Source organism: Lacerta agilis, chromosome 3, assembly GCF_009819535.1.
Source record: "Lacerta agilis isolate rLacAgi1 chromosome 3, rLacAgi1.pri, whole genome shotgun sequence".
NCBI classification, from domain to species: domain Eukaryota; kingdom Metazoa; phylum Chordata; class Lepidosauria; order Squamata; family Lacertidae; genus Lacerta; species Lacerta agilis.
This window is the reverse complement of record NC_046314.1, coordinates 16,171,802-16,243,890: the sequence shown is the minus strand read 5'-3', so window position 1 is coordinate 16,243,890 and position 72,089 is coordinate 16,171,802. Positions and strand designations below refer to the sequence as shown.

The 72,089-nt window shown below is 44.7% G+C and overlaps 2 protein-coding genes across 2 annotated transcripts; both read left to right on the top strand.

The window, feature by feature from the left end:
• Window positions 1-15,586: 15,586 nt before the first annotated feature.
• On the top strand, window positions 15,587-23,656 carry LOC117043348 (cytosolic 5'-nucleotidase 1B-like). The gene is made up of 6 exons (XM_033142911.1): window positions 15,587-16,073; window positions 16,673-16,840; window positions 18,784-18,913; window positions 20,536-20,658; window positions 21,702-21,886; window positions 23,028-23,656. Exons 1-6 carry the CDS (start codon window positions 15,915-15,917, stop codon window positions 23,388-23,390), a joined length of 1,128 nt encoding a protein of 375 aa, XP_032998802.1. The 5' UTR covers window positions 15,587-15,914; the 3' UTR covers window positions 23,391-23,656.
• Window positions 23,657-26,684: 3,028 nt separating this feature from the next.
• LOC117043349 (retinol dehydrogenase 14-like) lies at window positions 26,685-31,882 on the top strand. Its single transcript, XM_033142912.1, has 2 exons — window positions 26,685-27,133; window positions 29,657-31,882. The coding sequence occupies exons 1-2, from the start codon at window positions 26,723-26,725 to the stop codon at window positions 30,272-30,274; spliced, it is 1,029 nt and encodes a 342-aa protein (XP_032998803.1). The 5' UTR covers window positions 26,685-26,722; the 3' UTR covers window positions 30,275-31,882.
• Window positions 31,883-72,089: the final 40,207 nt, after the last annotated feature.

Here is a 72,089-nt window from a genome sequence, read left to right as displayed (position 1 = left end):
TTATGATGAAGAGTCACTCAAAAGAGGGAGAAAGCTGCAATTATGCTCTTTCCCCCCACCCCAAAAGAAGGGAGAACAGAGAGATTGTTTTACATACATCAGTGAAGGACGTACTAATAAAGATTGGTCTGGAACATTTCTTTTTATGACGATTGACTTATCAGCAATAGCCATTGTAGCAAATCTGGAAATTACATAATTGCCAGAAACTGTAGATATTTTACTTGGCAAAGCCTCTAGGTGTCTCTGATTTATTATTGTAAGAATTTGGCTTTCCGGAGATGAAGACATGTTTAATGAAAGAACAGTAGAATGCATATGATAGAAGCAGAGAGTCCGGCTTTCAAAGGTGCTCTTCCATGACACTGTCACTATCCTGATAATGCAAATAAACTAACATGAAGTTGTTCAAGATGGCAAAGTATACATAGCTCACTTCCAAAGGAAAATAGTGACATCAGCCACTGTCCCAGCACCAATCACTTTTTGATCATTGGGGAATCTGGCCAGGAGATATTTACTAAAGTATGTTGTGTACTAGTTTGGCACATTACATTCCGTTTCCTGACTTTTTAAACCTCTTCCTTTTAACATTGCATACTAAAAAGTTGCCAAAACCTCAACATGGATGCGTTTTTGACATATTGAAATGGAGTTGGGTGATTTATGCTTTTCTAAACAAATAATAGCAGCCATTATTGAAAGGAAAAGTTGTTTTTAATATTTTCTTACAGTAACACACCAGAAGCAAAGCATGCTTAAAGAAATAAACGTGCAACCATAAATTGCAGCCCCAGCAATTAAAAACTTGCATTCACAAATTAAAATGGCCTTCCTCCCATTAAACGATGAATTAATTCGTTAAACCCATTAGGGCTTTCTTGGCAGTAACTGTGCCACTCAGAAATAAGTCCCATTGTGTCGAGTGGGACTTACTTTCTGGTAGAGAGGGTTGATGGGAAATTGCTTCAACCCAAAGGATGAATTGCTTCATGGATCACCTTCTGGTAGGACCACATGCCAGGGGTGGGTGGGGCCATAGCCCAAAGTGGGTGTGGCCAAAGCCAATGGATGTGTCTCTCACCTTTCTAAAGTAGGATACATTCCAATTGCACAAAAGCCAGCAGTTAGAAAAAAACAAAATACAGTGGTACCTCGACTTACGAGCGACTCGACTTCTGATGTTTTCAACTTCTGAATCAGTTCTGGAAGTGAAAAAATGGCAGCCGCTTCCGGAATTTTTGAGTTACGAAGGGGAAGCGGCAGCACGATACCTCGACTTATGAGGTTTTCAATGCGGTTTTTTCGACTTGCGAAGTTTTTTTTCCGTTCCAAGATGGCACCTTTGACTTACGAAGATTTTGATTTATGAGGGCGCCTTCAGAACAGATTATCTTCGTAATTCGAGGTACCACTGTAAAACATTTATTCAAAAGTTACAATACAGCATTGTCAATGAACAGATCCCCTCCACAGAAACCTCTGCGATGATGATGGCATAAAAATATCCTGTACTTCTTCAATAAAAGAGAAAAGGGGAGACCAGGTTGTATCAAAGGTATCTTGATTAGTCGCCGATGATATGTGAGGGGTTCCGATGTTATTATCCCAAGCCTCTATTGGTATTTTAGAGGTTTCCTTCCATCGCTGGGCAATAACTAGTCTAGCTGCTGTGAACAGGAAGGAAATTAATTCTTTAGATTTAAGGGCGGAGTTTGCGGTCAAATCTAGTGATAATAAGGCAAGTGCCAAATTAGGAGGGATAGATTGTTTGGTGATTTTGGAGGTCAGGTGAGAAACATTTCCCCAAAAGGCATGGACCAGTGGTTTCCACACACAAATGCATCATCCACCCAAGCAAATGAAAGGTATCGACACATTTCAAGGACACCTTCTAGCCAGGCTAAAGTTCTTGAGGTGGGTGCAAAGTGGAGTCTGTGAGAAGAAGAGTTTGGATTTGATATCCCGCTTTTCCCTACCCGAAGGAGTCTCAAAGTGGCTAACATTCTCCTTTCCCTTCCTCCCCCCACAACAAACACTCTGTGAGGTGAGTGGGACTGAGAGACTTCAAGGAAGTGTGACTAGCCCAAGGTCACCCAGCAGCTGCATGTGGAGGAACGGAGACACGAACCCGGTTCCCCAGATTACGAGCCTACCGCTCTTAACCACTACACCACACTGGCTCTCATGAGGGACACAGCCTGGGGCAATTCCCAGACAGAGAGGTCTGGAGGCCTGCATTTGGTTTGTAGGCTGCAGGTCTTCCATCTAGTCTCGATGGGTCAGGGTTGCTTACCTGGCTGTGCTAACATAAGTTGCTGTCGGTATCTGGTGGGCTAGGCAACGCTCAAGGGGAGATCGGTGAGAGTGCAGTGACCAAGGCAATTTAATTACTCTGCCTGCCCACCCACACACCAACCTCAGCCCCCTCTCAGTTATGAGCAGCAACCTCAACCTTGGGAAGTCAAGTAAGCAACACTGCCCCACGGCACTGACTGCCTACTGTCCCCCCCCTCCTGTCCATAGGCACTGACTCCTAGAGGCTAAGGCAGTTTTGGCTGCCCCAAATATGTTTTTGGAGGAGCCCCCTCAGTTTTTAGAGGGTGCTTGGCTCCGCCCCTTGGCTTTTCATGACATCATGCACACGGCGTCAGGACATTGCGCAATGTCGCATTGTTCCCCCCTTCCTCTGGAAAAGCCGGTGCCTCTGCTCCTGCCCATCCTAGACTGGTCTACTCAGAGGAAGGTCCTATTGGTTGAGGTAATGCTTATTTTCAGATAAATGAGTATAGGATTGCAACCTTGCCCTCATTAAACTCAGTGGGAATCTTCCTAAGTAAAAATGCACATCATTGGACTGTAACTCTCACAGTCCTAGTTACCATACATACAATAAAATAGTAAAAGGAGAGATCAGGGCAGGATGTTATTAATGGCAGAGCAACTGGGAGTAGAATTCCTTTCTTAGAAGACAAGGGATTTGCTGGTAGATTCCATGTGTCCCGTCTGAGGCAAACCATCCTTCTGAAAGTTGCAAAACGAAAGCAAAGGGTGTGAAAAGGTTAAAAATCAGAACTATTTACATGACTTAAAACCTGAGTGTGACAGCATCTGCAGACTGGGAATATTATATAGACTCATGTTTGACATGGACCATATGAAACCCATAGAATCGAATAAAGATGCCTGGAATATTACATGAGCTGAACTGTGGGTTTTGACATATTTGAAGTACCAGGTTGTCGAGGAATTAAATGGAAAGGAATGCGTTTTGCAATTCGTTTTCATCAAAGGAGATTTGCTTTGGCAAATTGTTCACGAGAAGGTTCCCCTTTCTGATAAAGAGTTTTCTCCTTGGCTCAAGGCTGGAGAGAGTTTCCTGAAAATATAAGTACTATCTTCTCTTTAATACCTCCTTACATTTCCCATGCTTATCAGTTTCGAAGGTCAACTGGACTCAGCTGTTAGAATCCATGCAGCTGCTGCCTCCCACTTCAGCCGCCTTGGAGCAGTTAGAAAAGAATGGAAGATGTACACATTGGCCCACCAAGTGGGACCAGAGATTGGAGATTTGTTGGCACACACCATCAGAATCAGGCCAAACACTGGCAGTTTGGCAGTTCTTGAACATCTCTACAGAGACATCATTATCCTGCTGGAACACACATACCTCCAGATTAAAATGTGATGCAAGATGCAGTTTTCACAGTACAACAGGGCTTTCTCTCTAGTTATTGCAGTCTAACAAGGTTCCAATAGGTACCACAGTCATGCACCCCCCCCCCAAAAAAAATGGTGGTGTTTTAAAGAATGATTAAACAAATGAATGGAGGAAGATGGATATCGTCATGGCTAACAACAGTTGATACACTCTCCTTGCTGCCAGGAATAGTGGGAGAGGGCTGTTGCCTTCAAGGCTTGCTTGTGAACTTTCCACAGGCATTTTCTTGGCAACTGTAAAAAAAACAAAAAAAAACAGGATGAAATATTGGGTATTAAAGAATGGCAGGGGAAATTATTTAATTATATAGATCTGGCTAAATTAACTGATATAATCAGAGGACGTAGCGACCAAAAATTCCAACAAAATTGGGGGAAATTTGGAGACTACTTGAAAAAGCAATGCCCCACTGTGAAATGCTGGATCCATTTCCAAACATCCTGTATTGTGAACCAAAGTTAAGAAGGAAGGATAGAAGAAAATAAGAAAGAAGGATTATAAGGAATATCACAGTAGTAAAAAAGAAGGGATAGACCGATATCCTGGGATGATGACAAGTGGAAGCCAAATGGGAGGGGGAAGTAACGTATAGTAGAAATAGACAAGAATATACAGAAGAATGGAAGAAAGAATTATCACTAAAGGTTAGTAGAAATTGATTTATGTGATTATTGAAATTGGATATTAATATTTTTGTTTTGCTTTTTATTTATAATACAGAACCGAATTATTTAGAATATATGAATGTATTATTTGAATGTATTTTATGGTTTCTTTCTATGAAGAAATTCAATATGTAATTTTAAATTTTTTCCTTTATTTATTGTTCTTTTCTCATTGTTCTTTTTTCCTTTTTTGTACCTGATGCAATAAAGCTAATATTTTTTTTTTAAAAAAAAAAAAACCCAAAACAAAACAAAAAACAGGATGGTACCTAGATGAGGGGTGGCCCCTTCAGATATTGTTGAGCTCCATCTCTCATCAGCCCCCAGGCAGTATGGCCAGTGGTCAGGGATGATGGGAGTTGTAGTCCAATACCATCTGGAGGACCGCAGATCCCTCATCCCTGTTCTAGATGGATTGATTGACGGTTCCGTCCAGTAGGACCCGTCTTCTGCTCTTGAGTACATCCCAGGGAACGTAACGAGGCTTGCTTCCAAGTCACTATGCCTAGGGTTGTGCTGCACAGCAGCCTTTTGCAAATTAGGACTCAACATTTACCAGAGTGCTAGGCTACACACCTGCATAGACCTAAGAAACTTAAGTTGGAGAGAGAAGACAACGCTGCCAAACTCCACACTTGGAAGGAATTGTGTACTCCCAAAGAGAGTCGGCAAATGGTTATCTAAAAGAATTGTTCAAAGTGTGACATGAGGAAACTAATCTATATTAAGTGGTCTGTGAGTAGTAACTGACCTTCAGAATATTAATGTCCCACACATTAGGAAAGAATTTCAGCATGGATTAAATGCATTTAGAACTGTAATAAATTCACATTTTTTGTACTGAGCAAAAAGTGTCCCCTGGTTTTATACACCGTGTAAAGCACTGAAATATGCACACATGTTTTTATATTTATTAACATAACTTCCTCCCCCTCTATTTCATAAAGTGCAGATATAATCCTGGCCTCCCCCAGTAATGGTTTTATTCTGTCATCTATTTACTCTTCAAAACAAATAATCACCTGCACTCAATCATAACCATTTTATTTGGCTGATGTCACTTACTTAAAATTATATATGTTTGTGTTGGATAGTGAATGTCACATCTGTGTGCGCTAATTTCTTCAAGGATGTTTAGGTATGTGGATAATTCAGCGTCAATGAAAAGTTGGACCATGCAGTTCACACTGTAAGTGCTTGAAACCACTGAAGTGAGAATTATTAAATGTTGAGAGTATATACTAGGAATAAAACCAGTAATGGTTAAACTGAAATGTCAACTATCTATTTCTCTCTTCCTAGTCTCATTTGGCAGGAACATTTATCAAAGGTAAATTGGAAGAGAGGAAGAAGAACTCAAATGCCACCACAACCTATAGAATCTACCATGGAGACATCACGGCAGCTACGGGCAAATGTGATAACAGAGAAATTGAGCTACCTGGTCACACCTCAGGCTCGGGCACATTGCTCAAATGGGAGAATGGGTGACAAAGCAGTAGTGAAGTACATGTTTCAAACCACTGGGTAAAGATAATTTGCACACACCCCTTCCCTGATCAGATGCTAAGTAGGGTTGTTACAGGACACAGGTGGCATTGTGGTCTAAACCACTGAGCCACTTGGGCTTGCTGATCAGAAGGTAGGTGGTTCGAATCCCCGCAACGGGATGAGCTCCCGTTGCTCTGTCCCAGCTTCTGCCAATCTAGCAGTTCGAAAGCACGTCAGTGCAAGTAGATAAATAGGTACTGCTGCGGCGGGAAGGTAAATGGCGTTTCCGTGTGCTCTCAGTTCCATCAGTGTTCCGTTGCACCAGAAGCGGTTTACTCATGCTGGCCACAGGACCCAGAAAACTGTCTGTTGGCAAACGCCGGCTCCCTCAGCCTGAAGCGAGATGAGCGCCACAACCCCATAGTCACTTTTGACTGGACTCAACCGTCCAGGGGTCTTTACAGGGCAAAGGTAAAGGTAAGGGGAACCCTGACCGTTAGGTCCAGTCATGGATGACTCTGGGGTTGTGGTGCTCATCTCGCTTTCTTGGCAGAGGGAGCCGGCGTACAGCTTCCGGGTCATGTGGCCAGCATGACTAAGCCGCTTCTGGCAAACCAGAGCAGTGCATGGAAACACCGTTTACCTTCCCACCGGAGCAGTACCTCTTTATCTACTTGCACTGCATGCTTTCAAACTGCTAGTTTGGCAGGAGCAGGGACTGAGCAACGGGAGCTCACCCCGTCACGGGGATTCGAACTGCTGACCTAACTGATCAGCAAGCCCTAGGCTCTGTGGTTTAACAGACAAAAGAGATAGTCAAATTCCTTCTTTCTCTCCTTCCTTCCTTCCTCCCTTCCTTCTTTCCTTCCAATAGGATAATGTTGGCATCCAGCTCCTCTCCCCACTGATCTCCCAGAACCAGAAGAGGTATGAAGAGGGCATGTCAGGTTTTCTGGGCATCATAGAGTTAATGATGCAAGAGGCGTTCTGATCCTGGGAGTTTAGCCTTGCCCACTGTGATACGGGCACTTTCCTTTGTCTAGAAGAAGGGGAGGTTTGGTTTCACTTTCCCCTTCGCCTCACTCTGTGTTCAGTGTATCGTTACTGCTAGATGTGAGTTTGTTAGTTTGCTGCAAGCATGCAGCTCAAGTCTGTAGGACTTGTGTGTGTGTGCTACTAAATAAAGCCTAGTTTAGTTTAGTAGCACTGGCGTCTGTCAAGTTATTTCACGACGCCACGGAGCAGACCTCAACAAGCCATTCGTCGCTGCGATTCAACTCTGCTAAACTCTGCTGAACGGAAGAACGCTCAGGGCGCAGCAGAAGTGTGCCTGGGCGCCATTGATGTCGGGGACGATCGTAAAGGTGATTGATTGCAGTGCCGGCCAGCAGCACTACTTGGGTCAAAGTTTTATGACCCAATATCAACACTATTTAAATCAGGTTATGGCTTAATGGCTTAATTGCTTTATTGCCAAGAAGCTACGCTTTGATGGCGAGGCGTCCTGAGGAGATTGATTGCCAGGACGGGAGGTCTGCATGTCTGCGGGGCCGGCAGCCGATAGCCCAGCTGGAGGACTGTTTTGTGCCATGCTTTTGAGGCACAAAGCAGGGAAACCTCGCTGGTGAAGAGAAGCCGTTTTCCGGAGCTGGGAGCTGAGAGGCGAGTGCTGAGTTTGCAGCCACGTGAGTTACCTCAAGCCCCAGGGGGGAGATGGCGCAGTCCCATGAGAGTTTCGTGCCACCTTTTCCAAGGTTGGATGGGAGAAACTGGCAAGATTGGGCCAAGAAAATGGAGATATTTCTGATTGCTAAAGATCTTTGGACTTGTACTCAGAGCCCACCAGTTCAAGCCCCTGCTGCTGAAGCTGCTGCAGCACTTAAGAAAGACCAGAGGGCTACTGCTCACATAGTCATGGGCATAGAGGAAGAGCTGATGGTGCACATAGACGCTGCCACTAATGCCCACCAAATTTGGGAGTGTCTTAAGCGTGTGTTTCAAAGAACGTCAGCTGGTGCCAAACTTCATACAACTAGACAGCTGTTTGAGTTACGTTTGCAAGAAGGAGGCTGTGTGCGTCAACATGTGGCCAAAATGCTGGCACTCTTCAACAAGTTGAGACAGCTGAATGTTCCTTTCTCAGAGGAACAAAAGGTCTATATCCTTTTGAGCTCACTAGACCCCAGTTATGAGACTCTTTCCCTAACGCTGGAGTCCATGCCTGCAAGCCAGTTGAATCTGGACTATGTTACTGGGAGGCTGCAGGACGAACAGGACCGGAGGCAGAGAGAGAAAGGGAAAGCTGTTAAGGGGGGTTGCTTTTTGCCTAAGCCCAGGAGTGGAGAAAACGCTGAGAGCTCTGTTAAAGCTCTTGCAGCTAAGCGCTGTTATCTGTGCAATTCTGATAACCATCTTCAGGCAGACTGCGACCAGGCTGACTTCAAAGATGGTTTCCATGGCAACCGGGAGATGAAAGGAAGACCACGTCGTGGGAGAAGAGGACCTTCCAGAGCAAGCAGAGGAGGGGCTGGAGCCCACGGCAAAGCAGCTGCATATGCATTGGTTGGAAAGACAGTTGCTACCCCCAAGCTGCGTTGGTTATTAGACAGTGGTGCGTCAAGACATCTGGCGCCACCTAGCAGCCAGTTGCGGAACTGCAGGCCGATCCAGGATGCAACTGCAGTTACTCTGGCTGATTCAACCACAAGACCTGTTACAAAAACTGGTGTTATGTTCATGCCTTGTCTTAATGATGATATTGATGTGTATGTTTTAGATGGTATGAAATTTGGTTTACTTTCTGTTTCAGCTTTAGACAATGCAGGTTATCTGGTCAGTTTTGGGAATCAGGTATGCACCATCTCCAAAGATGGGAAACAATTGGTCCAGGTGAAAGGCCATGATGGGGTGTATATTCTGGAAACTGACAACAGCGCCACAGAGAGGGCGCAGGGTGCTGAAACAAGTAATGGCATCTCTGAGGAGACTCAAGCTCAGTATGCCAACTTACCCACGCATGATCAGTGTTTGCATTTATGGCATCGCAGATTCTCGCACGTGAATTGGAAATACGTGCGCAAGCAGGTAGAGTGCACTGATGGTTGTAAAATGAAGGTGTGCTCCAAGTTTCTAGACTGTAGAGCTTGTAAAAGAGCCAAAGTGCATTCTTGCAGCTACCCATCGTCTGAGAGGGTGACCAAGCAAGCTTTTGAGCTTGTGCATGCGGATCTCTGTGGTCCGATGGGGGTGCCAAGCATGGGTAATTCTCGTTATGTTCTTTGTCTCACTGATGATTTTAGTCAAGCAGGATGGATTTTCACGCTCAAAGACAAGGGGCAAACAGCGAAGGAGATTATAGAATGGGTGAAAGCAGTAGAGGTGGAGTTTGGAACCCGCGTGAAAGCGTTTCAGACAGACCGAGGCACAGAATTTACTGCATCTAAGCTGCAGGATTTCTTTCGTGCCAAAGGTATCAAGCATAGAAAAACTGCTCCTTATTCTCCTCAAGAGAATGGTGTTTCTGAGAGGCGGAATAGAACAATGCAGGAGGCAGTAGATGCTCTCTTGTTTGACTCAGGCTTGCCAAGATGCTATTGGGCTGAAGCCTGGAGAACTGTCTGCCACACTCTTAACAGGACATATAGTTCCGTGATAGGGACCACGCCCTACTTTCTACTCTATGGAAAGAAGCCCAAGGTCCACTATTTTCGGACTTTCGGGGCAGAAGCTTGGGTTCTTATCCCCAAACATTTACGTAGAAAGGGCAGTCCAAGATCACAAAAGTTGATTTTCTGTGGCTACGAGACAGGTTCGAAAGCATGGAGATTTGCTTTCCCAGATGGCGATCGTTCACGAGTCATAATCAGCAGGAGCGCTGAGTTTTGTGAGCAGCAAGGCTGGAAAAGGATTCACGGAAATCCTGAGGTGCTCACAGATCCGTTCAGCGATCTTGATTATGAAGATCAGCCAGTTACACCTGCCAGTGGTGCAGAAGGTGGTCAACCTGCTGGTGTTTCGGGCCGCATTCCCGAACACGACCAGGGTGCAGTGTCAGAGGGGGCAATCCCAAAGAGACAGGTGAAGACAGAACCAAGGAGTGCACCCACATCTCCAGAAGTAGCTAGGAGAAGCAAGCGAGGTAGGTCTCCAAGGTCTCCAACAGGGAAGCCCAGTCCAGGGGGACATAGCAAGCGCAGTAGGTCGCTTGGTGGTTCACCAGACGCCAGGGACTCCCAGGCTGAGTCCAGCACGTCTGGGTCAGGGGGCGAGTCACCGGTGGTGCCACGGCGTTCCAAGCGCACTACAAAGGGGAAACCTCCTGACAAGTTCCAAGCCACTAATGTTTGGGCCGGTTTTGCTCACTGCGAACCGGAAAGCTTCGCTGAGGTGCAGAGATTACCTCAGGCAGAATCCAGCAAGTGGCAACAAGCAATGGAGAAAGAACTTAGTGCCATGAAATCTCTTGGAGTTTTCACGCTGACAACTCTGCCAGCTGGACAGCAAGCTGTGAGCTGTCGCTGGGTCTATAGATTGAAACCCACTGCAAGTGGAGAGCCACAATATAAGGCTAGATTGGTGGCAAGAGGTTTCAGCCAGAGGCCAGGAGTGCATTACTCACAAGTCTATGCACCCACATCACGTAGTGAAACAATGAGACTGCTTCTTGCTGTAGCAGCGCAGAGAGGCGCAGAAGCTGCTCATTTTGACATTGATGTCGCCTACTTAAATGCACCGCTGCAGGAGGAAATCTATATGCTACCTCCTCCGGGTTTTGAGGGCGACAGGCCAGGTCTAGTATGGAGGCTACACCGCTCCATTTATGGTCTCAAACAGTCCGCGAGAAACTGGAATCAGTGTCTCGACCAAGCTTTGGAGAAGCTAGGCTTCAGGAAAAGCCTTGCGGACAACTGTTTGTACATAAAAGGAAAAGGTCAGCAACAAGAATTGGCCCTGATCTTTGTCGATGACATTGTTCTAGTGGCCAACACGAACAAACAGGTGCAGGAGTTTGCAAGTAAGCTGAGGCAGCACTTCAAACTCAAGGAGTTGGGTCCTGTGAACATGTATCTAGGGGTTCAGATTCACAGAGACCAAAATGGCAGTTTTGTGCTAAACCAGAGCGCAAAGATTGACCAGTTACTCAAGAAATTTAATATGGCAGACTGCAAAGGTGCAAGGACACCAATGGAGACGAGTTTTGTAACTGACAGCCAGTCTGTCGAGAAAAAAGAGTTTGAAAATCAAGAGGTATATCAATCTGCTCTGGGAAGCCTGCTCTATCTCTCGCAGTGGAGCAGGCCCGATATTGCTTTTGCAGTTAATCTGCTGAGCCAAGAGGCAGCAAAGCCCAGTGTGATGGCATGGAATGGGGTCAAAAGAGTCCTTAAATATTTACAAGCGACCAAAGAGTTTAGCCTCACACTGACAGCCCAAGGTGATGAACAGCTCCAATGTTGGGTGGATGCTGATTGGGCTTGCGGCTCAGACAGGAAGTCAATTTCCGGAATGGTGGTAAAATTTGGAGGTTCGGTAATTGGCTGGAGGTCAAAAAAGCAGAGTTTAATTGCTCTGTCATCCACTGAGGCAGAGTTCAGTGCTCTTTCAGAAATGTGTCGAGAGCTTGAATTCTACAGGTGCCTAGTGCAGGAAGTGTGTGAGAAGTGTTACCTACCCATCACCATATGGGAGGATAACCAGCCATGCCTGAAGCTGGCTGAATCCGGCCAATTCAACGCACGAACCAAACACCTGGATATTCGGTTCAAAAACGTGCATGAGAGCGCTAGGACAAATGTGATCAAGCTGAAATACTGTCCTAGCGAAATGAATCTTGCAGATGGATTCACAAAGCCCTTGAGTTTCCAGAAACACGAGGTTTTCTGTGATGGGTTAAATGTTGAATGAAAATGCATATATGTCTACCCAGGATTGCGAACGAGAGGGGGTGTCAGGTTTTCTGGGCATCATAGAGTTAATGATGCAAGAGGCGTTCTGATCCTGGGAGTTTAGCCTTGCCCACTGTGATACGGGCACTTTCCTTTGTCTAGAAGAAGGGGAGGTTTGGTTTCACTTTCCCCTTCGCCTCACTCTGTGTTCAGTGTATCGTTACTGCTAGATGTGAGTTTGTTAGTTTGCTGCAAGCATGCAGCTCAAGTCTGTAGGACTTGTGTGTGTGTGCTACTAAATAAAGCCTAGTTTAGTTTAGTAGCACTGGCGTCTGTCAAGTTATTTCACGACGCCACGGAGCAGACCTCAACAAGCCATTCGTCGCTGCGATTCAACTCTGCTAAACTCTGCTGAACGGAAGAACGCTCAGGGCGCAGCAGAAGTGTGCCTGGGCGCCATTGATGTCGGGGACGATCGTAAAGGTGATTGATTGCAGTGCCGGCCAGCAGCACTACTTGGGTCAAAGTTTTATGACCCAATATCAACACTATTCAAAACAGGGCAGAACCAGAATGATGCTTTGCCGAAGTCTCTCAGATTGCCTGGTATGGACCCAGGGTAAGAGGCGGCTGAGAGAGCTGCAAGAAGGCGGGGACCTTCAGTTCTCGCAACTGCCTCATTGGGGCAAGATCTACCAGGATGAGTTGTTGTGCTCACTAGCCCTCAGCTGTTTGGTTTCTTTGAATAGTAGGTTCCGGCTTCCGCCCAACTTTGGGGGGACCCATTGCACATTGGGAAGAGGCCGCAAGGCCCATCACAGCCACAGGGATGCCCGATGAGGCCCACCACAGCCATGGGGAGGCCACGTCACACCTGCATGGAAACTGAAGCTTGCAAGTGACAAAACACCGTGGTTTAAATGTTCAGGAACATTATATCCCTGCAACAAATATGTAGGGAGGACGTGCAGACTGTCTGCAATAAATCAACAACAACTGCGGCCTCATTGCACTAATTATCTGGAAAGGCCTGTGCAGTGAATAAAAGGCTGCATACAACTAAAACGGTGGATTGATTTATCAAATCAGTTATTGTGGCCAGCCTGAAATCACTAACTGCATTAAGACTGAGAATAATGAGGGGAAATGAACCACTCTTGTAATCAGAGAAGGTAGCTGGATTGGAGCGAATACATCACGTTAAAAACACTCAGGAAATGCCCCTCTCCTGCTCATGAATTAGTCTGAAAAGGTTTGAAAGGCCAACATAAAAAATAAATCTTAATTTTCCACCACAGATGGTGGTACTAATCTTGCAGAAATTCTGCCCCAGTTTGAAAAAGACTGTGTGCTAAGACTATCAACAGAGAATATAATGAACAGAAAGTATTAAAGCCTATCCCGAGCGCAACACACTTTTCAAAAACCTACAGCACAACCCCTAAGCACATTTGCTTGGAAGTACGTCCCACGGAAGTCAATGGGACCTACCATATAATAAGTCTGCACACGATTACAGCATATATCATGACATTTCTCTGGTTATGCTCAGCATGGATGTGTCGGCATTGAAACTAAAACATGCGTGTGATTTTTTGGAAGCTCAAAATGCAAATTCATAATTTACAAGGGAAGAGATTTTGCCACTTACACACTGGTGCTCACCAGAGTTAATTTCTTAGACGTGTAGGAAGTCTCCACTTCCACCGCCCAGCTTGGACACTGAGGTCCAGCTCCAAGGACCTACTGGTGGTTCCCTCACCGTGAGAGGTGAAACTACAGGGAACCAGGCAGAGGGCCTTCTCGGTAGTGGCGCCATCCCTGTGGAATGCCCTCTCATCAGATGTCAAACAGATAAACAACTATTTGACTTTTAGAAGACATCTGGAGGCAGCCCTATTCAGAAAAGATTTTGGCAGCATATAAATAACAAAATGATGACATACTGTTGTAAACATACAGTACAGTTGTTGTTGTTGTTCAGTCGTGTCCTACTCTTCGTGACCCCATGGACCAGAGCACGCCAGGCACTCCTATCCTTCACTGCCTCTCGCAGTTTGGCCAAACTCATGTTAGTAGCTTCAAGAACACTGTCCAACCATCTCATCCTCTGTCGTCCCCTTCTCCTTGTGGCCTCCATCTTTCCCAACATCAGGGTCTTTTCCAGGGAGTCTTCTCTTCTCATGAGGTGGCCAAAGTACTGGAGCCTCAACTTCAGGATCTGTCCTTCTAGTGAGCACCCAGGGCCGATTTCTTTAAGAATGGATAGGTTTGATCTTCTTGCAGTCCATGGGACTCTCAAGAGTCTCCTCCAGCACCATAATTCAAAAGCATCAATTCTTCAGCGATCAGCCTTCTTGATGGTCCAGCTCTCACTTCCATACATTACTGCAGGGAAAACCATAGCTTTAACTATACGGACCTTTGTCGGCAAGGTGATGTCTTTGCTTTTTAAGATGCTGTCTAGGTTTGTCATTGCTTTTCTCCCAAGAAGCAGGCGTCTTCTAATTTCGTGACTGCTGTCACCATCTGCAGTGATCATGGAACCCAAGAAAGTGAAATCTCTCACTGCCTCCATTTCTTCCCCTTCTATTTGCCAGGAGGTGATGGGACCAGTGGCCATGATCTTAGTTTTTTTGATGTTGAGTTTCAGACCATATTTTGCGCTCTCCTCTTTCACCCTCATTAAAAGGTTCTTTAATTCCTCCTCACTTTCTGTCATCAAGGTAGTATCATCAGCGTATCTGAGGTTGTTGATATTTTTTCCGGCAATCTTAATTCCGGTTTGGGATTCATCCAGTCCAGCCTTTCGCATGATGACAGTACAGTAGGCTTGTGCAAAGTAGCTGCAGCCATTCAGAGCTTACTGACAAATGCAGTTTCTACAAAGATTTGTCACGACGTATCATTTCATGACGTGTGCACAGCAAACATGTAAAAGTATGGATCAATTCTTAGGTCCAGTCAAAGGTTTCTTCTGTGAGTACTAACAGTCAAATTCACAAATCAGATAAGCCATAGTCTTTATTGATCATTAGCAAAAATTCCATCATTATGACAGATGATTATGTGCATGGTAGGAGGACTTGCATTCTGCAAGGTTTTGCTGTGGGGACGGTTAGTATGGAATGTAGATGGGTGTAGTGAACCCCGGCCAGGCCAAAAGGCAGGGGATGAATGAATAAATGAATGAATGAATGTAAGTGACAAGAAAGGAGATTCCAACTAAAAGTCAGGAAAAACTTTCTGACAGAGCTGTTCGACAGTGGAATGGTCTCCCTGAGGAAGTGGTGGGCTCTCCTTCCTTGGAGGTTTTCAAGCAGAGGTTGGATGGCCATCTGCCATGGATGCTTTAGCTGTCTGCATTTCACCTGTAACTGCATTTCATGGGACTGGACTAGATGGCCCTTGGGGATCCCTTTCAACTCAACAATTCTACGATTCCAATATTGTCCCGCCCTCCCAGCAGGTGTCATTTTGCGATTTTATAAAAGACGTCTGAAGGCAGCCCTGTGTTCAGGGAAGTTTTTAGTAGTGTGATGTTGCAATGTGTTTTTACTATTTTTGTTGTTGTTGTTGGGAGAAGCCCAGAGTGGCTGAGGCAAGCCAGTCAGATGGGTGGCATATAAGCAATAAATAATAATAATAATAATAATAATAATAATAATAATAATAATAATAATAATAATGTTGTGCGTGTGATCTCCAGCCGGATCCTAATCGTGAGATGCGAGTCTCCCTTAACACAACCCTGCAGAGTTAAGCGCGCCTAAACGTCCACTGCAGGAAAGGTGCGCCACTTTGTGCGCACGATCGCCGCCCGACCGGTTCGACGGCGCTTCCTCCTCTAGCCTGGGCGAAAAGGCACCGGCGCTCCGAGGCGCAGCTCTGCTTCCTCCTCACGTCTTCCCCGCCCTGTGCCTGGGGGCAAAGGGTGTGGCGGAGAGAGGCGCGGACGGGCGTGCCGAGAAGACGGAAAACGACGGGGCCCGAGGCAGGACTGGGCATGCCCTTTCTTTCCCCCTCTAGCCGGAGCAGTTGCCGGGGCGTCCGAGGGGTGCCTGGCACTCTGCGATTCTTCCCTCCCCTTGCGGGTGCCCTTTCGGCCGGCTGCGCGCCGTCGAGCCCCAGCCAGCGACGCCAGGCCGGAGGATGAGCGGCTGCAACCCGGACAAAGAGGACGAGCAGCGCGGCTCCACCGGCTGCAAAATGGAGCTTCTCTCCGAGGAGGAAGTGGCCGTCGCCGAGCTAGACTGGGAAGCGGCCAAGGCTGCCTACGAAAGCCTCGCCTCCACTAAAAGACCCCGGCCCGTGAGTTTGTTTGTTTGTTTTAAAAAAAGTACATTGCAAGGCCACGGGGTTTGTTGTTGCTTTTTACTCGGGAGTAAGAGATCCCGCCCTCTGGGGTCCAAGGAAGCGTGCAAAGGGTAACAGCAGCATCAACTTGCTTCCTAGGAGAGGCTGCGCAATGGCGCAAGCGAGTCCTTCCTTCCCCTAAGCCCTAAATGGCTGTCCCTTTCTTCTTTGTACCGCTGCTCCTCGCCCCAAGTGGTTACACGCCCCTCGCTGCTTTTCTCTGTAAAACAATTCAGACTGGCCTCCATCTCTCTTTCTCATGCGCCCCCCCCCTCCCCGCGCGCTCGTACCCTTCCTGCGCTCCAAATCTCTTTCACACATACACACCATGGACGTATCGGGGGCGGGCGGGCAGGGATTGGGAATAACTGCCGCCCCCCCCCCCAAATCAAGTAAATATATAAAAATAACTAACGGAGGTTCTGCCTCCCCACTTAAAGCCTGCCCCCCTCCTAACGTAAATCCTAGCTGCATCCATGGCACACACACACTCTTCCCCCATTAAGGCTGTCTCCTCAATAATGTTATCCTCGTTATTATTTTGCCTCCCGCAGCCCAAACCCCAAAACGCCATCACCATCGCTGTTTCCTCCCGGGCTCTCTTCGATATGGTGGAAGAGAGGAAAATCTACGAGGAGCAAGGCGTGGAAAAGTATGTGGAGTATCAGCAGGCAAACGAGAACGTCACCCTGAAGCCCGGCCCAGCTTTTGCCTTGGTGAAGGTAAACCAGCTTCCTCTCAAGCAGTCCAGTTCTATAGGGGCTACATATACATCTACATATATATAATTCTCTGCATCTCAGAGCTGCAATTCTCCTTCCCTGCCACCCAGTTTTCCTCCCCTTTCCCTGCCTCTGCCCAAAAGCAATAATCCGGCTGCATGTTACATAATCCTGCTGCCAGATAAACACACAGACTTTCAGAGTGAGAGCAAATAGAAAAGATGGCCTTCTGGTTTCTCTGGTGGTGGTTCCTTGAAAACACACACAAAAATGATGTTTGGGAGTTCCAGCCCACTTTTTACTGAGGGGCTGGGAGTGCTAAATGAGCGTACCAAAAACTGAGAGTGAAAGTTGAGGGAGATATTGATTCCCATTGTGCCTCGTAATCCTAAACGAGACCAAGTAAAAAGCAGAGATGATCTAGTTTACAATGGTTCATTCTGTTGAGACTGGGATAAAGATCTGTGTTTTAAAAGTAGCTTAGCACACAAAGGGCAAAAGCAACATATGGCTGTTAATGGAAGATTTGGAGCTCTGCTAGAGCATGTGTTCTGCATGTATCCAACGACTGTCTCCAGCCTCTCTCGGCAGAGCTGGAAATGTCTCCCATCTGAAACACTTAAGAGCTGCTGTTTGGCCCGTGTAGACACTATGCAGCTAGAGGGACAAATGGTCTCATACCATAATTAGGCAACTTCCTATATTCTGAGACCCTACCTGCCCTCAGACTGTCTCGCCAGAGTGGTACATGCTCTGGTTATCTCCCGCTTAGACCTTGGTTACCAGATGCCCCCCGTTTCCCGGGGACAGTCCCTGGATTTACAAATCAGTCCCCATGCAAAATCCATGGAAGTTGAAAAGTGTCCCCGGATTCATTGAAAAAAATCTGGTAACCTTAGCTTAGACTACTGCAGTGCGCTCTACGTGGGGCTACCTTTGAAGGTGACCCAGAAACTACAACTAATCCAGAATGTGGCAGCTAGACTGGTGGCTGGGAGCGGCCGCCGAGACCACATAACACTGGTCCTGAAAGACCTACATTGACTCCCAGTACGTTTCCGAGCCCAATTCAAATTGTTGGTGCTGACCTTTAAAGCCTTAAACGACCTCGGTCCAGTATACCTGAAGGAGCGTCTCCACCCCCATCGTTCAGCCCGGACACTGAGGTCCAGCTCCGAGGGCCTTCTGGCTGTTCCCTCACTGCAAGAAATGAAGCTACAGAGAACCTTTTCGGCAGAGGTGCCCACCCAGTGGAATGCCTTCCCATCAGATGTCAAGGAGATGGGTGACCATGTAACCTTCAGAAGACATCTGAAGGCAGCCCTGTATAGGGAAGCTTTTTAAGTTTTAATGTTTTATCACTTTATTATTAATATTATTATTTTGTTGGAAGCCACCCAAAGTGGCTGGAAAAACCCAGCCATATGCGTGGGGTGTAAGTAATAAATTATCATCATCATCATCATTCCTAACTGTTTTGAAAGCAATACTGGCAGCATTCTCTGCAGTGTGTAAACACTTCCGTTTTCTTCATCGCTTTCATTTTTGCATGCAGTAGTGTCTACTACATTCTGCTCAGTAATTGGGAAGGATTTCCTTTCTCTTCTCCCCACCCACCCCTGAAAAAAAAGGAAGCCAAGCCGAACAGCCTTGGGTATATACAGCTCTAGGATAGCTAACGTTACAATTTATAATCGTAGGTGCCCAAACTGAAAACAGTAAGACGCACTTCCTTCCGTAACTGTTGGAAGGTGGGGTTTGGGTTTGTTCCTTTTGCACCAAAATTTAACAGGCCCGCTTATTAATAGAACACATTATGGAAGTTCAGCTGGCAAGTGCATTCTTTTTCTAGGCTGCTTCTCGCATTGTCCTGGTCAGAAGACCTGATGAAACCAGCTAAAATTGAGCCGATGCATGAACTCTATATGTTTGCCCATCCACAGGCAGTTGAGCTGGTGAACGCCCGACTCCGTGAGCTGTATCCAGACGATGAAGAGCTCTTTGATATTGTGCTTATGACTAATAACCATGCTCAAGTCGGTGTCAGACTTATCAACAGCATTAACCATTACGGTGAGTCTGGAGGGCTTATGTTCCTGCCCATCTGGCTGTGCTGCTGCTACTTCCCCGTCACTCTTGTCACGTTGTCTCACTGTTGTGCGCCATTGAGTGCCTCCTCAGCAAAACTCGAGAGAAGGCTGGGTTTCTTCCTGCACCTCTGTGCAGAATCCTGTGGGATTTCTGGATCCCAACAGAGGCTAGGGTAGCCCTAGATTAAAGATATATCTCAAAGAAGTACTTGAGTTGTGCCTGGCAAGATTTACTTGCCAGATATAAGAAGCTGTCATAACTGGCTCCAAATGTCCCACAGATTAATGTTGTTGGACATCTGGCAACCTGGCTGAAAAGCAACATGGTTTCACCCTCGCTCCACAACTCCTCCTCCTCCTCTCCAAGATGATTTGTCGCATCTGCCATGTCCCCACCCCTGGCCTTGAAAAAGGGCTGGATTGGGAAGCAATGCAACTGAAAGCTGCAAATGAAGAACTGCAGAGCTAGGGGAGGAACACAGGGGACATAGATGGAATTGAAAATGGCAAGGAGGAATTGAGTGACGAACTAGCTAGGGCTGGGTTGGGTGATCTGTGGCCCTTCCAGATGTTGGTGGAATGCAAGTCTCACCATCCCTGTCGATTGGCTATGATTGCTGGGGCCAATCCCTGCACTGGGGCGACCAGGTAATTGGATTTTGACTGGCCTTTCCGGGGGTTTTGTGTGCAGCATCTGATTTTCCACTTACGTGTGACTTTCACTAATCCAGAGTTTAGGGGATGGTGGAATAGAGCAGGCTAAGGAACATGGTGGTAGGAGCTGTTGTCAAGTGGGGTACTACCACCCCTGCCTGACCACCACAATGATGTAGCCGTCTGTTCCCAAATTTATCATTTGGGGAGATGCCAAATTTATTCTAAAGTCGTCCGTGGCTGAGAACAAATCAAATGCTTGTCCCGTGTAATTATTAAATTGTAAGTAACTGTATGTAGCCTAGGGACGTGGGTGGCGCTGTGGGTTAAACAACAGAACCTAGGGCTTGCTGATCAGAAGGTCGGCGGTTCGAATCCCCGCAATGGGGTGAGCTCCCATTGCTCGGTCCCAGCTCCTGCCCACCTAGCAGTCCGAAAGCACGTCAAAAGTGCAAGTAGATAAATAGGTACCGCTCCGGCGGGAAGGTAAACGGCATTTCCGTGCGCTGCTCTGGTTCGCCAGAAGCAGCTTTGTCATGCTGGCCACATGACCCGGAAGCTGTACGCCGGCTCCCTCGGCCAGTAACACGAGATGAGTGCTGCAACCCCAGAGTCGGACACGACTGGACCTAATGGTCAGGGGTCCCTTTACCTTTACCTTTTTAACTGTCTGTAGCAGGTTGCAACAAAATTCCAGGAGGCCGAGTCCATAACTCTGATGCTGCTCTCCTGCATGATGGTGTGGCAGATCTCTTTCAGATTCTCATGTAGAGACCATGAGACATTAACATCGGATTGGAAGCATATCTCACCTCTCCCATTTAAACCAGCTCCTGACATGCCTCCCAAAGGAGAACACAGCTGCCACATAATTGTATTGCAAGAAAACCTGTGTATCTTGTGCATCAAATGATTCTTTTTTAAAAAAAAAAAAATTCTTATCCATTCCAGGCCTGCTAATTGAAAGGTTCTGTATGACTGGAGGGAAGTCTCCCATCGGGTACCTAAAAGCGTACCTTACGAATCTGTACCTTTCTGCTGACTCTGAAAAAGTTCAAGAAGCCATAGAAGAAGGTTTGGACAAGTTCTTTTCCTTGCTTCAGTCATACACTAGCCCAAGGGTCACCAGCCTTTTAGGACCAGCAGGAACATCCTGAATTTTGAGCCCCAGGACATGCAGCGTGGTAGAACACAGTTGCCTTACACTTCGTACATATTTCAAGTATATCAGTACAAGAATGTGCTTCTGGGCTTTCATCCAAAGTATTCTACAGACAACTGTAGAAATGAAGAATTATAATAGTAAGACGGCACCTTTCATCAGGCCAATGCCATTGGGTTTAAGAAAATGGAAGTTTTTCAGTTACAGGTGAAACTCGAAAAATTAGAATATCGTTGAAAGGTTCATTTCTTTCAGTAATTCAACTTAAAAGGTGAAACTAATATATGAGCTAGAATCATGACATGCAAAGCGAGATATGTCAAGCCTTTATTTGTTATAATTGTGATGATTATGGCGTACAGCTGAAGAGAACGCCAAATTAACAATCTCAACTTTGAGGTTTTCATCAGCTGGATGCCATAATCATCACAATTATAACAAACAAAGGCTTGACATATCTCGCTTTGCATGTCATGAGTCTATCTCGTATATTAAACTCCAGTAGCTAATGAAAACAATTGTTTACATAAATGGACTTTTCCACAATATTCTAATTTTTTGAGCTTCGCCTGTACATATGAGTCCTAATTATAAGTGATGAAAGCATGGCCTCCTAGTGAGCAAACTCAGTTGACATAAAAATGAATGCAGTCTGAATTTTGTGTCCAGTGTGGGACTTGCTCCTAAGCAATTGTGCAAATGGTGATTGCAGCCTTGCAGCACAATCGGATGCATTTTTTGCATTCAGTGGGGGTTATTTCCTAGTGTGTATAGGACTGCAGCCTTAGGTACTCTAGAAAGTAGTGGTTTAGTCAGAAAATGTTCACTACATCAAGCACGTGAGCCCCTATGTTTACCACCAAGGTGTGATCCTTTATTATGCTATAATAACGATGTCCTTCAACGTACATGAGATACAGATACAGACTTAACGACTTCTGAAATATTTCCGCAGGAATTGCTGCAGCCACATTGTTCACTGGGAATAAGAACGTCCCTTACGATGACAAGCAACTCCGAGTAGCCTTTGATGGAGACGCTGTTCTGTTTTCTGACGAGTCTGAAATAATTGTGAAAGAACATGGCCTGGATAGGTTTTTTGAGCACGAGAAACTAAATGAGAATAAGCCTCTGGCACAGGTATAGTGGTCAACGTTTGCTATAATTTTACCCCCTAAGTTACTGGAAGCCTTAACAAGCGTTGAAAGATCTGTGGAAGAATCTTAGATTGGAAACAGATTCTGTTTTAAAAGAATAACAATAGATCTTTAACGTCCTGTCCTGATAACGTTGGGTACCCTGGTAGAACCACCCAAATGTTTATAGTCTCTAAGAGAATGACAAGGAAGGAAGCCAACGTTCTCTTATGTTTAATGGAAGCTGCAGCTGGTAGTTTAAACCTACTGCTTCTGAAGGACCGTCTCCACACCCCATCATTCTGCCCGGACACTGAGGTCCAACACCGAGGGCCTTCTGGCGGTTCCCTCACTACGAGAAGTGAGGTTACAGGGAACCAGGCAGAGGGCCTTCTCGGTAGTGGCGCCCGCCCTGTGGAACGCCCTCCCATCTCATGTCAAAGAGATAAACAATTACCTTACATTCAGAAGACACCTGAAGGCAGCCCTGTTCAGGGAAGTTTTTAATGTGTGATATTTTCATGTATTTAAATCTCTGTTGGAAGCCGCCCAGAGTGGCTGGGGAACTAATAATAATAATAATAATAATAATAATAATAATAATAATAATTTGTTGTTGTTGTTGTTATTCTTGCCCCCAGGTCCAGGGTCTCCCAAACTTGAGTCTCCAGCTGTTTTTGGACTACAATTCCCATCATCCCTGACCAGTGGTCCTGCTAGCTAGGGATGATGTGAGTTTTAGTCCACAAACAGCTGGAGACCCAAATTTGGGAAACCATTGTTTAGTCAATGCTGAACTAGATGACTGACATTCAATGCCCTTTTTAAAAGTTGGGGAGGGGGGCGTTATTGGGTTGTTTTTGTTTTCATTTTGATTATGTATTTAGTCTTTTTTATATTGTGATTTTATGTTGTGCACCCAGCGACCTGTGTGTATAGGGCGGTATACAAACAACAACAACAACAACAACAAATAAATAAATAAATGGTACAGTGATCAAACTTAGCCTAAAGCAATCTTCTATGCACCTTTTCTCTAGCTAAAACTTTTATCCGTCCTTTACCCTTTTTACAGCCCTCATAGTTCTCTTCTGATTCACCAGTCTCCATATGGTAAATGTGTTTCTGATATTTTGTGCCTTTAGGGTCCTTTGAAAGGTTTCCTGGAAGACCTTGGACGAGTCCAGAAGAAGTTCTACGCGAAGAACGAACGGCTAGATTCGCCAATCAGAACGTATCTGGTGACTGCCAGAAGTGCCGCCAGTTCTGGGGCCAGAGTGCTGAAGACTCTCCGCAGCTGGGGAGTGCAGATCGATGAAGCCCTCTTCCTCGCAGGGGCACCTAAGGGACCAGTCCTGGCCAAAATCAGACCTCATATTTTCTTTGATGATCAGATGTTTCACATAGAGGGAGCACGGCAGCTGGGTACGATTGCTGCGCACGTGCCATATGGCATTGGGCAGAAGTACCACAAGTCCAAGCTGAAAGACAGCCCTGCCAAAAATTAAAGTTGCTTTTTTTTAGCTTAGCCTTGAATGCGGTGTTGAGTCTGAAATTTCCATTCTTGGACTTTTATCAAGGTTTATATTTAAGTGTGACCTCCAGTTTCCTGATCTATTTTTAGAGGAGATATATATTTTTACTATAAATATATATTTTGGGGAAAGTTGAAATACTTGCATATACACTCCTTAAACGGATTGGGTTTTAGTCGACCTTTCTAACTTGGGCTCTTTGGCTATTGGGAAATATTACCATTGTAATACTTAAATCATTCCCTCTGCTCTACAGAACCATGAACGTAACAGAAGGCCATGCATTCGTTGCTGTGTCTTGACGAATAACCAGTGCCTAGTGCACACTTTGCACAAAAGCTATGGAAATACGGGATTCTGTATGTGTTACTGCTTTATTTGACAAGTCTGTTGCCCCATGTACACACCGGCTAGACTGCAGGATCCAAGCCAATAGAATGCAATCCAAATGAAATCAATAGTTCCCATTGATTGGAATGGGATGCAAATAGCACTCCTTTCATTTAGTAATTCTGAATACAGGCCCAGTGCATTATCTAGAACTTGAGCTGTGCTGCATTATCATGCACACAGACACCTGCTACCACAAACACCAAAGCGGCAGTATATATAACTGTTAATGGCAGTCAGTAGATCGGGCCCTGCCTTCTGTCTAGTGCGTCACATGGTTTATGCTGCGTGAAAGTGGTATAAACCAATTAGTAAATGTCTTGTGATTTATAGGGATACACACGTACCCTCTTCTTTTTTAAACTACTTGTCTGGTTTAATAAAAGCGGCTTTTAGAGACGTAATCAGCATTTTTCTATCTATTCAAGAGTCTTTTAAAGGCGTATTCATGAACGGTTGTCCCGTAGAAGTATAAAATATACATTCTTGTTTTAAGTTGCGCTATTGAAATGCATGCAGCAATTATTACATCCCTGATATTTCTAGGCTAATATTTCTAAGCACTTTTAAATGTATCTTGCATAACCTCTGCACTGTCACTGAATTAGACTGCCAACATTTCATTCAACTGGGATTGTATGGCAAAATCATTTGCTCCTAGAGAACCACCCATGGAATGAGAATAACCATTTCTTCAGCCCTCTTTTAAGGACGTAAGGCAGACGTCTGTGCTCAAAGTGTATTCAGGCATTTGTATTTAGGTCCCAGTGCACCTTCCAGCTCCCAAAACAGAAAGCACTACAATTTATTCTCTGTTATCATGCAGAGGAGCGACCAGCGTGGGAGGGAGGTGGGCGAGCGGGGGATGAGGGAGCGGTGCGGGGCTTTGCGCGCCCTTCCCAGCGCTCCAGCTGGTGCTCCGGAGGGCAGCCGGCTTGCAGCTCGGCCGCCCATGGGGGCGCAAACGCCCGGCGGCCCGCCCGCCCATGGGGGCGGGCACAGGTTCGGGAGGGGGCGCCCGGTATGCTGGCGGGCTCACGGGGGCGCCCCTGGGGGGCCTGGCGCCCTGGTGTGCCGCGCCACCCAGCCCCTATGACTGGAAAGGTTTGCAGTTCCACAAACAGGTGTGCACTGCCTCGAAATAAAAAGAAGTGAACTAAGAAGGCTTACTAGGGGGGCATTGCTAAAAAAATGTCAACTTTGTAACCAGAGGTTCAACTGAATAGAATCGTAATCACATGCACCACCAGGCCTATGCAGCCTCAACTTAAGGTGGCTCCCGGCCTGGCTTTTTACAGGCCGCAGCTGACTGCACTACCTGGCCTTTGGAAAGGCCATATAGACAGATACCTTTAACTTCTGCACTCCTCCTTTGCACACCTGTCAACACAACCACATAGGCATTTACCACAACACCTCCGCAGCACAAATCCCTTCTGCAGGCAGGCACCCGTGCACAAGAAATGCGCTCCACTCCCCACAGCGGACCCATGCTCCCTCGCCCTCTCAAATTTCCCCTCTGCAAGCTGTATCCATGGATAGAACATTGCACCTAAATATTTCCACTCTGCACAACGCGCAGCATTTGCATGACCCCCTCCTGACAGCATCACACACGGAGGGATAATTCCCACACACAGCTTGATGGGCACATGTGCAACACCCCCACCCCACCCTATATATATATATAATCTGCATCAGAGGGAATGGCACATGCCTCTTTGTCAATTTGAGCATAGTTGCGCTCCGTGGGCGACAACATATGGGAATAGAAAGCGATGGGCTTGGCCTGGGCAGGCCGAAGGCAGGCCGGGGTCATCCTCTTATATACCTGCTGGGATTGACAAGTCATCTGACCCTCACCCTCACCTGAATCTCATAGCTCTCTGGTAGCTGCCTCTGATCAGTTCTCATTTAACTCTTGGGGGAAGTAATTAGCGCTCCAGCTGGGGCTCCGGAGGGTAGCCGGCTTGCAGCGCCATGCCCCTCACCCCCCGCTTGCCCACACCCTCCTCCCGAGGGGCGGCCAGCGCGGGAGGGAGGTGGGCGGAGAGGTAGCCCACCGGGGGCGCCGAGGTAGCCCACCGGGGGCGCCGAGGGATCGTCGCGCCAGGGCGGCCGATCCCTTTAAGACGGCCCTGGTTACTCCAGTCAAATCCCACATATGAACGTGGGGTGGGGAAAGATGGTGTGTAGCCTGCTGTAAATTAATTTGTAGCCTGGGGGGATTACCACGGCGTGGACTGTCCCTGAGAACCGTAGACTGTCCCCGGGACAGGTGAGGGTGCTGATCCCTAATTTTCAAATCCGAAACTTGACAGCTATGCGGAAATAGCCAAAATGAATCAGAAATCAGGAAGACCAACATTTTAATAAGGAATGGGGGGAATTTATAATTTATCTTTAAAACCATTGTAAACAGCTAAAAGTGGAATAACACTTGTGGTGTTGATGGTGAATTTTGGATATAATGGAGATGTGAAAGATTTGGATTGTTTTAAAAGATACAGGAGGAAATGACTAACAGTAGGAACCCACAAAGAGGAGGAGGGAAGTCCAGGAGATTCTGTGGAACCTTGTTTTTATGTTGTGTGTTGGATATGAGATTGTAAAACATTAACCTGAATAACCAAATAAATAAATTTTAACACACACCCCCCACCACCACCACCAAAATAAGAAACGCGTCGTGCGGGCTTCCTAGCGCACCACGTGCTGCGACGGCTGTTCCTTTAAGAGCAGCCTTCCCGCCGAGCGGTCGGGAACTACACCTCCCAGGATGCCTCGCGAAGGGCCGACCGCAACGCGGCGCTGTGGAACCTGCGCACGCCCGCGCGCATAGGGCCGCGCTGCTCCCGGGTTGCGCGTCTGTCGGCCCTTCCGCCCTCACGCTCTGGGGTGGGGCTCCGAGGGCGATGGCCGCCACTGCCGCCGCGGTGGTTGTGGCCGCGGCTCTGGGCGGAGGGCTGCTGCTCCTCGCCCGGCGCCTCTGGCCGGCGGCGGCCGCCGCGGGGAAGCGCAGCGCTACGGCCGCCGCCGCCGCTGCTTTGTGCCGGATGGAGGGCAAGACGGTGATCATCACGGGCGCCAACAGCGGCCTGGGCCGGGCGGCGGCGGCCGAGCTGCTGAGGCGCCGCGCGAGGGTCATCATGGCCTGCCGGGACCCCGCGCGCGCCGAGGAGGCGGCCCGGGAGCTGCGCGCCGAGATGGGCCTGAGCTCGAGGGAAAGAGGAGGCGGCGGCGGCGGCCGAGGGGAGCTGGTGGTGCGCGAGTTGGACTTGGCCTCGCTGTGCTCCGTGCGCCGCTTCTGCCAGCAGGTGCTGCAGGTAAAGAGACAAGCCCATCTGGCTGGACTGCAGCTAAAGAGCTACTACTACTACTACTATTATTATTATTATTATTAATCATTTATTTACACATGCCCGCCCCATCTGGCGGGGCTGCACCTAACGATTTATTATTATTATTATTATTTATTGCCCTGCCCATCTGGCTGGACTACAGCTAAAGAGCCGCCATTGTTATTATTACTACTATTGCTACTACAATTACTGTTACTATTACTGTATACCCTGCCCATCTGGCTGTGATACACCTTAAGAGCTGCCGTTATTATTATTATTATTATTATTACCCTGCCCATCTGGCTGGGGTGCAGCTAAAGAGCCGCCATTGTTATTATTACTACTATTGCTGCTACAATTACTGTTACTATTACTATCACTATATACCCTGCCCATCTGGCTGTGATACACCTTAAGAGCTGCTGTTATTATTATTATTAATACCCTGCCCATCTGGCTGGGCTGCAACTAAAGAGTTATTATTATTATTATTATTATTATTATTATTATTATTTTGTTTTCCACCCATTTGGCTGGGCTGAAGGTAAAGAGCTATGATTGTGGTTTATACCCTGCCCATCTGGCTGGGCTGCAGCTAAAGAGCTGCCATTATTATTATGGGCTGCAGCTAAATAGTCACCATTATTGTTATTATTATTATGTCCCACCCATCTGGCTGGGCTGCAGCTAAAGACCCTTCACCTTTGATCCCAACTGAATGTCTGAGGTATAGAATTTCAGAATAAATAAGTGGGGCTTTCTTCTAGTATGCACGTCTTGGATTCCAGCGTTCATGGGACCCAAGAGTCAAAACAATTGTCGAGTCGGAAGGGACCGCAAGGGTCATCTAGCCCAATCCCCTGCAATGCAGGGATCTTTTGTCTAACTTGGGGCTCGAATCCACAACCCTGAGATTAAGAGCCTCGTGCTCTACCAATTGAGCTGTCCAATGTATGCCTAACATTTTAATGATAGCTCCCTTCATCTGTAGTTGTTGCTGTTTAATGTAGCAATCTACCCAAATGGCACAGCACAAAATGGTTTTCTCTTTGCATCATAAGCATTAGCAGTGAGAATATATCTTTGCTGAATCTGAAATGCAGACTAGCCAGTATGAGGGCGTTTACAACCTAATCCTGTTGATTTAAAGACAGACAACTGCAGGGTGGATAGAGAAGAGGAGCAGGTTGATCTGGTTTTGGCCTTGGTTGTATCAGATACAAATTGGTTTTGTGAAGTACACACAGTATCCTTTTTCCAACAAGAATGACATGTCAGTAACAAATCTTAGAATTATTATCACAAAAGCGAGAGAAGTGTATGTTACATATATAGGAAAATGGAATCCAGATACAGAAATATTCATAAAAGAGCATTTGACCTTCCAATGTCACATCTTGCCATGCAACTGTTCAAAGCATCAAAAGAGAGTAAAACAGTGACTATTTAGCAGAGAAGACAAAGCCATAAGCTGTATTTGTTTTGCGTTCCTTGGAATGTCACTGCAAGTCTTCTTTCATCCAGTAATCAATAAGTGATCAATTAAATATGAGGAGAGCGTCTGTTCACACCAAATGAACCAGTATAAGAGCTTGCACTCTTAAGATCAACTCTTCAAACATATGGGCTGTGGCTGCTTCTTCAATGGACCTGAAATAGCAAGGAATCTGGATCATCTATCATATGTTTTTGGAGGTGTGATATTTTGAAATAATGGACCTGACGATTCTGGCACAGTGCTGCTGTATAGCTAAATATTATTGGTGAACGAGACTGCATTCCTGTCCCTGCTTACCTGGGAGTAATCCCCACTGAATTCATTAGGACTTAGTTCTGATTAGACATGAATAACATTGCACTGTAATTGGCTTGTGTTTCAGCAGCTGGAGTGTTCTCCAATAACATTTAATTGCTATTAAAAATGAGATGAGTTGTGGAACTTGTATGAGGCCGTGCTGCTTGTGAAAAGTGTTTTTAATTTCATTTTTTCTTCCCCCCTCACTTTCCCCAAAGATATCAGAGGGGGGAAATGCCCCTCTTGTATCACAAACCTGTGACATAGGCTAAGCTGAGAGAATGATTGAAACATGGAAAGTCACCTACAGAGAGTTTAATGACAGAGCAGCCTTTGGCCTACTTTTCATGTGGTGAAAAGGAGGTGGCAGAGAGGAGGGAAGAGAGAAAGGAGTGGCAGAAAGTGGGAGAAAAGAGTGTGGGCCTACCCACCACTAGTATGTCCCATCCCAACAAATAACCCTAAGAGGAAAAACATTGACAGGAAAAAAGGTCAATAGGTTCAGGTTGGAGTGAGCAGAAAATCAAAATGGTGTGTGGCCAAATCAATAAAGGTATTGGTAGCATTGGAAGTGGTCAGCTGTAAAGGGTTTCAGGTTCGCCTTCACTTTTAAGGGATCAGACTTTTTAATCTTTCTTTTTTAAAGGGAATAATTTTAATATTATTACATTAGTATGTCTGACTACTTTTTTCCCCTCTGGTGTGTAAAGGAGGAGTCTAGGCTGGATGTTCTGATCAACAACGCAGGGATATTCCAGTGTCCCTATATGAAGACAGAGGACGGCTTTGAGATGCAGTTTGGCGTCAACCACTTGGGGCACTTCTTGCTCACCAACCTCCTCCTTGGACTTCTGAAAAGCTCTGCGCCCAGCAGGATTGTGGTGGTTTCCTCCAAGCTTTACAAATACGGCGAGATCAACTTTGATGATTTGAACAGTGAGCTAAATTACAATAAAAGCTTTGCTTATAGCCGGAGTAAACTGGCCAACATACTGTTCACTAGGGAATTAGCCCGTCGCTTAGAGAACACAGGGGTCACGGTCAATGTGCTGCATCCCGGTATTGTCAGAACAAATCTAGGCAGACATATACATATCCCTTTGCTAGCCAAGCCCCTCTTCAATTTGGTATCTTGGGCTTTCTTCAAAACCCCTCTGGAAGGAGCCCAGACTTCAATTTATCTGGCCTCCTCCCCGGAAGTAGAGGGTGTATCTGGGAAATATTTTGGAAACTGCAAGGAGGAACAACTGTTGCCCAATGCCATGGATGATTTGGTTGCAAGGAAACTATGGGATATCAGTGAAGTGATGGTAGGGCTATTAAAATAAAGGTCAAGGAGAACCACTGCAACAAAGTAGTGTCAATAGATAGTCTTTCAGAATTTACAGTTTCTTGCTTCTGTTATCTTGCCTCATTGCAACAAATGGAGCCTAAGTTATTTTGTGTCTCTGGCTGGGATTTGTCACAATCAATGCAGACTCTGTTTTTTTAAAGAGGAAAATATCAGAATAAATTAATATTTAAAGAAAATAATTAGAGGGGAAGGAGGTTTTTGTATATTTCTGGCTGAAGGGAGATTTTTGCTGTTCTGCAAACAAAACGGAAAGATGTCTGCTTTCGTAGGTGTTTTCTGATAGTTCAGTGCTTCATATCCGAATTAGCTGTGCATGGTACTGTATTTGAAATATGTGACAGCTTCATTTTTGCGCTCCAAAAAGGAATTCCAAGAATACAAGATAGAGAGAAATTGCCTGTGAATCGCTCAAGTCAATAAGTATTTTTCTGCTTTGGTGAGGAAACCCAACTGAAAACAGCTTGGCATGATGTAATAGTACCATCGTACACTGGTTCTCTATTGACATCTCTAGGAACAGTATTCCAGACACAGCTGATAGCATATTTCAGTCAGAATTGATGTATGCGTAACAATGGATTGCATCTTTGATGTTGTCTGACTTTGCAAAGCAGTTACTGCATTATTGCACTCTTCCATCACCTCAACTAGAACCTCTTACTTCAGGTATGCTTCTTTGGATAGCAGCACCTCACAGATCACATTTAGTCAAACCGTTTAGGTTTAGTGTATGGCACAGGTGAAACCTACTGCTTTGGATATGCTCACCAAGTCCCGATCCACAACTGACTTTCTGTCTGTTACATTTGCACACCTGAAATAGGTATGTGGTTCTTTCAGAATCAGTAAGCCATGACGTGGCATTCCTGCACTTCTTGGCTGAGACTGTTCTCCTTTAGCGCAGGTGTCTGTTAAGAAAGTTTCACATATCCATGGAACATTATAATATAATACAGTGTTTTGCACGGATTCACGTACATATATTTAATTCCTTGGAGTTATTTTGAGTGATTTATACTAACAAAATATGAATGGGGCATTGCATAGAATCACAAACTGGAATCTCAGAGCAAATCGTAAGAGTTGGCTGTGACACACAAATCATTATGCATCAAGTACATAAATGACCAGATTCCCACCTGTAATGGATTAATGCTAGTGTACTCGCATTAATGGCAAATTGTGACCTAAGCTGTTGTAGCCCACTTGGCATTTTAATGCTTTTACAAACTACAGGCCAAACACAGTGATTCTGAGCTTGTTCCTTAGAAGTAAATGTATCTCAGATTGAAGTGTAAATTGGCTGGTGTGGGTTCTGAGTCATTGGACTAATAAGCTGCCATCTAAGTTAGCACTACTATACAAGAACACTGACCCAAATTTTACATATATGTGTACAAATACAGCACACCCACCCTCACTATCAGTCTAAACTTTCCTTTAATTAACACTCACCATAAATTTTCATATAGATTCTCTGCCATGCAGAGTCGTTTTTCACAGTATTTAGGATTGAGTTTAATTACCTAAATGTGCCTCCTTTTGTTGTACATAAATAAAGGTATATCTTAAACAAACACATGGCAAAGTTATCTGTATGCATCATTGTTGTGTTTCCTTATTAGAAGCTTCGAAATGCTAAATCTTCATTTGTGGGGGTGGCAGGTAAGAGGGAGAGAGCACAAAGTGCCAGCATAAAAGAGGAGCAGTATTTAAGAAACAAGCCAAAGGTTAGGAAACTTACAAGAGCCTGCAAGCCTCTTTCCAACAAAGCTACAAAGTGATGGGATGTTACTTCTGAACATGTTTGCAATGTCCGTAAAGGCTACATTGGAAAGACAAGACATTTGCCCTGTCTGAAACCCAGCCTAGACCACCTTTTATGAGAACCAACCTCAATGAGCTTAGTGGGACTTCTGTTTGAGGAGGCGTGTACAGGATTGCCTTGTCTTTAGCACACTTAACAAGGGAGGAGGCTGCAATCCTAGGCATGCTTTATTGGGAGTAAGTCCCATTTAACACAATGGGGTTTACTTTTAAGCACAATATTGGTACAGTGGTACCTTGCTAGACGAATGCCTCGCTAGATGAAAGGCTGACTCGCAAGACGGATTTTCCTATGGGCTTGCTTTGCAAGACGAAAAATTTTCGAGATTGCCCCCCCCCGTCAAACCGCTCTTCCCCCGTTGGTGCTTCGCAAGACGAAATTTTCGCTATACCAGTGTTTTTCAACCTTTTTTGGGCAAAGGCACACTTGTTTCATGAAAAAAATCACGAGGCACACCACCATTAGAAAATGTTAAAAAAAATTAACTCTGTGCCTATATTGACTATATATAAAGTAATTTTTCAATTTTTCCCACGGCACACCAGGCAACATCTTGCGGCACACTAGTGTGCCGCGGAACAGTGGTTGAAAAACACTGCGCTATACAACTATACTCGCAGAACGAATTAATTTCGTCTTGTGAGGCACCACTGTATTACTAACAGCACAATATCTTTCAAAAATAAACCCCACAGTTCAGGGACGTTTGCTATGCAATCCTATGGCACGTCTACTCAGGAGTATGCAGAGGGTTCTGCTACAAGGGCCACTGAACTCAATGGGATTTGTTTTTCAAGAAGGATGTTTAGTATAGTGGTGCCTCGCAAGATGAAATTAATTTGTTCCGCAAGACTTTTCCCATAGGAACGCATTAAAATTTAATTAATGCGTTCCTATGGGGGGGAAAGTCCGGGGGCGCTGGTTGAAAGGGGCACCGGCCGATCGCGCCCGCCATCTTGGTGGGCGCGATCGGCCGGCGCCCCTTCCGACTGGCACCGGAGCCGCGCTGCGTTTTAAGGCTGCAGCGAGCGAGCAGCAGCGCTGCTGTTGCAGCCTTAAAACGCGACGCGGCACGCTGCAGCCTTAAAACGCGGCACGGTCCAGTGCCGGCTTACAGTGGTACCTCGCCAGACGAATTCGTCTTGCGAAAAACAGCCATAGACGAATTCGTCTCGCGAGTCAACTAAAAACTCGCAAAACCCTTTCGTTTTGCAAATTTTTCGTTGTGCGAGGCATTCGTCTTGTGGGGTACCACTATTGTGCTGCAAGTATCCTTGTATGCTGGATTCTAAATCGAATTATACCTGATAACTTGCATCCTAGGATTGCACAAAGATGTTTGAAGGCAGCCCGTCCTGTGCTTGGTATACACATTAAATCCTTCCAGCGTTATGCTTCTTGAAGGAGTATCTTCTTTGAGTGACAGTTGTAACAGGTCACTGGTTACACGCAAATGTAAAAGAGAGAGAGAGAGAGAATCATGCTCCAAAGCTTTTTTTTTCTGGGAGCTCTTCAAGCCATTTAAAGAAGCAGTTACCCATAGACCATACAGTTGCTTCTGCAAAATAAGTCTCCAGTTTGGGCAGTTACTGCTGCAGCATGGTTGGAAGGTGGTATGACAAGATCCCACCATCTTCAAACACTGAGGCTGGCCCTAGTACCATGACAGAAGGACGGCTGTGATTGTGTGGTGGGGCTTAGACAATCCAGAGATATGCAATGGAGAGCTAAGAACAACTGGAAAACTCGCCGTTGAAATGGTGTATTCCATGAGGCTTATAGCAGGCTCGTATGAGTGAGTGCATATGCATTATTTTTTAAGCATTTAAGATATTTTTAGCCTTCTCTCCATTGCAACCGATTCTGGGGTGGGGGTGCAGTACCATCAATTAAAACCACAATACGGTATTGTAAAAAGGGCAGGAAAAAAGCACCAGCGTTAACAGGAAAACCTGACCTGGGCATAAATACCCTGCAATGGCCTGCTCCAAAAAATAGGTCTCCCATTGGCACCAGAAACTTGCATGTTTCAGATGGGAGGGTGTGGCATATTTGGGGCATCGCTGCTGGCATGCAGTCCCCAACCATATCCCTTTGAGATTATGTCTGCATTTTAAAGCAATGATAGATTTAAGAAGTATAGATTAAAACGATAGAGGTTTGAAAACCATATGGAGGGTTTGAGGGAAGTCATGGCCTTAAAAGGCCACAATGTTAAAAGAATGGAATTAAATGTGGTTTCCCCCCCTATTTTGTTTATGTATATAAAACTAATAAAAATGATTATTAAAAAAGAGAGAGATTATGTCTGCATTTTAGGAGGGATTACCAACCTCTATAAAAAAACCTTTTTAAAAACAAGTCATTTATGCCAGGTAGCCATTGACTTCTGAATAACTGTAATTTGGAGAAGTTTTAGTTCTAGGGGCAGATAGACTTGGTTCTTTTATATGCACGTTTTCCATTCTTAATGATGTATATGGGAATAAGTGTTGAAATAATGGGATTTTCTTCTAAGTATAATAGGCTTAGAACTAGGGTGTCGGGAAATGAGTTGATTTCCCAGTTGAACAACCTTGATACTTTTTCCATTTAAGGTGATTGGAAGGGGAGGAGGTTTAAATTCCAAATGTATTTTTGAAAAATACCTTGTTCTTTGCTTTTCACATAAGGCCCCCTTCCCCGGCCTAATCTTGTAGGCATTCTTCACCTGGCAAAACAGTCCAGGAGACCTAGACAGAATATTATTTTTTGAGAATGGAGCTGTTGTTTTCTGTAGCAGAAAATGGCCCCATTCCATCTCCTCTCCCGGCAACCACCAGCACCTTCCATGTCTGCTGTGACTGGCCTAAGATCTAAGAACCTAAATGAGTATTGACACGATTCCAAGTATCCTAAGCACCATCCAGGAAAAGAAGGGGGAAAAAACCCTGTTACTGGTCATTCTTCAAAAGGTAAGCATGGTAGGTGTGCCCCCCTTCTTTAATTCAGCAAATGCCTTGCTCCATTTTACAATTGTCACCTCCTTAAATATTTGCAATTAATTTATAAATGTTCGTATGTGTGTAAGTACTAGGTGCTATGCTAGAAATAGTCTTGAAACCTGTGCAGGGAGGCAGGGAGAAAAAAGCAGGAGTACAAGCTCAGACTAATGCTGCACTTAGGTAGCACCCCCTGTACTAAATGGTACTCTGCAGGTTGTTGTTGTTCAGTCGTGTCCGACTCTTCGTGACCCCATGGACCAGAGCACGCCAGGCACGCCTATCCTCCACTGCCTCCCGCAGTTTGGCCAAACTCATGCCAGTCACTTCGAAGACACTGTCCAACCATCTCATCCTCCGTCGTCCCCTTCTCCTTGTGCCCTCCATCTTTCCCAACATCAGGTTCTTTTCCAGGGAGTCTTCTCTTCTCATGAGGTGGCCAAAGTATTGGAGCCACCCTTTTACAGGTTACCCTTTTTCAATTTTGCAGTTTGCTGAAAGATTACCAAGGGCTTTCTAGATTGCACAAGCAGGTTTGGGGGTGATACTGTCTGCTGTGTTTGCTTCTGCACCCCTTTATTCAGCTATACATCTGCGAACAAATATTAACAAAATACCACAAGTTTGCAGCATGCGGGTTCTACTAACTTTCCAGCTCGTCTGGAGTCTTAATAAAAGCCAGGACGGCTTAAGAAAACCTTGATATCAGCCCTTGTTATTGATAGCCAGCGATACTGTTGCAAAGATCAGTGAGTGGGAACCTTTGGTTCTCCAGATGTTGGATTGCAACTCCCATCATCCCCGGGGGCAGATGGGAGCTGAGTCACATCTGGAGGGCTGCAGGTTCCATATTTCTGACGTAGATACTCCAGGCTAACAGTAACACCTGAAATGAGTACAAGCTTTGGAAGATCTTTATTAAGGCCCCAAACACCTGTGGTTTATCTGGGCAAGTGTCCATTTTCAACATCCTGAAAGCAAATTATGCAGTCTCTTTTGTCAGCTTGTATGGCATTTCTATATGAGAGAGCCAGTGTGGTGTAGTGGTTAAGAGCGGTAGACTCGTAATCTGGGGAACCGGGTTCGCGTCTCCTCTCCTCCACATGCAGCTGCTGGGTGACCTTGGGCTAGTCACACTTCTTTGAAGTCTCTCAGCCCCACTCACCTCACAGAGTGTTTGTTGTGGGGGAGGAAGGGAAAGGAGAATGTTAGCCGCTTTGAGACTCCTTCGGGTAGTGAAAAGCGGGATATCAAATCCAAACTCTTCTTCTTCTTCTTCTTCTATGCAGGCATCGGGTCACACCCAGTCCATAATCTTAAAGAAGAAGCAGTCTTAACACATGGAAAACTGATCAAACATCCACTTCTATAATACAACAGGCCAAGAAGAACCCTATGTGTTCTTGATGCTAGCACATTCACCGCTACTTCCTGTGGTGCCTGCGAAAAGTTCCAGTAAATAACGTCTCAAAAATTCACAATGTCCGGGGGCAGGAGATGCTCACGCCATTTTTGGTTCCCAATTCTTTTTCTTCTCTTGGATGTGGCAGCCATTGGAGGTTATGCCACACAACTGATGGCAGCGATTTTGTGACTGGTGCCTACGACCATTTCTCGAAATTTCAAATGTGCCCATTGGCCCAAAAGGGTCGGTGACCTCTGCCTTATAGTGGCCCGAGGTAGCAACACTTTTTTCCAGTTAACAATGTTTACTAACTGTAAGATTGGCAAAGGTTTTGGTGGCTTGTATTTCCTGGAATCTGAGTTATTATTATTATTATTATTATTATTATTATTATTATTATTAATTATGATTTATACTCTGCCCACCTGGCTGGGCTTCCCCATCCACTCTGGGCGGCTTCCAACAAAATATTAAAATATAGTAATCCATCAAACATTAAAAGCTTCCCTAAGCTTTTAAAATTAAAAGCAAGGCCTAAGACAGGAGTCAGCAAACTTTTTCAGCAGGGGGCCGGTAAACTGTCCCTTGGACCTTGTGGGGGGCCGGACTATATTTTTATTTGGGGGGGGGCGGATTCCTATGCCCCACATATAACCCAGAGATGCATTTTCAATAAAAACACACATTCTACTCGTGTAAAAACACCAGGCAGGCCCCACAAATAACCCAGAGATGCATTTTAAATAAAAGGACACATTCTACTCATGTAAAAACACGCTGCTTCCCGGACTGTCCGCGAGCCAGATTTAGAAGGTGATTGAGCAGATCCGGCCCCCGGGACTTAGGTTGCCTACCCATGGCCTAAGAGATGGAAAATGAATGATTAAGCATCAATTAATGGCTGGAGGGTTGGCAAACCTTCCTGTCTGCTCTTCGGTGCTGTACTTTTCAAATGGCAACAGGCCAAGCTCAGGTACATCACGTCCTGCTTTTTCCTTCCAAAGAGAACGGACCCTGACATTCTCTGGAACTTCCCACCAGTTGGGAAAGTGAGAGAAAGTGACACATGTCTTTCACACTGACATCATTGGGCCATCCTTCCAAGTGAATGTACTTCGGAGCAGATTGTGTCAGTGAGTAGCCAGTGAGGGAGAACTCGATTGTCTGGCCCCTTTGTGCCAATGAGATTTGTTGCATCTGAGAAACTTTGCTTTGCTTTCACGTCAATTTTCATCACAGGTTCATTTTGAATCCACAAGAGCAGCTCACACACACACACACCCCGGCTTTTATTGCACTGATTAACTTGAAAGGCAACACTTCCATTGTGCGTTTGGACCTTTCGTCAGATTAAAACAGCTTGCCAGTTTCCTGGGACGAGCGAGCAAACTGACTGCAAAGCATGTTGTTTGTTTTAAAACTCCAGTGGGGCATGGCTGTGTGTTTGTGCATTGGCTTAACAGAGAGCTCTGCTTTATATCCATGAATTACAAAATTGTTTCTTGTTAACTTCCAATTTACTGATCTCCTGGTTTTTCATTTGTGCCACAGAGGAAGGATCATAACTTTGCTTTCTCAGGCTTTTGCTTGTGTCCGCTTAACACATGGACAATGACACACGCACACACATTTTAAAAGGCCGTTTTGTAAGAAGAAAATTGGGTTTATGCTCTGCGTTCTGTATATTTTTCTGACTAACTTGTTCTGCTGGCTATAGGCTCAAGGTTGTACATGGTGTCAGAGCCAGCTTTTACCTGGTCCAATAGCCTAATGTTTTTTTTGTAAAGATCTGGCCGAAGAGGAACAGTAAGGTTCTAGATTTAAAGGAGAGGAATTGCATGGTTCTAGATTTGAGGAGAGATACGTAAATGAAAAGGGAATGGAATGTCTCTGGAAGATTTAGCTGTTGAAATGAAACCTGGCCTGTACATTCAACACATCTGTTTTTCAAGTTCGAAGGTGTCACAACTCTCCAAACCCTGTTTGAACATGCCCAGTAATGTTGGAGGTTTTGTTCTGTGTTACTTCGGCACGTTTTCACCCATAACTGCATTCTTAATTCTGCACTTCAGCACCGGGTGTTGAAATTTTGCATCCCCTAACAATTTTGCACCTCGGGTGACCACCCCTGTGCCCCTCCCCATGCTGTGATCCCCCATGCTATGACCCTGTACAGTATGCCTCTGAATGCCAGTTGCCAGGAAGCACAAGGGGGAAGCATGCTTTTGTGGTCAGATCCTGTTCGTGGGTTTCTCACAGGCATCTGGCTGGTCACTATGAGTACGGTAAAATGTAAAGGACCCCGGGATGGTTAAGTCCAGTCAAAGGTGACTATGGGGTGCAGCACTCATCTTGCTTTTCAGGCCAAGGGAGCCGGTGTTTGTCCACAGACAGCTTTCTGGGTCACGTGGCCAGCATGACTAAACTGCTTCTGGTGCAACGGGACACCATGAGGGAAACCAGAGTGCACAGAAACGCTGTTTACCTTCCTACCACAGCGGTACCTATTTATCTATTTGCACTGGCATGCTTTCGAACTGCTAGGTTGGCAGGAGCTGGGACCGAGCAATGGGAGCTCACCCCGTCTCGGCTATTCGAACCGCCAACCTTCTGATCAGCAACCCCAAGAGGCTCAGTGGTTTAGATCACAGCGCCACCAGTTACATATAATAGTTCAACTTTGCTTGCTTATGATACACTTTTGGCTAGTTGTTTGTTCATTACGTTTATATCCTACCTTTCTTCCTTGAAACTCAAGGCAGCCCAGCGGTACATATGGAGTTCTCAGGGTCTCATGAGAAATATACAAAATTCAGCTGATATATGCACATTCTCCATGAGACCTGGGAAATGTGCATAATGGCCAGCAGCTGGGACCGAGCAACGGGAGCTAACCCCGTCGCAGGGATTCGAACCACCGACCTTCTGATCAGCAAGCCCAAGAGACTCAGTGGTTTAGACCACAGCATCACCTACATCCCTACTGTGAGTGCAGGATGCTGGACTAGGTGGCCTTTCTTTGGTCTGATCCAGCCGAGCTCCTTTTACGTTCTTATGACTGGCAATGGCAGGGAGACGGGTGGTTCTGTTTTTCAGCCTTCTGCTTCAGTGTTCCTGTAATAAGCAACACACTGTTCTCCAATAAATTCAATGAAAATCAGGCTTCACGCTTTTGATTCCTTTGGCCTTTGTTTTATTTTATTTTATTTTATTTTAAGGAGCATAAAACACACTCTTTTATATATTTATTTCCAGAAATCCTATTTTCCCAGCACTTCTCATGTAACACAAAGTTAACCAGAAAAAGAATAAAAATCCTTGGAGATCACCTTTAAGCTTTGTGGAAAAAACCTCATCGGCTCAGAGCAATCAAAGTGATGGGGACCAGATACGTTAAGGAGACACTCTATTAGGTTGTATTCCCATTGGGCTAAACTAACTATTATTAATTCAGTGCCTGAAGTATTACAAATGTGCCCCATTAGTGCAATCGACCATCTGGCTAGGCTCACTGTGTTAGGAAGCCAGACTGTTCCAAGTATTCAGATACAGCGCACTATTTTGGAAGTACTGGCAGAATCTGTTGGCACATAAACCAATAAAATAGAAATAGAAACCCTATCAGTAATAATCAAAGCTACAACTTTGGAATGCATGCCGGCATATTATGTGGCAAAGTGTATGGGACGGGGGCAGCACTCAGCGAGGATCCTGCCAATTCTCTATAAAATGTCTGGGGTGGGAGAAGACTGATTTAAAATGCCAACGTAAGTAAGTGGGGGGCTTGGTGCTCTTGCTCATATTGTTTCAACCAGTGAGAAAGGAGGAGCAGTCCCATTGGGAGTCAAATAGCTTTAAAAAAAATCAGAGGGATGAATGTCCTGGTATGAGGGAGCAGGGCTGGTCCAAGACATTTTGGCGCCTGAGGCGAACCACAAAATGGCTCCCCTTTCTCTTGTGAGTGAAGATCTACATCAGGATCTGTGGCCCCTGTGGATCCTGCCGCCTGAGGCAGTTCCCTCACCTTGCCTCATGGTTGGGCCGGCCCTGGAAGGGAGTTTTCTGCTCCCTTCTCCTGCCTGCCCAACCTGTGCTTTAATTCACCCACTCCGCCACCGAGATATGGTGCGACCTCATCGTCACATGGGCAAGTAATACGGCGAATTAGGAGCACAGTGCAGCCAGAATGTTCCGTGTTTTAAGATTGCTTAATGTCCTCCAGTATACATGAAGGAGTGCCTCCACCCCCATCATTCAGCCGGGACACTGAAGTCCAGCTCCGAGGGTCTTCTGGTGGTTCCCTCACTGCAGGAAGTGAAGCTACAGGCAGGAGCGGAGGAAGCCACTTGGCCGCTGGGGGTGGCCAACGCGGAGGAACCCCCAGGGGGTGGGGCCTTGCTCCGCAGCGTGTATGCGTCCTGATGCGTGCATCGTGACGTCACGACGCACGCGTCAGGACAAATGTGCCATTGAGGTGAGGGGCGGGCTAGCGAGGCGGCATCACGCTTGTGGCTGGCGTGACACCCCTTGCTGGCCCACCCCTCCCCTCCATGGCTCCACCCAGGGCCCAGCAGAAGGAAGGGAGAGCGCGCGCCGGCCGACTACAGAACTACACAACTTTTAGAAGACATCTGAAAGCAACATCTATCAGGAAGTTTATATATATATATATATATTTCTTGTTTTATTATGCTTTTATATATGCTGTAAGCCACCCAGAGTGGCTCGGGAAACCCAGCCAGATGGGCAGGGTATAAATAATAAAATCATCACCACCATACTGATTTCAATGGGGCCTGCGTGCTGCTAACACATTTCCGATTCAACCCATAAAACTCACGGGCCCATGCAGGGCTTTAAACGAATGTCAGTTCTTCTTATCCAAGATGGTCGTCTGATCTTGGAGTCTTTGGTTATTCACCTCCTTCTGTTCTGTCCTCACTTTCAGCTCCTCTTTTGCCTTCCCTCCAGCTCCAACTCTTTGTTTCCAAGGCTCTCATCTCTCCTGCTACTTCGATGACTACTGCTGAAGCTTCCCTCTAATTATCTCCCCCCCCCCAAAAAAAAACCTGATTTGCTTTCCAGACTAATTTGGCACTCAAACCCTGCCACTCCTAAACAGCCACGCTGGTTTTCAAGCACTGCATAACATAGACCAGTGCCCCCAATACAGCCTTGTGGATCAAGGTCAGAATGACATCATCTGTCATCGGTGTTGGAGAAACAGCATGCGGACAATGGAAGACGTCTGAGTTATGTCACAATACTGGGATCAAAAGGAACATATTACAAATATTATAATAAGACCAGTGATTTCTTTTGAAAGGGAATGATCTGAAGTCACAAACATCTGCTTGAGAGTGCAAGGAGATTTAAAAAAAAGCCCAGTTATAAAAACATTCCAATTAAAGACTTGGAATGCTTAGAATACTTTTCTAGCTATGCAAGTTGGTGCAACTGATAACATAGCTTGACATGTTTTACATTATTTCAACTCCTTTTATTTGCATAAGGAATAGATAAACAGAAAGTACCTTTTCGATTTTCAAACTATTAACGTGATTGGTTAATAGTTAAATGATTGGTTAGTGTACAGTTCACCTGGTTTGACTAGCAGACTTTCTAAAACAACAACAATTTTTAGTAACTTTTACCAACTGAATTGCAGGAAGAAATGTGATCATTGTTTAACACACAATCCTTGAACAATAACCAGTATCATTGTAGAACTGAGGGGTGGGTGGGGGGGGGAAGAGAGAGAAAGAGACAGAGACTTGTTCCTTCATAAACCTTTTAAAATAAATATATACCAGTCATTTACAATGAAACCAATAGTTTCATGGTGGAGCCTTATTTGCTCCCCCTGGGTACCTTGAGTTGCGCCCGGTGAGAAATGAAGGAAGCAGTCAAAAGACACGAGGCTTCTGGCTTCAAAGGGAGAAAGATTTATTCTGCATGCAGAAGGCACTTGTGGTGTTCAGACACCCAAAGCAAGTACAAAAAAGTCAATTTTCAGACAGTTATTATAGACAGTTCTCTGGCTCTTTTCCCACCCCAGAAAACTTCCTCTTGTCCATATAAGGAACATTTCCTGTTGTACATATAAGGCAAAATGACACTTAGCCAGAGTTGGTTCATGTGTACTCAGCAAGGCCACCCTATCTCTTGACCTAGGCAGTTCCTCTCTGCAAGGACAGTTCTACTGTCTGTGGAAGGTCTACTGTTATCTCCAGACACTTAGTCATCATTTGCCAGTGCAATGCAGATCAGAGTTCACAGCTTTACAGAGCAATTTCATACAGAAAAGCTTAAAAAGTTCTTTTATACTTAATACAGTCACTGGACTAACAATATATTCAGGTAAATATATACAGGTTAGCTAATTAACTCCTTCCAATGGAATTATGGCTATTATCAACTCATTCAAATAGACATATTTAAGCATTCTATGCATATTTACCTGGGAGTTAGTAGTCTTACTCCCACTGAGCTCAATTGTGATTTGCTTTTTGCATAGACATGCATATATTCACACTGCATAGTATTTAACATATCCACCTTGGATGCTGTGCCACTAAGAGTGTTTCCTTAGCCAACCACTCTGCAACTGATATGAATGTGTGGTGTAGTGGTTAAGAGCAGTAGACTCGTTATCTGGGGAACCGGATTCGCGTCTCCGCTCCTCTACATGCAGCTGCTGGGTGACCTTGGGCTAGTCACACTTCTCTGAAGTCTCTCAGCCTCACTCACCTCACAGAGTGTTTGTTATGGGGGAGGAAGGGAAAGGAGAATGTTAGCCGCTTTGAGACTCCTTCAGGTAGTGAAAAGCGGGATATCAAATCCAAACTCTTCCTCTTCTTCTTCTTCTTCCAGTGTTTTGCAAATGCAATATTGGTAGCCACTAAAAGTTTCTCAGTAGACCTCATTAAATCTTTCAAAATCTTTATAAACCTTGGCCCTGATCCAGCTATATCCAAACACTACTATGGTGTGTGTGTGTGTGTGTGTGTGTGTGTGTGTGTGTGTGTAACATTTTGATGATATGTAATGTCCAGACTCTATATTCAAAAGAAAACTTTACTTTCATAAACATATAACCGAGAAGAACATATATACAATCTCATGCTTATTCACTTTGTCTCTTACAGAGAGCACAGGTTTCTCCCTATTAACATTTAGGGATCTTCCTCTGTCTGCTTCACCCCAGACAGACCACACTGACACACACCATCCTCAGCAGCATCCAGAGAAACTTCTCAGCAGCCATTCTCCTTCACAAACAGAGAGAAGAGAAGAAAACAGTTAAAAAACGACAGTTACTTGAATAATAGTCACAACAGAATGGAACTCCTCTCTCATGTGACTCACAGTCAGCCAATCATTGAGAGAGCTACTGCCAAAGGAAAAATCCCAAGCGGAAAAAGGCACAGCAATTCAACATAAACAAAGATTCCCATTTCAGGAAGTTGAACGCTTATTCTTAACATACTAGTCACAAATAACACAACTTGTGGCACCAGATGATGCTGTGCATTGCCATCCATATTGAAAGATGACAGTTCAAGCAATTAAGAACAATTACAGGATATCCACTCCCCATCTCAAAGTAGCTACTTTCTGCAAACTACAGGATATAACAGGGTAAGCAAAGATTTCTTTGGGACTAAAGTCCGGCTTTCAACTTGAGAATCCAATGGTCATCAGTAGGTTAGCAGAGATCATGCCACATCTACCCTTATTCCAGAGGTATATTCTACCTCTTACACTAAAATTCAAATATCTGCTAGTTAAACACCTATAAAAGTTTGGAAACTCATGTGTATATATTACTAAGAATTACTACTGTTTATAATTCACAGTATCCTGTGAGCAATTTGGATCCAGAGTATAAGCCTGGTGTTCCACCCTAATTTGAGCGCAAATGAAACACCTTATAATAGGTGAGCTTAGAAGAACCCACAAGTAATATGTTATAATTTATCAGGCACTGAAATAATACATTAAAAGTTCATTTTATTAAAATTGGATCGCAATATCTCCGCGTCCCGTTCTGTTTGAAGAGGAAAGTTTAAATATATTGCAGGGAGGAAAAGTGTAGACAATGTTTAGAAATCAAAGCAAGCTGATTGGCGGCCCAAAGCAAATCACTTAATAATAGATCAAAATACCACATGCCAAACAGCTGCAGAGGCTAATTCCTGTTTCCTTAGAAGATAGGGGGAACGTTTGAAGACAAAATCTGTGCCAAAATCACTGCGAAGTATGGGGAGACATTTTGCCTCATATTAATCACTGTCATATTGGATAAACTAGTAGACCAACATTTTGACATTAAGGAATGCAATGAAGATCACTGGATACTAAACAGCTACAGAAGACTGTGATGAATGTAAGCATAGAGGAAGAAGGTGCCTATGGAATAGCATCAGACACATTATCTGAGGCAGGCTAGGCTTGGTTTGTCCTATATAATACCTACACCATGTATCACTATACAGGTATGTGAAAGTCTAAGGAAGGATAATTTGGAAAATCCACATGAAGTCTGCATAAAATATTCAAACGATATATTGGGCCTGAAATACCTCTTCTAGCACTTACATTTTACAGGGCAGGTGTTAAAAATGTGACGTATATATTTAAATCATACGGAAAGTTTGCGTTCTTTAATATGAAATAATTTGCTTCCTTTCTCAGTTTTTCCAAATCCCACGAATCCAGTCAAAGCGAAGCAATTTGAAGTCCCGTTAATTTCAACCCTTTAAAGCACCTGCTCAACTATTCTCATTAGAATCACTGGGAGTTGGGGTGGATTGTACCCATAAAACTGTACTCGCAAAATTGGTGAGGAACCCAACAGGAGTGAGTGGGGAAACCAGGGCTTTTTTTCCAGCTGGAACTCACTGGAACTCAGTTCTGGCACTCCTCAGGTGAGCTCCATTGCCATTATAAGGGAACAAGGGGGGTGTTCATGGTGAGTTCTGGCACCTCTTTTCCTACAAAAGTAGCAATGGGGGTTGGGATTCCATGCTGTAAATCTTCCTTCAGCAAAATAAACAGCAGCAGCAGCAGATGAACAAAGAAGGCTCAGGACTATAGACCAGCTGCAATCTTTGCTTTCCATAGGCCAAGAAACATCTTCATTGCACCTATTGTCATCGTCCCAACAATAAAGGTCACATAGTGATACTGCTGTTGGAGAGCCAGTGTGGTGTAGTGGTTAAGAGTGGTAGACTCATAATCTGGTGAACCGGGTTCTCCACATGCAGCTCCTCCACATGCAGCTGCTGGGTGACCTTGGGCTAGTCACACTTCTTTGAAGTCTCTCAGCCCCACTCACCTCACAGAGTGTTTGTTGTGGGGGAGGAAGGGAAAGGAGAATGTTAGCTGCTTTGAGACTCCTTCGGGTAGTGATAAAGCGGGATATCAAATCCAAACTCCTCCTCCTCCACCACCTCTTCTTCTTCTTCTTCTTCTTCTTCTTCTTCTTCTTCTTCTTCTTCTTCTTCTTCTCCTCCTCCTCCTCCTCCTCCTTCTCTATTCGGTCCCTCATTCCACCTGTACCCACTCCTTAAAACCACCACATTATAAGAACACAAGAAGAGCCCAACAGGATCAAACCATTAGTCCATGTAGGTCAGCATCCTACCTTGCACTGTGGCAAATTTGATGCCTCCCGGAAGCCCACCAGCTTGAAAATGAACCACTCCCTCTCACTGATGCTCACCTGTAATTGGTATAATGCCTCTAAACCTGGTGATTCTATTTAGCTATGAGTGCCAATAGCCACTGAAAGATTTATCTTCCTCTATGAATATGACCAATCCTCTTTTAAAACCATCTGAGTTATGTAGCTGTCTTGTGGTGGCTGCAAATTACATAAATTAACTATTTATTATGGGAAGAAGTCCTGAATCTGTTGCCAGTGAATATCAGTGGTGACCCTGAGTTCTGGAATGAAAGAGCTGTGTGGAGTTTTGTTTTTGTTTTTTTAATCCTCTGTATCTCCTTCCTCCCCACTGTCCATAAATCTACATGCTTTGTTTACCTGTTTCCAAACAAATATTATATTATATATTTTATTATATTTCTCATTCTTCCTCCTGGGGAAGATTGGGATGGTGCACAGTATAATGTAATTTAAAAAGCCATCAATCATCATCATCATAATTTTATTATTTATACCCCGCCCATATGGCTGGGTTTCCCCAGCCATTCTGGGAAGCTTACAGCAATATATATATATATATATATATATATATATATATATATATATATATATAAAATGTCAGACATGAAAAACTTCCCAATACAGATGTTGCCTTCAGATGTCTTCTAAAAGTTTGTACAGTGGTACCACGGGTTACAAACACCTTGGGTTACAAACACTTCGGGTTACAAACTCCGTTAACCTGGAAGTAGTACCTCGGGTTAAGAACAGTTTCAGGTTAAGAACGGACCTCCGGAACGAATTAAGTTTGTAACCAGAGCTACCACTGTAGTTCTTTATCTCCTTGACACCTGAAGGGAGGGCATTCCACTGCTGAGAAGACCCTCTGCCTGGTTCCCTGTAACTTCACTTCCCGCAGCGAGGGGACCACAAGAAGAGACTCGGAGCTGGACCTCGGTGTCTGGGCTGAATGATGGGGGTGCATACACTCCTTCAGGTATACTGGGCCGAGGCCGTTTAGGGCTTTAAAGGTCAGCACCAACACTTTGAATTGTGCTCGGAAATGTACTGGGAACCAGATCCTTTAGGACTAGTGTTATATGGTCTTGGCAGCCACTCCCAGTCACCAGTTTAGCTGCCACATTCTGGATTAGTTGTAGTTTCTGAGTCACCTTCAAAGGTAGCCCCACATAGAGCACATTGCAGTAGTCCATGTGGGAGATAACCAGAGCATGCACCGCTCTGGCGAGACAGTCTGCAGGCAGGTAGGGTCTCAGCATGTGTACCAAATGGAGCTGGTAGACAGCTGTCCTGGACACAGAACTGACCTGCGCCTCCATGGACAGCTGCGAGTCCAAAATGACCCCCAAGCTATGCACCTGGTCCTTCTGGGGCACAGTTACCCCATTCAGGACCAGGGAGTCACACACATATAGATATATGTAGTCATTCATCATAAGAAAGATGCTACAGCCCCCTTATCACCCCAACTGCCATTTTCTGTACCTTTCCAGCAGTACATTATCATTTTCGAGAAGGCACAATCAGATTTCCTAGGCACAATCATTTTCCTAGTTATTCACCATCAGTCAAACCTCATCACTTATATGCGAAGGGAGGGTTCCCCCCCCCCCACACACACAACTGTACATCACTTCATTAGCACTGAAATACATTTGCCATTTTGTTGACCATTCCTCCAGTTTGGTGATACCTTTTGGAGCTCTTAGGGATCCATTTGGGCTTTCACCATCCTGAATAAATTGATGCCATTTGCAAACTTGTCTAGTTCATGTGCACTTTTTATTTATTCACCTAATGGCTAATTAGATTTCCCACTTCAGATGCTAAAATGGCTTGGGCTGGGCTTAGTTATCCTAGGTCACTGACATTTAGACTCCTAAGTGCTACCGGTGCTCCTGCCGCTACAGCTCCAAAACAGAGGTGAGAAGCCCTCTGCTATCTGACATCCTAGGATGTGATTACAACCTTTATTCCCCCATTAACTTGACGGAGTTTGGCATCAAGACGACTTTTTCTCCCCTGTCTCTTGCTGTCGTTGTATGGTTGACCACGCTCCCACGATCTCCGCCTTCTAATCAAGCGAAGCACATGAAAGAACAACGGGCAAGGATTTCGGAGAGCGCTCAGAAAACGATGGCAGATAAAGCACTGAAGCTTTAGCAAATTCCATTTTCTAATCCCGACTAAATTCTCTTGGAAGCCAGCCCTCCTGGGTGAGTTTGATTTCGGAGATAATAGAGCCTTTTGGAGTTGCTCGTAACTTTAAAAATGATTATAAACATGTGTTCTGGGAACATAGGAAAGTTGTAGCAATTTTTTGGGGGGGCGGGGTGAGAGTACCATTAATAAACTGAGCAGTTAGCGTGGGGGGAGAAAAGTGATTCTGAAAACTTGCATGTACAACTTACCAAATACTACTGAACTGAAATGGATCATATGATTGCAATGATTTGGTCAGAATACTGCGGAGCAGTGGGCAGAACAGCACTATTTGACTGTAGCAAATCACATCTTTAAGCTTAGCTGGATCAAGACACATCAAAAAAGCGTTTCAGGAAATCGTGTCCTCCCTCAAAGAGGGCACATGTTGCGGTGCGACCTGGAAACCACACCCTGTGTTGTGGGTGGGTACAATTGGATAGCCACAACACCCTATTGGTAGGTCCCTCGATGATGGGTGTAATCAGACCAATGGGACGCTAGCCAAACAGATTGAGGGACCTATATAAGCCCATGCACGTGTCCCTCAGCTTCCTCTTTGGGCCAGTGCATCAGAACACCCGCCCACCTCTCCCTATATTTAGGGCTTGTGCTTGACCTTGCTATGCCATTGTGTGTCATCTGCCATTGGGACAGGGGCATGGCAGGAATTTTCCCCACTTGGCTGATTGGCTGTTGCCATTTGGGTTTCGCATGCTGCGTAGCAAATCATCACAACTTGTAAGGTTGCAGATAGGCTCTGGTTCAGGTGATAGGGATGGGGGGAATGCTCTCATCATCCCTATGTGAAGGGTATTCCATTAAAGGAATCCAGGGACTCAATGGTTTGGTCAACCCTGAGAGGGGTTGTGCCCATGCCTGAGTCCAGGGGGACACCTGGGTGGTGGACTGGCCTGACCCCAGCTTTCCGCTGTTCCAGGTGTTCACCCTAGGCTCACCTATGCTGGTGCCCTGGGTCAGCGCTACCTGCAACGGTGCAGGGAGCTAGTCGAACCAGAGCCTATGCAACCACTCACTTGCTGTAATCAATAAAGTTGTGGCCTAAATTCTGCCAAAAACCAAACCAAAAATTTGAGTCTTGTCTGAATTTATTTAAGGGGGAGGTTAAAGGTCTAAACATGCAAAGCAAATTGTAAACCTCATAGGTGGGAACCCTCTAGATGTCTGAAAGTGTCTATTATCGATCTCACTGTTACTCAGGGATGGATGGAACATTCTATTTCTGGTCCATGACACTTTCTTGTGTGTTTATTCATAAATCAATGCTGTCCTGTTTTTTTGCACTGAACTGTTCTTAAAATAAAATAAAAAACACCACATGAAAATTCACATTTTTGTAAGATGACGATTTCTTACCCTTCACCTTAAGGTTCCAGGGCAGGTTGCCTCAATCTAAAAACACAACATTAAAAACAGTTTAAAATATGTTACAGCCTATTTTACTGTTGTTATACAATTATTTTTGTATGTGTTTCATCCTAAAATGTGTGTTTTGTGCATCTTAACCTCAAGTAAGCAGTTTATATGCTTTTGGGTACATTTTTTTTTTTATCACAGAACTGTGCCGCAAAATTCAGGGAAGTGTAAAAACGGAACGATAATTGTGTTCCGATCTATTTGCGAGTCCAGGAAGTTTGACTCAGGCTGGCTGGCTTAAAAATGTGGAATGTGGACCAGACAAAATCACTGAGCATCCCTACTGGTGATATGTACAGTTATAGTTTGTTGGGTTTGTGTTTTGCAGCTGCAGCAAGGGGCTGCTGCACCTGCATTGCACGAGGGCCAATGAATTTAAAGGATTATCAGTGTTCCTGGGCCTCTTTACAATGTGTGATGACATGTTTAGTTGTAGTGGTGGTCAGCTCAGGTTCAATGCAGTAATGATGAAGCAATCATCTCAGCACATACTCTTTCTCAAGTGTTTGCATGCCGTGGGCTGCGGCCGGCAGATTGCTCAGGAAGTCCCTTTACCATCTTAGATTCCTGTTTTGCAAAAGTCAGCCTAGTCAGTGTGGAGTGAAAAGTCTTTTAAAAACAGCAGCAACAACAACAACAACCTATCATTTTATTAATCTAGATTTCCAAGGTCGCCTACAAAAGAGAACCATAAAACAAATCTAAAACGGATCAAAAACATCAGAAACAAAAGCAGCTATCATAGCAACACCAAAAATGGAAAAAGCAGTAGATATAAAATCAGCGAAAAGTCTAAGGATTGGCCGTTTAAAGAGCATGGACTATGTTTTGCTCCCTTAAAGAAATGCAGTGCCATATTTTAAGCTACAGTCTCTTGAAATCCTATAAAGAACCCATGCAGCCAGATCCTATGCAAACTTATCTGGAAGAAAAGGCCACCCTGTTGACTGGGGTTTGCTTCAAATTAGGTGTGCATGGGCATCCCTCCCAGTGGTGCACCTATAGAACTGCTAGCACATTTGCAAAAGCTAAGCAGGGTCCGATATGGTTTCAAATTGGATGGGGAACCATGTGTTGAGATTCGTGCATTGCAGGCTGTTGGACCTCGAGGTCGCTCCCAATGCTATGATTCTAAATGTAGCCTACATTTTGGTAAAAATGTGGACGTAAGCAAGAATTTGGGTTGTTTTTTCCTCCCCACTCCACCCACATCTTGTTTTCTATAAAGTGATTCAGTCAGTGCAGTATGGAACACTGCTGAACAAAGCAACACATCTATAATAAAACACAAGACATTAACTTAAGTATATAGGCTCGGGCGTGGGAACTTTTTCCATTTATATTTTATTTCTTTAACCTAGCCAGTACACTGGTAGTTTGCATGCTGCATACGTTATGGTGGCATTCGACCTAAGAGAGCCCTGAGCATTTTCCACTGACACAACCATCTGGAAAATATATACATTTTGTGTATATATAAACCCTCCCTCTCTGAGGCATGCAGTATGTGGAAGCTACTTCTGTGGGCTTTAGGTGCCCCCTGGTGGAAAAGACCTGCATCGTAGATGTTAAGAACTGAGTCCAGAACCATCTCTGTCAAGAGAAATTCCACAATCTTCAAACTCACAATTGAGAAAGAACCTTTATTAGGACCAACAAAAAATGTCACAGAATAGCAAGTGAGCTTCTGGAATTCTCCTGAACTTTTCGTCAGGCTGAATGTTAAATAAAACCGGGAAGAAACTGAGATTGTACTTTGCACTTGATCCCTGCCTTAGATGAGGATGCTGAATTTTATGTTCTCAAACAGGGAGATCAGCCATTGTGCGCTTCTTTGCCTTGGCAGCCCTGGGTGCAATCCAAAAACTTTATAGGACCTAGTTCAGCTTAATCCAATTGAATCTCCTCCAATACTGTGATCGACTGCAATTCAAGGCAAAAGAGATGCAACCTCATTGTGCTCTGCTCTGCCAGGCTTAAACAAGCAGTGCAGAATTGAAGCTAAAATAATGTCCTGCATCCCTCCATCTGTTTCTTGGTTCTGGAAGAAGAAGAAGAAGAGTTTGGATTTGATATCCCGCTTTCCACTACCCGAAGGAGTCTCAAAGTGGCTCACATTCTCATTTCCCTTCCTCCCCCACAACAAACACTCTGTGAGGTGAGTGGGGCTGAGAGACTTCAGAGAAGTGTGACTAGCCGAAGGTCACCCAGCAGCTGCATGTGGAGGAGTGGAGACGCGAACCCGGTTCCCCAGATTACAAGTCTACTGCTGTTAACCACTACACCACACTGGCTCTGGAGTATATACACTGGAGAGTATATACAGTCATACCTCGGAAGTCGAACACCTTGCGAGTCAAACGTTTTGGCTCCCGAACGACACAAACGCGGAAGTGAGTGTTCCAGTTTGCGAATGTTCTTTGGAACCCAAACATCTGACGGGGGTTCCACAGCTTCTGATTGGCTGCTCCTGCAGCCAATCAGAAGCCACGTCTTGGATTCCGAATGTTTTGGAAATTGAATGGACTTCCAGAACAGATTTCATTCAACTTCCAAGGTACGACTGTACACACACACACAAAATACATCATGAGATTCAACGCTATTACTTGTGGAATGAATTAGTGAATCAGATTGCTTTAAAAATCACATTACATGTGTAAATTGGTTTATCAATTTCACAGTGTCTTTGTTATCAGCCTCAAGAACTTTCTGGCATTTCCCTCACGGCAAGAAGTGAAGTTACAGGGAACCAGGCGGAGGGCCTTCTCGGTGGTGGCACCTGTCCTGTGGAATGCCCTCCTGTCAAATGTCAAACAGGTAAACAACTATATGACTTTTAGAAGACAACTGAAGGCAGCCCTGTATAGGAAGGTTTTTAATGTTTGATGTTTTATTGCATTTTTAATATTTTGTTGGAAGCCACCCAGAGTGACTGGGGCAATGCAATCTGATGGACAGCATATTATTATTATTATTATTATTATTATTATTATTATTATTATTATTACTGCTGCTGCTGCTACTGTTTCTTGTTAATAAGGTAATTATCACCATATGTATACTCTTCTGTATTTCCTTCTAACTTCAGTGTTTTCCACCCTCACCATCCCTGCATACATATGCTAGGGGTAATGTCAGTTGGGTGGTTAATGTACATAATAAGTGGCCATTATGCACATTTCCCAGGTCTCATGGAGAATGTGCATATATCAGCTGAATTTTGTATATTTCTCATGACACCCTGAGAACTCCATATGTACCATCGGGCTGCCTTGAGTTTCAAGGAAGAAAGGTAGGATATAAACGTAATGAACAAACAACTAGCCAAAAGTGTATCATAAGCAAGCAAAGTTGAACTATTATATGTAGTGGGTCGTGCTGTGATCTAAACCACTGAGCCTCTTGGGCTTGCCAATCAGAAGGTTGGCGGTTCGAATAGCCGTGACGGGGTGAGCTCCCGTTGCTCAGTCCCAGCTCCTGCCAACCTAGCAGTTTGAACGCACGCCAAAAGTGCAAGTAGATAAATAGGTACCATTGTGGCGGGAAGGTAAATGGTGTTTCTGTGCGCTGCTCTGGTTTCGGTGTTCCATTGTGCCAGAAGCAGCTTAGTCATGCTAGCCACATGACCCAGAAAAACTGTCTGCGGACAAACGCCGGCTCCCTTGGCCTGTAAAGCGAGATGAGCGCCACAACCCCAGAGTCGTCTGCAACTGGACTTAACTGTGAGGCGCCCTTTACCTTTAGCTTTTTTATTGAACAGTGTAGTACAATGCCATGTGCATCAATGGGGCTTGGTTTCTGGTAAGTGCTGTAGGATTGCAACCCACATAACTTAAGTAAAACAAGCAACCATCCCTTGCAGCCTTTCCAGTATTTGCAGATATGCGCACACACAAACACACATACATCTGACAGCCTTGGCTCATGCTGCATCTTCTGCTTAGATTGCTTCAATATGTCATAGCCCTCTCCCACCAGTTTGTCCACCTTTCCGGTGCCAGTTTCTTCTTGTCTTCTCCAACCTTTGCATCTGGATGCAATCGTCTTAATATTCTACTTCTACCCTTCATAAAAAAAAAGCAATGTCACAGAGAAAGTAGCAACCTCGCAAACTGTGCTATTCCCGGAAGGCAAATTTGAGATTGACATTGCCTCGCTAAGTTCGACTCAGATTCATGTGCAAACAAATTTTCCACCGTAGCCCCAGAGGACAGGCAAAACTGCGGAGGAAGCTGGGTGTGATTTGACAACCACACGGGCTTGTATCAGTTTCTTGACTTTTAAAGGCAGCGGGCTTAACAGAATGATGACAATATATGATCTGCTTCTTTTGGGCAGGACACAAAGCATGAAGAGATTTGCTCTTACAAGACGCCTCCCCCCTCCCCTGCGAATCTTTTCCTTTCCTTCTTTTTTAGGAGTCTGGAGGTTCCTGGACGAACAGGGAGCAGATGTTTATCTCAAACAGCAGCGTTCTGCTTGGAGCTAGATCTGCGTGCCTTACTTCGGAGGAACTGCGAGAAGCGCTGTCAGACATTTGGCACATCTGTGGAGAGTTCAAGACTACTGCTTCACAAAGTTACCTTGCCAGTGTGGTGTAGTGGTTAAGAGCAGTAGACTCGTAATCTGGTGAACCGGGTTGGTGTCTCCACTCCCCCACATGCAGCTGCTGGGTGACCTTGGGCTAGTCACACTTTTCTGAAGTCTCTCAGCCCTACTCACCTCACAGAGTGTTTGTTGTGGGGGAGGAAGGGAAAGGAGAATGTTAGCCGCTTTGAGACTCCTTTGGGTAGTGATAAAGCGGGATATCAAATCCAAACTCTTCCTCTTCTTCCCTTGTGAGAACTGCAACAACATGCATATGCAAATGGGCAGTCAAAGATCAGGCATCACAGGCAGATATTTCATAAGACCTCATAGGGAGAAATCTGATTCATTTAAGGGAAGAACTTCCCAATCTGCACTCTCCAAAACAATAAGCAAACCAGAACACAGGCCATTCTGAAAATTCTCATTTCTCTGAATTCTGCAATGCAGCTCCCCATATGCTAGAGTAATGTGTGTGTGTGTGTGTGCGTGTGTGTGTGTGTGTGTGTGTGTGTGTGTGTGTGTGTGTATATATATATATATATATATATATATATATATATATATATATATATATATAGGTTTATTGGCATAAATACATACAGCAGTGTTTTTCAACCTTTTTTGGGCAAAGGCACACTTGTTTCATGAAAAAAATCATGAGGCACACCACCATTAGAAAATGTTAAAAAATTTAACTCTGTGCCTATATTGACTATATATAAAGTAATTCTCTTGAATAGGAATCAAATAAACAAATTTTTCCCACGGCACACCAGGCAACATCTCGCGGCACACTAGTGTGCCGCGGAACAGTGGTTGAAAAACACTGACATACAGGATACAATAAAAATGGGTACGGCAAATAAAATTTAATATGAAAGAAAAATGAAACACATGCAGAGGAGGGGTAAAACAACCGGAGACTACTGAAAATGCAACATCATGTTCAATTGTCACATATGAAGAGAGAAAAAGTGGGTCAGGATTTGAAATACGAGCATGAATGGAAATAATTATAAATGCTACAGAAGAAGCATGTATTAGATAAAAGTATGCTATGTAAAGAAGGGGACGACAGAGGATGAGATGGTTGGACAGTGTTCTCGAAGCTACTAACATGAGTTTGGCCAAACTGCGGGAGGCAGTGAAGGATAGGCGTGTCTGGCGTGCTCTGGTCCATGGGGTCACGAAGAGTCAGACACAACTGAACAACTGAACAACAACAACAACATGCTATGTAATGAAGTAGAAAAAGGGTGGAAACAAAAACTTCATGAAGTAAGGGTGGGAAGTCAAATCATTAAGGGAAATAAGTGTTGAAGTTGAAGGTAATTTGTTAAAGTTTCAGAAATTCTCTGTCTGTCTGTCTGTCTGTCTGTCATCTCTCTCTCTCTCTCTCTCTCTCTCTCTCTCTCTCTCTCTTTTTAAAGGTTTTTTATTATTTTCCAATAGAACAAAGAAAAAACACAGTATAAACATAAACAGTAAAAACACAATACAAAAACACAATATAAACAATAACAATATCAACAAGCATAAAGAAAAAACATATACAAACCTCAACAAACACCTATCTTTGTACTTTTCTTGTTTTTAACTTCTCTGCTGGGGGACTTCCCCTGTTCCCCCCACTGCCTTCAAAATCATATATACGTTATAGGTAACTTTATATCTTTTTCCATTAACATTTACCATATTTCTTAATACTCTTAAATTTACTTAATCCAATATAGATCTTAACTTATACACAGTTTCTTTAAAAAAATTCTTTATCAATTAAATCATTCACAAAAAGTTTCTTCTGAACAATTTTATCTAGCATTAACCTGCTAAAGCCGATCTTTTATTTAATTCTGCTTAAATATTTAATTTTTCAGATTTAACTAAATAGTCCTTAAATTTTTTCCAATCTTGCGACACCTTCTCCTCCCTCTGGTCTCGGATTCTGGCGGTCAGTTCTGCGAGTTCCATGTAGTCCATTAACTTCATCTGCCATTCTTCCACTGTTGGGATCTCTTCACCTTTCCAAGTTCTTGCCAATAGAATTCTAGCCGCTGTTGTGGCATACATAAAGAATACTCTGTCCTGACTGGGTATCTCTTCATTGGTCATGCTCAAGAGAAATGCCTCTGGTTTCTTACTAAAGGTAATTTTCATTACCTTTTTAAGCTCATTATAAATCTTATCCCAGAAGGCCTTTATCCCTGGACACGACCACCACATATGAAAAAAGGTACCTTTCGAAGATTTACATTTCCAACACACATCCGACATTTTAGAATTCATCTTAGCTATCTTTACTGGTGTCAGATACCATCTATACATCATTTTCATTATATTTTCTCTTAAACTATTACATGCAGTAAAATTGATACCTTTCTGCCACAATCTCTCCCAGTCATCCATCATAATATTATGGCCCACATCTTTTGCCCAATCTATCATTGTCGATTTAACCAATTCATCTTTCGTATGCCACTCTAGCAACAAATTATACATCTTGGAAAGGTTTTTAGAGTTCGATTCAATCAGTTCTGTTTCCAGTTTTGATTTTTCCATTTGAAAACCAATTTTTTTGTCTAATTTAAATGTTTCATGAACCTGATGATATTGCAGCCAGTCGGGGACTTGATTCTTAACTTGATCATAGCTTTTCAGCTTAAATGAGTCACCTTCTCGCTGCAATATATCCATATATCTTAACCAACTTGCAGACATGTTCGGTCTCTTGTAAGCCTTGGCTTCCACTGGTGAAATCCATCTAGGAGTCTTTCTCTCTAACAAGTCTTTATACCTTATCCAAACCTGATACAAAGCTTTCCTAACTATATGGTTCTTAAAAGATTTGTGGATTTTAGCCTTGTCATACCAAAGGTATGCATGCCAACCAAACATATTATCAAATCCTTCCAAGTCCAGCACACCTACGTTGTCCAATTTAAACCAATCCTTCAACCAGCAAAAGGCCGCTGCTTCAAAATAGATCTTTAAATCCGGCAGGGCAAAGCCTCCTCTCTCTTTAGAGTCTGTCAGAATCTTAAACTTGATTCTAGGCTTTTTTCCTTGCCATATAAACTTCGATAGGTCCCTTTGCCAAGTCTTAAAACAATCTAATTTGTCTAAGATTGGTATGGCTTGGAATAAGAACAGCATCCTTGGTAAGACATTCATTTTAACCGCTGCTATTCTTCCCATTAACGACAATTTTAATCTTGTCCATATTTCCATGTCTTTCTTTATCTCCATCCACAATTTTTCATAATTGTCTTTGTACAGATTCAGATTTTTTGCTGTAAGATTGACTCCTAGATATTTTACAGTCTTAACAAAATTAAGTCCAGTGCACTCTTTTAGTCTCTGTATCTGCTCTAAACTCATGTTCTTACTCAATACTTTGGTTTTCTGCTTGTTCAATTAGAAGCCAGCTACACATCCAAAAAGTTCAATTAATTCCAAAGCTTTGGGGACACTGCTTTCAGGTTCCTGTAGGGATAGCATCAAATCATCCGCAAAGGCACGTAGTTTGTATTCTTTCTCTCCCACCCTAATTCCTTTTATCTGTTTCTCTTTTCGTAACATATTTAAGAGAACCTCCAGGATCGTAATAAATAATAACGGGGAGATAGGGCACCCTTGTCTTGTTCCTTTCTTAACTTCAATTTCCTCCAATATCACACTGTTTATTATTATTTTCGCTCTTTGTTCTGTGCAAATGGCATTGATGCCATTTAGAAATCTTTCTCCAACTCCCATATTTTCCAGATTCTTTTTCATAAATGTCCAAGATACATTGTCAAAGGCTTTCTCCGCATCTATAAACAATAGTGCTGCATCTGTATTGATGTTTCTTTCCAGTTTTTCTAAAATATCCACAATAATTCTTGTATTGTTATTTATTTGTCTTCCTGGAAGGAAACCTGCTTGATAAAGATAAAGATCAAAGCTCTCTCTCTCTCTCTCTATCTAAGGGACAAGAGAGGCCTTTGGCCTGATTCAGCAAGGCTCTTATGTTCTTCATATACATGTATACTCAGATGTATGTTCCATTGATTTCAATGGGCCTTACTCCCATGTAAGTGGATATAGGGTTTCAGTTGGAATGAATGAAGACGGAGGGAGGGAGAAGCATTGTTGGCAGGCAACAATGTAAATATGACACTTTTAAGAAATGTTATGAATGACTGGAAAATGTATTCTTAAAAACAGCTCCTTTGCGTGAAAGTGTGTGTGTGTGTGTGTGTGTGTGTGTGTGTGCTTGCAAGCAGAGATACATGTGTGCAGTGCATTATCATTAGCCAAAATGAGCTGGTAGCAGCCCAGCCATTATAGGTTTCCTGAAAGATGCTAATCTAAGTGCAGCCTAGTGAGCTTATATATCAGTCCTGACCTTTATTTAACCTGTGTTCTTGGCACCAAACAGAGAATTTGACAATGCTGAATCTGAAAGCCCAAACATCCCAAGACATCAGATGGAATCACCAATTTATTTAAACCACAAGGGCTTTTTAAAAATAATAATAATAGTAATGCTGGGTTCGAGAGGCTTAGATCTGACACAGCTTGGAGTGTGGATTTGCGAGCCTGGAAAACTTGTCTCCGAAATGATGTCTCTGTGCACTGTGGTTAACCTCTTTCTGGCAAATTAGTTTGTGACCTGAGAACAGTTAAATAAAACTGTGAAGATATCATGACAAGGTTATGTTGAGTGGGCTCCCTCCCTCCCCCCCCCACACCCCTGTTTTATAGCATCAAGGCCCTGATATATTTACAGGGGAACTTGTCACACGCCTGCTACCCTACTGGTTTATTTTAACCATATTGTTCAGAATCATGGATTTCATGCTTGTGTGATATATACGGTTCTGATAACACAAGCAGAAATATTATCAATCATTTATATCGCCGTCTATGGAGAAAATGGAAGGTGAAACTTGAGTGGAGTTCCCAAGTATAAAATATATGCTTCTGTTGGCATGAGAAACAGCTTGGCATGAGAAATAGAGTCTGATGGCATGTGGATCTGGCCCTGCCTAATACTGAAATGTGGTTTCCCCAGACAGCTTTCTACCAGGGCATGGGCACACGCAGGTCTTTTTTTCCCAGCCAGAACCCACCAGAACTCAGTTCCAGCACCTCTAAGGTGGGTGCCATTGCCTTTCTAAGAGAATGAAGTTCATGGTGAGTTCTGGCACCTCTTTTTCTAGAAAAATAACACTGGGCATAGCCAGGAGGCGGGGGGAGGCAGCTGCCCCCTCCCCAAACCAAGTAAATAAGAAAAAGAATACTTAAATAAAATTAGAAGCGATCAGAATAGTTGAAATCGAAACGCTCACTGAGGTCACTTTGATGACGTTGTGGGCACACCCTGGCGAAGATTTTGGCGGGTTTATCTGAGCACTCGGGGTCAAAAGTAAGTAATTTAAAACAACTGTGGTTGAGACATTTCATTCCGAATCTGCTAGACAGAGAGAGACAGAGGATGGTAACAAGTGGGTGTCCTGCTCCCCTATAACACAAACCCTGGCTACACCCATGCGTGAGGGTAGCCATACTTTTGAACAGAGAAAGAACTAAATTGATCCTACAGTACTCCTCCCTCTATTTCTCTCTCTCTCTCTCTCTCTCTCTCTCTCTCTCCCCGCCCCCCTGATCTGATAGAATATATCCTGGCGGAATGGCTTCTATTTCTTCTTCTTTTTCTTCTTCGACTATTTGTGTTGAATTTTACCTTGTTTCACATCCAGTTCACAAACCAGGAAATGGCCAGGACACAGACCCCGCAAGTGTGCCTTTGTGTGCACGTGTTGTCGGCCAGAAACGTTTGCCCTTTTATGAGCCACATTTATCATGAGCTGCAACTGTGATGCCTCTACAAAGGGGCTGGGATGTCAGCAGAAGGCTTCTATAGGAGAAGACATCAGTATCCTATCACAAAGAGAGCCTTTTAAGTTAACCCGATAGACAGTCCCACTCATGCTTCATGGAAGTAGCACTACTGAAATGTAAACAAAAAACCCTCCGCCCCAGACATTTTTGGTTATGTTTACAGATTAAATCTCAGGATGTGTATATTAGATGTTCTTGTTTCAGGATATTAATGGCAAAATGAACCTGTTTTTGATGTTTAAGTCACATTAATGTCTGATGGACTGTTAAAATGTTAAAGGGTACATCAGCCTTACTGTAGTGTGTGACATATGTTAGCTATACCATACTAGCTTAGGAATTTAGAATTGTTTATAATGAACGTAAATTGGCTGAATTTAACTCCTTCCCCCTGTCCTTCCCCCTGCAACAGTTTAATCATGTTAAGTTCCACTTCCTCTGAAAGACAGCTTTAAAAAATTAAGTGAAACATGAAAAGCAGTTGCATTCTCACTTTAACAGTAGTATAAAACTGCTTTGCCTATTCCATGAAGATAAACACACACACACATACACACAATCAAGGGGCAGCTTTATTTTCTCCATTCAAAGGCTACAGTCCTAGACTGTCACAGTGCACTGGGTGAATGGATGAAGGGAAAATATTCAAAACACCTCCAAGCTGTGCATACATATCCACCTGCCCTAATATTGTGGTGAACCCTCTTCAGTCCTTTCGGAAAGCTTTGGGCTATAAATAACATTGTGGACATATACAAATATAACTAAGTGTATGCAAATATATGTGTGTCTCAAGGTCATTGGGGACACTGACAACAAATCAGGTCCTCCCTCCAAGAGGGCATGTGTTGCGGTGCAACCTGGCAACCAAACCCTGTGTTGTGGGTGGGATCGTTTGGATAGCCACAACAGCCTATTGGTAGGTCCCTCGATGCTGGGAGCAATTGGACCAATGAGACACAAGGACATTGAGGGACCTATTTAAGCCCATGCATGTGTGCCTGTCCATGGAGTTTCACATCCAGTTCACAAACCAGGAAGTGGCCATGCAAAAAGCAAAAAGCATCTTAAAAAGCAAAGACATCACCTTGCCGACAAAGGTCCGTGTAGTTAAAGCTGTGGTTTTCTCAGTAGTAATGTACGGAAGTGAGAGCTGGACCATCAAGAAGGCTGATCGCCGAAGAATTGATGCTTTTGAATTATGGTGCTGGAAGAGACTCTTGAGAGTCCCATGGACTGCAAGAAGATCAAACCTATCCATTCTTAAAGAAATCAGCCCTGAGTGCTCACTGGAAGGACAGATCCTGAAGTTGAGGCTCCAGTACTTTGGCCACCTCATGATTAGAGAAGACTCCCTAGAAAAGACCCTGATGTTGGGAAAGATGGAGGGCACAAGGAGAAGGGGATGACAGAGGATGAGATGGTTAGGCAGTGTTCTCGAAGCTACTAAGATGAGTTTGGCCAAACTGCGAGAGGCAGTGAAGGATAGGTGTGCCTGGCGTGCTCTGGTCCATGGGGTTACAAAGAGTCGGACACGACTGAACGACTGAACAACAACAACAACATGTGTGCCTGAGATTCCTCTTGGGGCTAGTGCATTGGAACACCTGCCCACCTTTCCCTATATTTAGGACTTGCGCTTGACCTTGCTATGCCGTCGTGTGTCATCTGTTGTTGGGACAGGGGCACAGCAGGAATTTTCCCCACTTGACTGATTGGCTGTTGCCACTTGGGTTTCGCCTGCCGCGTAGCAAATCGTCACAACTTGTAAGGTTGCGGATAGGCTCTGGTTCAGGTGATAGGGATGGGGGAACACTCTCACCATCCCTATGTGAAGGGTATTCCATTAAAGGAATCCAGGGACTCAGTGGTTTGGTTAACCCTGAGAGGGGTTGTGTCCGTGCCTGAGTCCGGGGGACATCAGGGTGGCTGACTGGCGGGGTCCCGCCTTCCGCTGTCCCTGGTGTTCACCCTTGGCTGATCTACGATAGAGCTCTGGGTCAGCGCTGCCTGCAAGGGTGCAGGGAGCTAGTCGAACCAGAGCCTATGCAACCACTCACTTGATTGTAATCAATAAAGTTGTGGCCTAAATACTGCCAAAAACCAAACCAAAATTTGAGTCTTGACTGAATTTATTTCTAGGGGGTGGTTAAAAGGTCTAAACACGCAATTGCCTGCCAGTTAGATCCTGGGCTAAGTTCATGGTGTTGTTTTTTATGTATGAAGCCCATCAGAGCTTGGGACCAAGATACCTGAAAGATTACTCAGCCCTTGAAGGTAAAATGTAAAGGTAAAGGACCCCTGGACATTTAAGTCCAGTCAAAGGCGACTATGGGGTTGCAGCGCTCACCTCGCTTTCAGGCCGAGGGAGCCGGTGTTTGTCCACAGACAGCTTTCCAGGTCATGTGGCCAGCATGACTAAACCGCTTCTGGCACAACAGGACACTGTGATGGAAACCAGAGCACAAAGAAATGCCGTTTACCTTCCTGCCACAGCGGTACCTATTTATCTACTTGCACTGGCATGCCTTTGAACTGCTAGGTTGGCAGGAGCTGGGACAGAGCAACGGGAGCTCACCCCGTTGTGGGGATTCGAACCGCTGACCTTCTGATCAGCAAGTCCAAGAGGCTCAGTGGTTTAGACCACAGCTGATCACTGTGCTGTGCAGATGAGGGCCTCCTGGAGATCACATTTTATCAGGAGGTCTGTTCCATACAATATGGGAATTGGGCCTTTAGTGTTTTGGGATGAATCCTTGAGAACTCCCTCCCGTTGAAGAGTTGACAGGTGCTGTCTCTCTTGTCTTTTTGGTACCTCCTGAATACCTCCCTCTTCTGAAAAGCCTATTAAGCTGAAATCTTTCCTACCCTGCACATGAGATATTTTAAAGACAGTTTTATTGATCTATCACTTCTTGTTTGCTGCCCTGAGCAAGTTTGCGAGGGGTAAAAATTTAAATAACTTGCATTTTCATAGTGTAACAAATGAGAGGTTTATTGCTCACCAGAAATGTAAGTATTTCCATTTTAATTGACCTGATGCTTTAAAAATACATTTTAGAGCCATTTTTTTATTCTGCTAACATGTTCGTTGCACATCAATCTGGGGTCCCCCCCTTCTTCTTTTCTTGGAGGATGAGTGATTTATAAATGAATGAATAAACAAACAAACAAATAAACACATACCCTGCTGTTTTCCTTACCACAAAAGTCAGATTTATCTTGCTGTGTAAGACCACCAAAATCACTTTAATTGTGCAACCTCCATTTGCCAGTATTTGAGTGGATCCAGCCACAAAATAGCAACAGTTTAGAAGCAGCCAGTGACTGAAATTCACAGTGTTTCTAGATGGAAGTTTATGGTGGCTTGGGTGCTTCTTATGGATACAAGTTGTCTGGGGATTTTTTTTTTTTTTTTTTTTTGCAGAGTCACACAACTTCATCAGCATCAAAATGACAGCACATATCCCCACATTCCCCTGGAATAAATTGCCTCCTACAGCCAAGTTCACTGGAAAACACCATGAACTTGGGGAAATTTGTAAAAGCGAGGAAAAGGAAAAAACACACACCTGAAAAAAATCTGTTCTGGAAGCTATACAAGTGATAATAATTATCCCGCAATTTAAGTAGCAGACATTAATAGTAAAGTAATAGATCTGAATACTTTTCTAAATATATTTTTCTCAGGCTAAATGTGTACTAGAAGCCTTTGCATTTATTTTTAAAAGTATATGGTACCAATTAAAGCAATCAATTCTCAAGGCTATGGAAAGAATGTTAATAGTAATTTGTCTAGTAATGTCAAGAGCACTTCAGTTGACCTCCCAAGCCAAACATGAAAACTTAATCAGACAAGTGCAGCTCTGGGGAGATTGGGATGCCATTTTGCAACGTGGAAAGAGTTTAAATGAAGCCACTAGTTAAGATATCCCAGAACCATCACACCACCCTTTGCATTTTACTTTAAACCAAACATGATGACTTGAATCAGCTCAAGCACGACTCCTCAGAAACCACTGAAATGAGTAGGGACTGAATAAGGGGGGCGGGCGCGTATTTTGGGGAAGAGTCCACCCTGTTCCCCACGGAAAAATAGCTCTTGTCCTTGCATGTTTTGCTCACAGGAATGACATTTTATTTGGGGCAAAAGGGGATCAGACGGTTTGACGGAAAAGAATTTAGAATAGTGCGAGAACAGAAATATTGCAAGAATTCAAAATGCTTCCTCGCGAAAGCATGTCTCATAAGTGGATTCATCAAAAGAAAAGCAAATTCCAGAACGACTGCCAGGATTTTAAGATCTGGATTCAGAACTGGCAGAACCACAGTACTCAACCCAAATTCCACATTTTATATTTTTATTTTATTTTTATTTTTTTTAAAAAAAACACAATATTGGCAGCAAGTCTAAAAAATGGTTAGATGCCGACTATAGTTCGGTAGCCTCCACCCTTAAAAACGCGTCTTTAAAAGCATGCTTTAATCTTGGAGGACTTTAAATGCCTGCGTAGAATGGGCGTGGGACAGTGCTGTCAAGTATCCCGTTTTCCCCAGGATTCTCCCTTATTTTAAGCAGTTTCCCACTGCTCTCCCTTATTTTTTATTTCCCTTAAATTTCCCGTTTTTAATGGAAGCAGCTCCTCCCCTGCTGGCCAGGGACTGGGTGGGAAGACCTCGCCTACTTGGAGAGAAAAGCCTCAGCCCTCAAAGCAAGTGGGAGCTGTTTCCCATGCTTACAGGGACCCCCCTGTATTCCTCCCCCTGCATCAGCCCCCTATCTGTTGCCACCGAGCCCCTCAGCCGGCCAATAGGGTTAGCTGGCGGGCGGAGCCTGGGTGCCTTTGAGCAGCTGCTGCTCCCTGTCCTGTTTTGATGGGATCAGACAAGACGATGATGGGGCTCCATTGTGCAGAGCACATGGCTGCCCTCCTCTTTGCTCCGCTCCGAGCCTGAGCCCGCTTGGAGTTTACATTGCTGCTCCACCCACTTTTGCTTCTGGCTCCGCCCACCACTGACATGTGACTGTCCCCGGGATAGGTGAGACTGCTGATCCCTTATTTTCAAATCCAAAACTTGACAGCTATGGCGTGGGAAGAAGGCTGAGACAAAATGGGGGTCGTGCTTTGGTTAGGCTTTTGGCAAGTTGGAACAGGGCTGTGTTCAGGAGCATTTAGCCATTTAGATTAGGGTGGGGAGCATTATCTGCTCTTTGAATTGGCCTCGTGATGTCACATAGATAACTCTTATCAGCTACCTTATATCAGCCATCTTAAGGCATTAGGTAAAGTTAAAGGGACCCCTGACCATTAGGTCCAGTCGTGTCCGACTCTGGGGTTGCGGCGCTCATCTCACGTTACTGGCCAAGGGAGCTGGCGTACAGCTTCTGGGTCATGTGGCCAGCATGACTAAGCCGCTTCTGGCGAACCAGAGCAGCGCACGGAAACGCCGTTTACCTTCCCGCCAGAACGGTACCTATTTATCTACTTGCACTTTGACGTGCTTTCGAACTGCTAGGTGGGCAGGAGCAGGGACCGAGCAACGGGAGCTCACCCCGTCGCAGGGATTCGAACTGCCAACCTTCTGATCGGCAAGCCCTAGGTTCTGTGGTTTAACCCACAGCGCCACCCGCATTACTTGTGGAAATTTTTCAGAATTCTCTGAGGGGATGCAACGTACTTTAAATGTATGGCATGGATGCAGCCCAAGAGCAAGTGAGAGCAGCTGGCAATGAAGACAATTTCAACCAGTAGTTTTATATCAGCAGAAATAAGGGCTATCAGCTGAAATAAAGGATAATGCAGAGTAGCTCCTGTGTGCAAACAAAGGCGGCGAAGGTTAATTTTGCCCACGTTTAAAAAAAATGTGATCTGACTCACCTCTTTTCTCCATCCTTGCAAACTGGGGTGTTGATATCTTTCAGAACAGGATGATTATATTACAATTTAAAAAGCGATTTCAGGGCTAAGCATGTTCTTAAGGGGATTAAGATCACTAAAAAGGGTGGAGGCTTTGGGGATCAGGTTCTGGTCTGGAAACAGCATGGTAAGTGAGATGTTTTAACAGGATGAGCTAAGAACACTCGTGTGCATGGAAGCAGAGCCTGCCAGTGATAGGAAAGCATGCACAATCGATGGAAGGGCTGCACATTCCTTCCTGGCTCCCCACACATGACCAAACTTGCTAGCCATGTGACTCTTGGCCTTAATCGCCTTCCTTTTTATGGGGCACCACACGCATAACTTCAGTAAGAGGTGTGAATTCATTTTAAGCCATGGCCATATGGCAGAGTGCACGGGTGAGGGCCGCATGGAAAATGAGTGGCTGAAGAATGCGCAACATCAAGCAAGCCAAGGCATGTTTCTTAGCAACATCATCCCTCTGCCTTATACTGGGCTAGGCCAGGAAATGTCGCTGCCAAGGACAAGATGGTTATTGCAGACAACAATGGCTCTCAAAGTGAACCATTCACAGTGGGATCAGGTGTTAAACAGGGTTGTGTTATCACCCCAACTCTATTCATTATTTTCATTATTTTCATTGCCATGATCCTACACTTCGCCGAAGGCAAACTCCCCACCAGAGTAGAAATCATGTATGGAAAGCTCTTTAAAGGGTGCCCTCTTTGGCAGCACATATAATAAAACTGGAATGCTACAGAGAATATTAGCATTATTATTTCAATACTTAAGACCAGACTTCCTCAACCTTGGCCCTCCAGATGTTTTTGGCCTACAACTCCCATGATCCCTAGCTAGCAGGACCAGTGGTCAGGGATGATGCGAATTGTAGTCTCAAAACATCTGGAGGGCCGAGGTTAAGGAAGCCTGCTGAAGACCAACCCCATGCCTAAAATTCAGTAAACTTTGTGGACACTGCAGCAACCCACCCCACTGCAATTGCTGCATAAGTGAATCAAGTCCCAAACCAAGCGGTGAATCACATTTCTCCTCTTCACTGAACTAATTTCCTCTCCATTCTAACCTAACTTCCACGGTTCGCCAACAGCCCCATACATTGACAGGTGGTTAATGTGAATAGCCAAACACAGAGACAACAATCAATGCCATTTATATTGAATTGTAAACTAGAGAAGTCGTGGTACGTTAGGACTGGGAACCTGTGGCCCTCCAGGTGTTGTTATTTGCATGTTGTTTGGGGCCGATGGGAGTTGGAGTCCAGCCACATGGGGGGGGGAGGAGTACAGGTTCCCCATCCCTGTAATATACCAAGTACCTCACCACAGGTCCCTTCAATACCGGAAGCATTTCCCCAGAAGTTCTTCGATCAAACAAGCAAAGTGTTCAATAGTGCCTCTTGGCCTTTTATTCTGAAGGGATTAATTAGCTAACCTGGATATATTTACCTGAATGTACTGTTAGAGACTCTTTTAAGAGGAAAAAACTCTTTCCTATGGAGACTCTTTTGAGTGGAGGCTTTTCTGTATGAAATCTTTCTTTTTGCTGTGAACTTTGATCTGCATTGCACTCCTGACTGGCATATTACTGTGTAAGCTATGACTAAGAGTCTGGAGATAACAGTAGAAGGTCAACCTTGCACAGAGAGGAATTGTCTAAATCCTTGCTAAAGTGCGTATGAAAGCTGACATAGGAACCAACTCAAGGCTTTGCCTTAAGATTGAAAGAACGGGAAATATTCCTTATATGGACAAGGATGTTATGTATTGCAAGAAGAGGAAATGTTCCTTATATGGACAAGGACAAGATTCCTGGGATGGGAAGATGAGCCAGAGAACTGTCTATAAGAACTGTGTGAAAATTGACTAGCTTTTGTACTTGCTTGAACACAGCATTTACCTTCTGCATGCAGAAAAAAACTTTTTCTCTGAAGCAATCCCCTCAAAGTGTCTTTTTGACTCCTCTGATCCCTCCCTTTGGCGTAACGCGAACCCAAGGTTAACGGAAAGGTCTGCAAGAAGGCTGCAATTCTACATCCATCCACCTGCTTCTCCACTTAATGAGATTTCTGACACGCCTGGTGTGGATGTTTTGGTGGCATGGCTTATGAGCTGCAGCAACAACCACTACTCACTAGAGCCCACTTACACCTTGACTAATTCAAAATCTTTTGCTTCTTTTCTATCAACAAATAGAAAACAGAATGGAATTCCATTGCCATCAAGCAATGCTGTAAAAAAAAATAATGGAGCTGAGTTGTGAAAATTCCTGAGCTTTCTTAACACAATGCAGAAGAGCTCGCGTATTTTTACTTGCGGGTGTGGTGTGAGGAAGAGAACAGATCTTGGGAGTTTGCATGTGTGAGATCCTTAGGGGGAAATCGCTAGAACTGGTGGAAGCACAACATGTAATGTTTTCCAGAGCGGGGCTGTGTCACATCCAACTGCAAGACTTAAAACCTTTCAACAAGATTCCTTGTTAGGTGAGCCAAGCCTAGTGTGGGCAGCTCTGAAAGATTCTTTGCTATTTGCTGCAGCATGAATCGGTACAATCCTCAAGGCCTACTCACACAGCTCCCTCAGCATGAAGCTGCCATGATCAGTTGCATAGGAAGTGGCGACTTGGCAGGAGGGGAGGGTTGCATGACTGCCTCTAGTATGCAGTCGGTACAATGTGTGGCAACTGAGCTGCAATTGCTTTTGATGGTGGTGGTGGTGGTGAGCAAATGGCCAATTCATGTGCTGGCTTCAGTCTATGCTGGTTGCATTCACATGCTGCCAGGCTGAAACTCAGGGAGGGTTGATAATTTTCCAGTAGCACTTGCTGATTCTAAGGGTTCTGTGCCTTGGATTGAAACTATACAGTAGGGAGGGCCGTCCACATGTTGTTAGGCTACAGCTCCCATCTTCCCAAACCTTTGGCCAGGCTGACTGGGGTTGATGGGAGCTGTAGTCCAAAGAACATCAAGATGGTACCAGGCAGTGGCGAACTAAGCCACTTGGCCGCCGGGAGCGGCAAAACCGGGGACACCCCCCGGGGGGGCGGAGCGCTGCTGTGGAGCACGCCGCACATGTGCGGCACTGCTCCGAGGTGCACATGCGTCATGCAGAGTGGCGCTTGCACGCTCTGTAGCTTCTCCGAAGTGCACATGCGTCATACAGAGTGGCGCTTGCACGCTCTGTAGCAGTGCTGTGGCAAATCCTGCGAGCAAGCAGCGGAGCTTGCTCACTGGGTTTGCCGCGGCGCTGCTCCGTAGCGCGCATACTCATGTGCACTACGGAGTGGGCAGAGGCAAGGGGCGGGCCAGGGACCTCCTTGGCCTGCCTCTCACCTCTGTCCCAGTCTTAAAAAGGAAAGCGTGCGCTGAGCAGGTTTGCAAGCAAACCGTCGGTGCGCGCTTTCTGCTGGGCAGCAGGGCTCGGCTTGGGCATCGTGGGGGGTGCATCAAGTGTCACCCCTCCTCCAGGGTGGTTCCCGAGGTGCCCTGCCCCCAACGCCTCCCTTCCTATGCCACTGGTACCAGGCTCGCCCCATCCCTGCTATACTGATTCTGATAAGTGGATTTAATATGGCAGTCTATGTTCTAGCCTATGTTTCAGACATGATGTCTGTTAACTCTATTTATTGAAAGCAGGGATGGGGAGCCTGATGTCTTCCAGATGGTCCTGAGCTCCCCAAGTCCTGTCAGCCCCAGACATCATGACCAATAGCCAGGGATAATGGAAGCTGTATTCTGGCTCGACTGGATAGCTCAGTTGGTTAGAGCATGGTACTGATCATGCCAGGTTCAATCCCCGTATGGGACAGCTGCATATTCCCGCATTGCAGGGGCTTGGACTAGATGCAGCAGCTAGACTGGTGGCTGCGAGTGGCCTCCTGAAAGACCTGCATTGGCTCCCAGAACATTTCCGAGCACAATTCAAAGTGTTGGTGCTGACCTCTAAAGCCCTAAATTGCCTCAGCCCAGTGTACCTGAAGGAGTGTCTCCACTCTCATCATTCAGCTCGGACCCTGTGGTCCAGCTCTGAGGGCCTTCTGGTGGTTCCCTCCCTATGAGAAGTGAGATTACAGGGAACCAGGCAGAGGGCATTCTCGGTAGTGGCGCCTGCCCTGTGGAACACCCTCGCATCAGATGTCAAGGAAATAGGCAACTATCTGATTTTTAGAAGACATCTAAAGGCAGCCCTGTTTAGGGAAGTTTTTAACGTTTTATCCTGTTTTAATATTCTGTTGGGAGCCACCCAGAGCAGCTGGGGAAACCCAGCCAGGTGGGCAGGGTATAAATAATAAATTATGATGATGATTCACAAGTCCCTTCCAACTCTACAGTTCTATGATTCTATGATCTGGAAGGCCACAGGTTTTCTATCCTTGATCTTAATAATTTCCATTACTGAACTCAGTATGGACTAGTAGGGCCCATTGTTTGAAGCTGGCTATCCCAAACTATTTATTATAACACTACTCCAGTGTTTCTGATCAGCCCATCTGATTGTCTAGACTTGAGGACAATTGCATTCGCAGTCTACGCATGTTGTGCTGACTAGAAAGCAGGGAAGACTCCCAAGGTTGCCTAACTGTTCTCCCAAATCTTGCCGAGAAACCTCAGGTGAAGCAAGCAGTGATTTTTGCGTGTTCAGGTCCCCAAGCCACCCCCAAGAAATTCACACTTCAGACATAATTTTTGTTTGGGTTTTTGGCAATAATTTAGGCCGCAACTTTATTCAAATACAAATCATGTGAGTGGTTGCGTAGGCATTGGTTCAGACTAGCTGTCCACTGGGACAGAGCTGACTTTCAGTCAGCGATGGGAGAATGCCATCTGGGGAGAGTTAAGGAGGCTGGGGTCAGAGCCTCCCTCTCCCCAGAGGTCCCAGGGGCTCTTTCGTGGCCCTGTCCCCCTACCGGGGGTTCGGTAAAAAGCATGTCGAGCCCCTGGATTCCTTTAATGGAATTCCCTGCACACCATCATCATTCTGGAGTGGGGCATCACCCTTCCAGTAACCAACACAATAACCAATGCCTAACCGCCAACCTTACAAGTTGTGACTAGCTGCTACTGCAGTAGGCGAAAACCAAATGGCAACAGCCAATCAGCCAAATGGAAAAATTCCTACTGGGCCCCTGCCATAAAAGCAGATGACCCCATGACATGACATGAATGTGTCTTAGCATTCTAAACAACAAGCACTGATGTTTTGACTGCCCCCCCCCCACTTAAATATTTGATTTTAATAGTTACCTAAGGGATGGGATCTGTTTTCATGGAAAAATTTACTCATCTGAGATTGGTCTCTTTGGGAAAATGGAAAGTGGAGGACTTTCTGGCAATCTGGCTCTTTTGTGACTTTGAGGATTCTCAAGATACATGTCTGGATATATGTATTAGATTTTGCTCTTTCTGTTTGTGCAGAGGGAATTGGTTGTTTCACATGTTACGCTACTGATTTTGTAACGAACAGTGTCTGAAACTGTTTTGGATTCCAAGACATTGTGGTTGATTATGTGTTCCACTGGGGGAAAGGGAGTTCAAAAATTGTTGTGTTGTTGGAAAACTCATCCATGTGCCTTTATTTTACATCTTGGATTTTGAAATAATAATTCTTTTTTAAAAAGTGAAAAGGGATGTTATACTAGCCATTGTTTAATGAGTAACAGTGCAATCCTATGTCTACTCAGAAGGAAGTCCTATGAAATTAAGGTAAGTGGTATTAAGCTAGACAAACAAGACGCACTAAGAAAATGGCTAAGCATCTAATTACTGTACGCTTGTGTTCTCCTACTATGATAAATTAATGTGGTGCTAGTACACAAGCAGAGGTACACACAGAAGCATCAATATGTTCTA

What these genes read in the sequence shown, in the direction of transcription:
- LOC117043348 (XM_033142911.1), top strand. Translation starts at nt 15,915, where the DNA reads ATGAGCGGCTGCAACCCGGACAAAGAGGACGAGCAGCGCGGCTCCACC. An exon ending in CAACAGCATTAACCATTACG is followed by an intron (nt 18,914 to 20,535) that starts GTGAGTCTGGAG and finishes TATCCATTCCAG; the next exon opens with GCCTGCTAATTGAAAGGTTC. An exon ending in TCAAGAAGCCATAGAAGAAG is followed by an intron (nt 20,659 to 21,701) that starts GTTTGGACAAGT and finishes ATATTTCCGCAG; the next exon opens with GAATTGCTGCAGCCACATTG.
- LOC117043349 (XM_033142912.1), top strand. Translation starts at nt 26,723, where the DNA reads ATGGCCGCCACTGCCGCCGCGGTGGTTGTGGCCGCGGCTCTGGGCGGA. An exon ending in TCTGCCAGCAGGTGCTGCAG is followed by an intron (nt 27,134 to 29,656) that starts GTAAAGAGACAA and finishes TGGTGTGTAAAG; the next exon opens with GAGGAGTCTAGGCTGGATGT.